This window comes from Porites lutea, chromosome 13, assembly GCF_958299795.1.
Source record: "Porites lutea chromosome 13, jaPorLute2.1, whole genome shotgun sequence".
Taxonomy (NCBI): domain Eukaryota; kingdom Metazoa; phylum Cnidaria; class Anthozoa; order Scleractinia; family Poritidae; genus Porites; species Porites lutea.
The window spans coordinates 6,337,896-6,407,895 of record NC_133213.1 but is presented as its reverse complement, the minus strand read 5'-3'; the positions used below and the strand labels follow the sequence as shown (position 1 = coordinate 6,407,895).

The following is a 70,000-nucleotide window of genomic DNA, read 5'->3' as shown; positions in this document are numbered from 1 at the left end:
TAGTATAGATTTATACCCGATTCTGAAACAATCACAATAATAGTCGTCTCTTTTCTTTTTTATACATCGTATTTTGCTGGAATAACAATCTTAGTTATGTTTTAGCCTCGCAGACACAGCAGTGAAAAAAAAAGTAAAAATATTTTAATTAACATAAAAGAGCGACTTCCGTGTTTATTCAGCGATTTTTCAAAATACAAAACTGTTTTGCGTCGCCGACCGTACTTTACGCCTGTCAGAGCAAACGTAACAATTTGTTTAGAAAAACTAACTAATGAACCATCCTAATTTGAAGAAAAAATTCAATGTTATTATGAAAAGCTGTTACTATCGAAAACTGTGCTGCTTGTCACGTTCATAGTCAAGGATTATGTTACGTGTGAATTCACGTGAAACGACCTTTGAACATCAACGCCTGCCCGCTGCCCGATTTAACAACATTTTCTTAAAGCTTTTTGATAGACATGCTACATATTGCTACTTACAAGTCGACCTCAAGAGTTTCTTAGCGAGCGGAGCGTTCTTTTATAGGCCGCGAAGCCACCGAGCGAGCTACGATTTCGCAAGTAATAAATTCTAGACATTCTTTGCTTTTTGACTGTAAATCAACAGAATCAAGAAACCAACACCAGCAAGTCGCCCGGCTGGGGCACCTAGACAATATTTTTAGTCGCCCGAGGCCAAGTCTCGCGCCGTTAGATCTAGAGCACAGCCTTGAGTCTTCATCCTCCTCTACGGTGTAAGCTTACTTTTCCCTTCTTTGCTGACGCAGTATCTCTTTTCCCCTTGTGCAATCCAACCTGACTTGCACGTGATTTGTAGTTGCAGCCAATAAAAATCACACAATTTTCCGGGAAGGGCACGGGATACGGGAAAGTTAAAAAAAAAACAAGGCAATTTTTGACTCCCAAGACGACGAAAGGAATGCGCTCCCGAATTTAAGACGCTGGCTGACTACGTCATCCCGCGTAAAAATTAAAAATTAAAAAAAAAAATGGCGTAGGGACCTCAATCCGACGGTCAAAGGTCACTCTCCTATTTAGTATGACCTGAGTTAGTGTTGATTTCTTCATGCTCAGTCGCCACATTTGGCCTGCTTTTCTAACCCTAATTCCTCCTTCTTTCACATATCGCAATCCCTTTGAGACATTTTTCAGACCGTTGCAGCCCCATTCTAGTAGTCACAACTGGGGAAAGTATGAGAATTCCCGGTGCAATTCCGACCCTTCCGGTTATTTATGGAAAATGCAGTCACGCGAACAAGCCGTGCACACGAAATCAAGTCGCCTTGAATGAGTGAAGAAAATTTCGATAAGGAGTTGAGTAGAATTACATTTTACGATTATGTCATATGTCCCAAGCTTTAATTATAGTTACAAATATGAAATAAATGTTATCCGGATAATGTACGCAGCTAATTCATCGATTCTGTGCAGCAAAGAAAAAACTGGCCGGATATTGGGCACCTGACATCAGTACTTAGTGAATGTTTCTGGCCTCCGTTATTCCAAACAAATTGAATTTCAAGAAGAATTCATACATTTTCTGAGAACCTGACTGCTTTAAGTATCTTTACTTTAAGATAGAACAGTTTCTTTGAAAATATCACATATTGCGAACCCATTTCTGAACAGCTCGAATTTGGTGTGCAGTAAACAGAGCATAAATATTAGCCATGCAATTAAAGTTTACTAACCTGAACAGAACGGCGCCTTCTGCCACTGTTTCGCAAGCTGTAAACTCGCCAAAAATTGCAACTAAAAGCTGAAATGTTCAGCTTTCATTCGAAATACTTCGTTTACCGAGAACTGAAAAGGGCGCCTCAGAAATTGAGTTTTTGTTTTAAGTGGCCGGATACTGGTAACAAGCCCCCCATTACTTCCGTTCCATTAGGTCAAGAACGAATGTTCTTATGATGTTTCTTATACGTTTCTTTTTTTGTGTGTGCCAGTAAAAGATTTGTTATCTAAAATAGTATGATGTTGTGCTTCATGTTCTTGTTTTCATAGTAAAAAACATCTTAAATGTATTTTATTTATGATTTTGAAAAGTAATGTTTGAATTTGGTTACCTTTTCTGATAGGGATGCATTACTTTTGTCTCTTATAGTGTACTCAAGACAAGCATATGTATGACTGAAAGTGACAGCAATGACTATGCCCCATGTTGGTGATGATGATCTGTATATCTATATGCACAACATAATAGAGGAAGAATTTCCGAAGGCATTACGTCAAGCCTTCAAAACTTTATGGGATAGCAAATGTGCACATAGATATGGACCCTTGGATAGCGCTTGTCATCGGGTCAACTGCTTTTGTGCGCTTAACTCGAACACGTTCAGATGGCTTTTCCCGAATCAAATTTCCTTGCAACTTCTTTCAAATCCAGTTTCTTCAATATCATTCGAAGACTTGGATCTTGATAAATTGCGAAATATTATACTATACGAGATTTTGCCTCGGTGTAGCCCTTATCTTCCATTTCACAACCCGTGGGATTTTTCCTCAAGGAACCCAGAGATACCCGACGTAGACGAAAGATTGTTTGCAACTGCTATTGATCAGCTGAGGGCTATAAAAGAAGAACATGTTAATAGCAAGGGAATCATGACCCCTCTATTATTAAAGCGACAATTAAAGCAGGCAAGAAGGGTATTTAGGGCCTTTGGAGTCACTCTGAATGACTTAAGGAATGCAATTGAGTTTTCAGCCGCTGGACTACGGGGTTTGACATCGGGTAAGTACATGTACTATTCTGCAACTGACCTTGTTATTCTGTAGGCATGAACGTTAATTTTTATAACATAACAAAAGTAGAGCGCGAGCTCTGATTGGTCGGTTAGCCATCAACCATTTGGTGTATGGTAACGAAAAGCTAACTTAGTAAAATTGAGACAAATTGAGCAAATCTCCTCACTAGACAGTCTTATAAAGTCAAAATGCACCGGTAAAGTATACAAATGAAAAGTAAAACTTGAAAAGGTACTTTGTTGTCGCTTTGAGGGAAAATGAAAAAGTCAAACGACAAATTTTCCTTGGAAGATTTTATCCTTGTTTATCCTGCGCGGCAGAGAGCTCAGGAGAATACCGAAATGTGCGAAGTTTTTAAAGGTTTTAACGCCCGGTAATTGAGGTACATTTTGTACGTTATACTAGAGAAAATTACGTTTTGAATTGGGTATGTATCAATTAGAATTGTGTTATTACTTTTTCGGAGTTGGTGTTAAATTCAAGCAAATATTTTAGGAAACGCGCCCAGATTCGAGACAGCTTTGTTGTGTAGCTTTGGTCCAGTTTTAGCTGAGAGTAGGAACACATGACGCTGGAATGGTAGTGCCAATAAATTAAAAAAAAAAAAAAAAAAAAAAAAACTTCTTTGCTTATTATGTTGTTCGGATCTGAGATCACTCGGATCATGGTAGATCAAATGAACCGTTGAACACTTGTCCGGAGTGGATTCATTGGTTCATATTAATTTTGATCTTCCATGATCCGAGTGATCTCAGATCACTGATCCTGATCCGGATCATCCCAAAGGAACGAACCCTTCATCCATAACAGTAGTTCAAAGCACGGTCGTAAGACAACAGCATCGAAATTGTTCACGAATCGCTTCAGCGCACTTTGTGTAGGCAAATTTTTGCAATTTTGACTTTCAGCTCCGTTTCCCTGGACAAATTTCGATACGAAGCTATTGTAATTGATTTCTTTTGAAAACTAGCGTTATTACCTTTTATTCTAAAGGGGATACAGTCACACAGTTTTTGAGTTGCTGTTTATCGCTGCAGCTGCAGTTTTCCTCGTAACCTTTGCCCTAACAACAAGGTAACATCAAGGGCAAGTAGACAGACGCCATTCTTCAAGCATTTTCAGTTCTTTGTTGTTCTAGAGTTACAGTGAAGCTTGCGTTTGATATGCTACATAATTAACCCTTTGAATACGGAATTTAGGTCGGAAAAAAACGCATTTTCTTTCCAACATCTCCTTTTGGATCGGTTTTCCACCAGTACAGAAATTAGCATGTAGATGGCTAAATGGTTAATTTCAGAATGGAGTGCAATGAAGTTACCTGAACCCCCGTCCCTTTTTTCAGAGCACAGTAAGTGATTCGCTCATATATGTGAAGGGGCTACGTTTGCTTGAAGAACAACCACTACCTGCCTTTCGCGCATTTGAAATCTATTTCTACTTGACGAAAGGAAATCGAATCGTAACGTCCGAATGTGTTGTCGTAATAGTCAACTGAGAATTAAATTAATATTTAATACAAGAAAAGGTTACTATACAAAATCAATTTTTGTTGGAGCAATGACAGGTAAATTTTAACTTACAATTTGTGTATGCGGCTTTAAAGTATGCTTCGCAACTTGGATTCCTGATCGGTGACACTTGGAAATATAAGTTACATAACGAATATGCTTCTATTAAACTAGTTATAGCTATCGCTAAGTGCCAACGAGCAAAGATGTTAGCTATACGCGCGCGCTGTTAAATTTGTTTAGAAATGTCACGAAATACAGTAATTGATAAAAAATAGATCTAACTTGAGTTAATTCGAATGCATTGAAATAGTGCAAACTTGACGCAAGGGGCACACATACACCAACCCACGGCCAGACCAGTACGTCACGCATGTGCTCAGCCATATCACGCGGGCAGTGACAGCCACAGACAGCTGTTTTGCCCTTATTGGGTCCCACCATGCAGCATGTCAAAGCTGTTGGGTTAATGAACAGGGAAGAGGAGAACCCGCGTCTGAAAAACCCCATACTGCCGAGGTGTGTGGAAAGCAGTCTATCAAGCCCATTTCCACAAAACACATGTGGGAGCTGTTGGCTGGGAACCGCACAGCAGTTCTACCTCAACATGCACGGGAAGGTGGATCACGAGTTACCAGTAAAAGCAAGGGGCACACATACACCAACCCACGGCCTGGCCATTACCTCACGTGTGCGCACAGCCATATCACGCGGGAAGTGGCAGCCATGGACACCTGTGGTACCCGGCCAAAACCCGTGTATTTTTTTTTTGTTTCGAGGCGGGCATACATGACAGAGTGCAATGCCAAGTCACCCATTTAACAACAAAGAACACAGACACAGCACTGTACGACACCATACTATTTTTTTTTTCTTTATTGACAACAAATCAACAACATTAATACACAGCAGAAAGTAAAAGAACAAATAAGTAAATAAATATGTCAGTAAATAACAAAACAAATTACAATAAAAATGAAAAGTACTGGGAAAAAAAACCTGTCAGTTGCCACACATATTTAATATTGTTTGCCACAATTTTCAATGCGATATTGTTCAAAAAGCTTACGTAAAAATTCCTCTAAATTAGGTTTTCGTTACAATGTTCTTGCAATTATACAAGTATTTCTTTTGTAGTAAAACCAATAGACGAAGTTTGCGTTGAGTTGAAATTGGCATTTGCATTGGAAGGGAGTCATCGAACGTGTTAAATAAAATTTGCTTGTTTGAAAGTTGTACGTTTTCTTTGTGATATTCATTAAACCACCTTAAAGTTTTGGAAAAGAATTCCTTTGACTCTTGACAATATAAAAAGGTGTGTTCAATTGAATCTGGATTAAGGCAGAAAGGACATCATCTGAGGCTAATTTATATTTCAGTAGTTCTTTCTTTGTCGTGATTATTCTGTGCACAACCTTAAAGGTGAATTGTCTGAGCTTATTATCTTTCGAGGACTTGTATATATTCACAAAACAATCACTCCAATTCGGAATTTCTGAAAAGCTTTTTTTCCAAGCCCTTACCGCGGAGGGTTCTGAAACAATCTTCTCGATGAACAGTCTGTAATAATTTTTACAACGGAATTTGGTTAAGACTATTGTTCTATCTTCTAGTTGACAGTACTCTGAAGTTGCTCCAAGCAGATCAGGAACCGTGGAACCAAATGCCTTTCGTTTCAAATCCGGAGGAATGGCAGCAATTAATTGAAAATAGTGCAAATAGTTAGCTTTAATTTCAAATCTATTTTAAAATTCTTCGAAGGTTAGAAATTTACCATTTGAGTTCATTAAATCGCTAATGAAAGTAACACCCTGATCAAACCATTGTTTCCAGAAGACACTATTCCCTTCTATTGTAATTCTCCTGTTATTCCAAAGAATGAGGTCATTGTTTTTATCGTATTCTGAGAATTTCGTTAGTTCTTGGAAATAATCTAATAACTCACGGTAGAATAAAGGTAGATTGTGGTCAAGAGTTGCAGTATTGTAGTTGCACTTAAGAAGGAAGGGCAGGCCACCATATTTGTCGAAATAGAAATTCGGTATTGCCTTCCAATTATCATCAGAGTTGCTAATCAGTCTAGCTATCCAGGCTAGTCGCAAAGATTTAACCATAATTTCAAAATTTATAAAGTTAAGGCCACCATTTTCAAGTGGCTGGCATACAACATTTCGCTTAATTTTATCTTTCTTATTTTTCCACAAAAACGAGAACAGGAGACTTTGAGCGGCGCGTGATACTGCATCAGGGACAGTCATTAGTGAAGCAGGGTAGATTAACTGAGAGGCACCAAGTGTTTTGGCTAGAACTGATTTGCCAAAAAGCGTAAGGTCACGCGTTTGCCAGAGATTCAGTTTAGTTTTCATTTTACGAATCTTGCTGAAGAAGTTGGCATCGTTGTTCTTGCCTGAGTTGTACGACAAATGCGTCCCTAGTATTTTAATGGGGTCTTTTATGCTGTGAAATTCCAATATTTTGTTTTTTTATGTTTTGAGGAGCCAATCCACATTGCTTTGCTTTTTTTCTTATTTAGACGTAAACCAGATATGCTGCCGAAACTTCCGATGATCTGTAACGAGAATTTTAGAGAATTGGTGTCTTCAGATATCAGAGTAGTGTCATCGGCAAATTGTGAGATTTTAGCTTCTCGCAGATTGGGAAGACGTATGCCTTTACAATTTGGTTCTTGTCGAATTTTCAAGGCAAGTAACTCAACGGACAATATGAAGAGGGATGGACTCAGCGGGCACCCTTGACGAACTCCTCTGGATACAGTGAAGTAATCAGTCATGTAACCAGCGTTCATCACTGCTGCCTCGGAATTACTGTAAAGAATTGAGAACCATCTTGTTAAGAATGGCCCCAAATTAAACAGTTCTAAGCTTCTTTTTTTAAAGTTCCACTCTATGGAGTCGAATGCTTTTTCAAAGTCGATAAAAAGAAAAATTCCTGAGATCTTCTTCACATCCGTGTATTCCATAAGGTCATTCAAAAGTCTTACGTTTTGACCAATATATCTATCCTTCATAAATCCTGTTTGGTCCGAATGGATTAGTTTGGGAAGGAAAGGTTCTATACGTTTTGCAATACACTTTGCCAGGATTTTGTAATCAACATTAAGCAACGTTATTGGGCGCCATCCAGTAAGCTCTGACAGGTCGCAGTCATTTTTTGGAATTAAAGAAATTACTCCTCTTCTCTGGGACACTGAGAGACTGCCTTTCTGAAAAGCTTCATCATACGAATCAAGTAGATTCTGATTTAAAAGGTCAAAGAAAGTTTCATAGAATTCTTTGGAGAAACCGTCTTCACCAGGAGTTTTATTTTTCTCAAAGGAATGCAACACATTTTTAATTTCTTGTACAGTTAACTCATGTTCAAACGTCGCTTGTTCCTCGTTAGACAGACGTGGAATTTCCAAGTTTTGAATAAAGTCCTTGAGGCCTAATTCCTCTTCAGATAGCGGGACATCAGTAAGCTTGGATTTGTATGTTTCGCTAAAAAACACCTCTATTTGTTTATTTATCTTTTTCATGTCCGAAGTGATTTCACCATTATCTAACTTAATTTGAAGCAAGGTTTTCGTTACATAGTTTTTCTTTTCTAGATTAAAAAAGTACTTTGTTGGTTTTTCGCCTTGTTCTATCCACTTAACTTTGGATCTAAAAATTGCCTCTTTACCTTTTGATTCGCACAAAGAATTCAATTCGTTTTTCTGCGCCTCGTATTGATATAGGATATGAGGGTTTAAATCGGCATCATTGCTAAATTATGTTGGAGGAAAATCTCCCGTTTTTTAACCTCAGCTCTTTTCTTCTTAGAGTAGCTCATAGTCTTAGCTCGAAGTTCCATCTTTATCAATTCCCAAAGAAGTTGCTTGCTTTCTACATCTTTGTATTTTTCTAGCGTCCGAGGGTAAATAAAATTTATTAAATCTATGTAGTCTTGATCTTCTAATAAAGTATTATTGAATTTCCACGTCCCAGGCCCTCTTTTAAGCTCACTTTGTAACTCCATACCTAAAAAAATTGCTTTGTGGTCTGGTGCTATGGAAGAGCGCACCTCAGTTCTTTTAACATTATATGAGATAGGGCGAGATACGAGGAAAAAGTCAATTCTCGATTTCAACTTTGAGTTTTTAGTTTCGTACGTAAATGATTTGGTGTCGGCATGGAATTGCCTATAAATATCAAGTAAATCGAGTTCTTCCATCAGGTCAATAATGGAGTTTCTATATGTGGTTTCTTTCCAGGGCAGTCCTCCCCATTTATCAATTTTGTTTAGGGTGGCGTTCCAGTCACCTGAAATGATTAATTTTGTGGTGTCAGTTTTGGAGACAAGTTTTTCACCTAAGATTCTGATAAATTGTTCCTGTTCGCGGTAATCATTTGGTGCATATACATTAATCACATAAAAGATTCTATACTCTATTTGGAGTTTGGTGATTAAGTACCTCCCGTGGGGATCTATTTCTACAATGGATACTTGAAATTTCGATGCTGGATTGATTAGCATTGTGACCGGCCTGGCCATTACCTCACGTGTGCGCACAGCCATATCACGCGGGTAGTAGCAGCCATGGACAGCTGTGGTACCCGGCCAAAACCCGTGTATTTTTTTTTGTTTCGAGGCGGGCATACATGGCAGAGTGCAATGCCAAGTCACCGATTTAACAACAAAGAACACAGACACAGCACTGTACGACACCATACTATACATTGCAGGTTAACATGCCTCAGGATGGGTGCACAAGCACGCCAAAAGTCGCCGGGGTAATGATCCCCGCCATCCTTTACACAAGTACGTTACTGGACAAGCACGACAGAGGGCAAAACAGCACAAGCGGACAAGGTAAAATACGCGAGAGGCGATAGCTAAGCACTAACTAACAACAGACACAAGACCGGGAAGGACTCCACGAAGCTAATGGCGCGCTATGAGATGGAGAAAATGGGCCAGGCAGCAACGCAGGGGACCAACATCCAGAAAAAAACAAACAAACAAACAAGGGCTAACGGCAAACGGCAATGCGGGAGAAACTCTACAAGGCCGATGGCGCGCTCTATGGTGAAATAAAAGGGCCAGGCAGAAACGCAGGGGGCCAACACCCAGCAAACAACAAACAGAGCTTACAAGTGAACTACTAAACGACCATCAACAACAGACGCAACGACACCACGTACACCCCACTGGCGGACAAAAAAGCGACGGAGACGAGAAGAAAGAAAGCGTTTTAAAAACAGCGGAAAATAGAAACGGACGCGGACCCGAACCTTTGCCAGTACATCAGCAGCGATTGGAGCAACATCACGAAAACGATAATCGTTACGAGACTGCCACAAGAAAAACGTACAGACATTCACCATGTAAACAAAGATGCAAGGGACGCAGAGGAACTCATCCCGGTTAAAGCCTAACAGAACGTGACGGTATGCTAGGGACGGAACAAGAGCAGAACAACGGACCATAAGCGCTTGTAACCAGGACAAAATAGACTTTGCAAGGGGGCAATAGAAAAACAGGTGGTCAAGCGTCTCTAAAACTGCAGGACTACAGATGCAGGCGAGCGGGACATCTACCATGCCAAAGGTAATCACCAGACGATAGGCCGTGCGGAGAACTCCATGCGAGATCAACTATGCCAGATCAATCACAGGGCGGTCGAGAGGGAACTGAAACAGCTGATCCCATTTAGAATGCTAGTACAAAGGCCCCAAAACAGGGGCGAAATGACGAACACAATTGGGAGTGGTTGGCTACAAAAAGAGAGTACACGGACTTGGTGGTAGCTTCGGCAACCGCAATAGGAGACTCACAAGAGAAAGAACCCACGACTAAAGACTCCCGAGTGGCCGAGAAGGAACCCTCGGCAGCGACCCATGCGGAGAGAAGGCCACGATAAAACGGAGGCAAAGATGATAGATCATAAAGGTAACGGCGTGAGAAAAGCACACCTGGCAAAGAACCGAAGGCCTTGCGGCAATAATAGAACAAGAATTGAATCCAGCATGAAAAAGAGGTAACAAAACGTCTAACCCACTGGACGTGGAGGCCCCAAACCTTTACCTGGACAGACACTACTCCAAAATCACCAGAACCATGAGGTTGGACGACAACGTGAGCCCCCCCGGATTTATGTAGCAAAAGCCTAGTTCAAATGTCACACGATCGCATGCCCCAAACGTGAGCCAAAAATGTCACGCACGACGCAATGTATTAGAAAAACTCCGGGACAGACGGAGAACAGCAAACACAACGACGCAGGATTTAATTCATGCACCCCCCATGTGACTTGATCAAAGCATTAATAATTGAGTCTAGAGCATGGCGAGTGATAGGTGGTTGGAGGCCATTATCACGACAAAATTTTCCGTTCCTCTGATCAGGGGAAGTGTACATTTGACATAGAAAAGTCCACGCACATAAGAGACTTCTTGCAGAGCAGTAGAAGGGAAAGTACCTCTTTAACTAGTAGTGGTTCATACTGGGACTCGTCAACCTGAACATATCTCGAATTTGAACCAAAAAACTCAGAAGACAATTGTGAAACCTCATATGCTGAGAGGCGCGCCGTAAACACACAAACGGGACATTCAGTACGGTGATAATCTCCGAGCGTTTTCACTTAATTCTTTGTTGTTCAGTAGAGTTACAGTGAAGCATGCGTTTGATATGCTACATATTTAATCCTTTAAATACGGAATTTAGGTCGCGAGAAAAAAAAAGGCAGTTTCTTTCCAACGTCTCCTTTTTGGATTGGTTTTCCGCCAGTACAGTAGTTAGCATGGAATGGCTAAAAATGAAATCTTCAGTTATTGTTTGTTTTGTTTTTGAAATGGAAGTTGTTGGTTATGCTGAAATCTATTTATAAATGGTCTGTCTTTTGGATATTTCAGCATCTGATTTGTTGTGCTCAGAGGACAATGCTCTAGACACTGCTGTAGCTTGTGAGTGGGCGGAGATCTCGTCTCTTGGTAGGTAAGCAAAAACGTTTTGTCGACGTTTTTTCCTGTGAATTGTTGCCAAAATGTCGGGTATTGTCCTGTTTTTCATTTTCATTGTTAAGTTCCCGAGATTTTTTAAAATTGATTTTGATATGTAAAATCCTCCCCCCCCCCACCCTCTCAAAAAAAAATCCTGAATTATGTAACTAAGCCTAACTTCAAATGTCACATGATCACGTGCTCCAAACGTGATCGCCTGCATGTAAGTCCAATTTGTCGCGCAGACGCAATTTAACAAGAAAACTGTGTGACAGATGCAGAATAGCAAACGCAAAAACGCAGGATTCAATTCATGTACACCCCATGTGACTTGCTCAAAGCGTAAATAGATGGGTGGAGAGCATGGCGACTAATGGGTGGTTGGAGGCCATTATCACGACAAAATTATCAGTTCGACTGGTCAGGGGAAGTGTACATTTGTCTTAAAAAAGTCGTCGCACATAAGGGACTTCTCGCAGAGCAATAGAAGGAAGAATACCTCTTAAACTAGTCGTGGTTCATGCTGGCACTCGTCAACCTAAACATATCTTGAATGTGAACGAAAAAACTCAGAAGACAACTGTGAACCTTAAATGCTGAGCTGGTGGCCCTAAACACAAATACCGGACATTTTACTTTGATAATCTCCAAGCATTTGTTCTAGAGTTACAGTGAAGCTTAATTTAACCCTTTGAATACGGAATTTAGGTCGCGAAAAAAACGCATTTTCTTTCCAACATCTCCTTTTTGGATCGGTTTTCCGCCAGTACAGTAATTAGCATGGAAATGGCAAAAAATGAAATCTTCAGTTATTGGTTGTTTTGTTTTTGAAATGGAAATTGTTGGTTATGCTGACGTCTGTTTATAAATGGTCTACCTTTTTATTATTATTATTATTTTTTTTTTAATTTCAGAAAGGAGTGCAATGGAGTCACTTGAACCCCTGTTCCGTTGTTCAGAGCATAGTAAGTGATTCGCTGCTATATGTGAAGGGGCTACGTTTGCTTGAAGATTAACTACTACCAGCCTTTCACACACTTGGAATTTATTTTCACTTGACGAAAGGAAATCGAATCGTGGCGTCCGAATGTGTCGTTGTAGTAGTCAACTGAAAATTAAATTATTATTTAATACAAGAAAAGGTTACTATACAAATCAATTTTTGTTGAAGCGATGACAGGCAAATTTTAGCTTACAATTTGTTTATGCGCCTTTAAAGTATGCTTCACAACTTAGATTCCTGATCTGTGACACTTGGAAATATAAGTTACATAACGAACATGCTTCTATTAAACTGGTTATAGCTACCGCTAAGTGCCAACGAGCAAAGATGTTAGCTATACGCGCGCGCTGTTAAATTTGTTCAGAAATGTCACGAAATACAGTAATTGATGAAAAATAGGTCTAACTTAATTCGATTGCATTGAAATAGTGCAAACGTAACGCAAGGGGCACACATACACCAACCCACGGCTAGACCAGTACGTCACGCATGTGCACAGCCATATCACGCGACCAGTGACAGCCACAGACAGCTGTTTCGCCTTTGTTGGGTCCCACCAGCATGTCAAAGCTGTTGGGTTAATGAACAGGGAAGAGGAAAACCCGCGTCTCCAAAACCCCATACTGCCGAGGTGTGTGCAAAGCAGTCTATTAAGCGCCAGCTCCACACAACACATGTGGGAGCTGTTGGCTGGGAACCGCACAGCAGTTCTACCACGACATGCGCGGGGAAGGTGGATCACGAGTTACCAGTAAAAGCAAGGGGCACACATACACCAAACCACGGCCTGGCCATTACCTCACGCAGCCATGGACACCTTTTTCGACCTTACTGGGGCTGCAATGCCAAGTCACCGATTTAACAACAAAGAACACAGACACAGCACTGTACGACACCATACTATACATTACATGCCCCAGGATAGGTAAACAAGCACGTCAAAATTCGCCGGGGTAATGAGCCCCGCCACCCGTTACACAAGTACGTTACTGGACAATCACGACAGACGGCAAGACAGCACAAGTGGACAAGTTAAAAGACACGAGAGGCGATAGCTAAGCACTAACTAACAACAGACACAAGACCGGGAAGGACTCCACGAAGCTAATGGCGCGCTCTGAGATGAAGAAAAAGGGCCAGGCAGCAACGTAGGAGACCAACATCCAGAAAAAACAAACAAACAAACAAACAAGGGCTAACGGCAAACGACAATCTGGGAGAAACCCTACGAGGCTGATGGCGCGCTATATGGTGAAATAAAAGGGCCAGGCAGGGGGCCAACACCCAGCAAACAACAAACAGAGCTTGGAAGTGAACTTCCAAACGACTATCAACAACAGACGCAACGACACCACGCGCACCCCACTGGCGGACTAAAACGCGACGGAGACGAGCAGGAAGAGAGCGTTTTAAAAAAAGCGGAAGAGGAAACGCTTCCCCGCAAACCCCACGATTCTGGAAAACGCCCCTTGATATTTCATGGTTGGGTTCATTTGTAAATTGACAGCTGGTCAAACTAGAAGTATAACGAACAGATTACCCCTGGATTACCAGATGTGTAAAATTACTTTGTTCTCTAATAGAACACGTTCCAGGCGATTGCAAAAACTGTAACCAAAAAGGTTTACGATAAAAGAAAGACTGAAACTCTGAGTGATTGTTCCGGAATTTCTGTTTTTTTATTGTGTGGCTTTATCTCGTCTGAAACCTTGTGGAAACGTCAAAAATGATTTGTCCGGAACAAGTCACTCCGCCGGCTATAAGTTTTGCAGAGCCGCTGCTCTTCAGCCCGTGTCGAACCGTTCTCTACAATACATGCCGCTAAATTTCCAATAAACAAAAAGAATCTGTTCATGTCAAAAAGCTGACAAATCGCTTGTCCATGGCGACTTTAGCTAGTGTCGAGTACCGATGTTCCGATTTACGTTGATGTTATCTCCAACAAACAGTCCATTTTTTCCAGTCATATCCGCACGCCCTCATTCCCAATAAATTGGCCTTCCCTAGTCTCTACTGCTCGATCTCCCAATACACTTTACTCATCTTATAAACCTTCGCACAAACACGACTCAAATCAGTCCAAAGCAATTCTAATCTGCGACCACAAATCAAATAAGACCAGATCTGTGGCGCACGTATAAAACAAAACACACCTGGTTTGATTGATGTTTCGAGTGCTAAGTAATCAACGCAACAGCACCGCACCAATCAGAAGCTGCGTTTGTGGGCGAATGCAGTTTTTAAAAATCGTGGGGTTTGCGAGCAAGGGTCTCCTTCTTTCCCCTCCCCTCCCCCGTAATTCCTTCTTTTTTGCTCTCGTCCCAACTTTTCTCGACGAACTCGCGCGGAAACGCTTGCTACGAAGGCTACAAGAAGAGAGTACACCGACTAGGTGGTAGCTTCGGCAACCGCAATAGGAGACTCACAAGAGAAAGAACCCACGACTAAAGACTCCCGAGTGGCCGAGAAGGAACCCTCGGCAGCGAGCTATGCGGAGAGAAGGCCGCGATAAAACGGAGGCAAAGACGATAGATCATAGAGGTAACGGCGTGAGAGAACCACACCTGGCGAAGAACCGAAAGGCCTTGTAGCAATAATAGAACAAGAATTGCATCCAGCATGAAAAAGAGGTAACAAAACGTCTAAACCACTGGACATGGAGAGCCCAAATATTAAACTGGACAGACACTACTCCAAAACCACCAGAACCATAAGGTTGGACGACAACGTGAGCCCCCCCCCCCCCCCCCCCCCCCTCCTAGAATTATGTAGAAAAAGCCTAGTTCAAATGTCAAACGATCGCATGCCCCAAACGTGAGCCAAAAATGTCACGCACGACGCAATGTATTAGTAAAACTCCGGGACAGACGCAGAACAGCAAACACAACGACGCAGGATTCAATCTATGCACCCCTTATGTGACTTGCTCAAAGCATTAATAATTGGGTCTAGAGCATGGCGAGTGATAGGTGGTTGGAGGCCATTATCACGACAAAATTTTCCGTTCCTCTGGTCAGGGGAAGTGTACATTTGACATAGAAAAATCCTCGCACATAAGAGACTTCTCGCAGAGCAATAGAAGGGAGAGTACCTCTTTAACTAGTAGTGGTTCATACTGGGACTCGTGAACCTGAAGATATCTCGAATTTGAACCAAAAAACTCAGAAGACAACTGTGAAACCTCATATGCTGAGAGGCGCATCCTAAACACCCATACTGGACATTCATTACGGTGATAATCTCCGAGCGTTTCACTTCTTTATTGTTCAGTAGAGTTACAGTGAAGCATGCGTTTGATATGCTACATATTTAATCCTTTAAATACGGAATTTAGGTCGCGAGAAAAAAAACGCAGTTTCTTTCCAACATCTCCTTTTTGGATCGGTTTTCCGCCAGTACAGTAGTTAGCATGGAAATGGCTAAAAATGAAATCTTCAGTTATTGTTTGTTTTGTTATTGAAATGGAAATTGTTGGTTATGCTGAGATCTGCTTATAAATGGTCTGTCTTTTGGATATTTCAGCATCTGATTTGTTGTGCTCAGAGGACAATGCTCTAGACACTGCTGTAGCTTGTGAGTGGGCGGAGATCTCGTCTCTTGGTAGGTAAGCAAAAACGTTTTGTCGACGTTTTTGCCTGTGAAATGTTGCCAGAACGTCGGGTGTTATCCAATTTTTCATTTTCATTCTAAAGTTCTCGAGATTTTTTAAAATTGTTTTTCATATCTAAAATCTCCCTCCCCCCCCCCCCCCCCCCCTCCAAAAAAAGGCATTTTCTTTCCAACATCTCTTTTTTGGATCGGTTTTCCGCCAATACAGTAATTAGCATGGAAATGACAAAAAATGAAATCTTCAGTTATTGGTTGTTTTGTTTTTGAAATGGAAATTGTTAGTTATGCTGAGATCTATTTATAAAAGGTCTGTCTTTTGGATATTTCAGGATCAGATTTGTTGTGCTCGGAGGAAAATGCTCTAGACACTGCTGTAGCTTGTGAGTGGGCGGAGATCTCGTCTCTTGGTAGGTAAGCAAAAACGTTTTGTCGACGTTTTTGCCTGTGAAATGTTGCCAAAATGTCGGGTATTCTCCAATTTTTAATTTTCTTTCTAAAGTTCCCGAGATTTTTTTAAATTGTCTTTGATATTTAAAATCTCCCCCCCCCCCTTCAAAAAAAAAATTCCTGAATTATGTAACTAAGCCTAACTTCAAATGTCACATGATCACGTGCTCCAAACGTGATCGCCTGCATGTAAGTCCAATTTGTCGCGCAGACGCAATTTAACAGGAAAACTCCGTGACAGATGCAGAATAGCAAACGCAAAAACGCAGGAGTCAATTTATGCACCACTCATGTGACTTGCTCAAAGCGTAAATAGATGGGTTAAGAGCATGGCAAGTAATAGGCGGTTGGAGGCCATTATCACTACAAAATTATCAGTTCGTCTGGTCAGGGGAAGTGTACATTTGTCTTAGAAAAGTCGTCGCACATAAGGGACTTCTCGCAGAGCAATAGAAGGAAAAATACCTCTTTAACTACTCGTGGTTGACCGTTCATGCTGGGACTCGTCAACCTAAACATATCTCGAATGTGAACGAAAAAAACTCAGAAGACAACTGTGAAACCTCAAATGCTGAAAGGTGGCCCTAAACACACGTACAGATACTGGACATTTTGCGGTGATAATCTTCAAGTATTTTCACTTCTTTGCTGTTCTAGAGTTACAGTGAAGCTTAATTTAACCCTTTGAATACAGAATTTAGGTCGCGAAAAAAAAACGTAGTTTCTTTCCAACATCTCCTTTTTGGATCGGTTTTCCGCCAGTACACTAATTAGCATGGAAATGGCAGCAAATGAAATCTTCAGTTATTGTTTGGTTTGTTTTTGAAATGGAAATTGTTAGTTATGCTGAGATCTGTTTATAAATGCTCTGTTTTTTTTATTATTTTTATTATTTTTTTTAATTTCAGAAAGGAGTGCAATGGAGTCACTTAAACCCCTGTTCCGTTTTTCTGAGCATAGTAAGTGATTCGCTGCTATATGTGAAGGGGCTACTTTTGGTTGAAGATTAACTACTACCAGCCTTTCACGCACTTGGCATTTATTTTGACTTGACGAAAGGAAATCGAATCGTGGCGTCCGAATGTGTCGTTGTAGTAGTCAACTGAAAATTAAATTAATATTTAATACAAGAAAAGGTTACTATACAAATCAATTTTTGTTGAAGCGAGGACAGGTAAATTTTAACTTACAATTTGTGTATGCGGCTTTAAAGTATGCATCACAACTTAGATTCCTGATCGGTGACACTTGGAAATGTAAGTTACATTACGAATATGCTTCTATTAAATTAGTTATAGCTATCGCTAAGTGCCAACAAGCAAAGATGTTAGCTATACGCGCGCGCTGTTAAATTTGTTCAGAAATGTCACGAAATACAGTAATTAATGAAAAATAGATCTAACTTAATTCGATTGCATTGAAATAGTGCAAACGTAACGCAAGGGGCACACATACACCAACCCACGGCTAGACCAGTACGTCACGCATGTGCACAGCCATATCACGCGACCAGTGACAGCCACAGACAGCTGTTTCGCCCTTGTTGGGTCCCACCAACATGTCAAAGCTGTTGGGTTAATGAACAGGGAAGAGGAAAACCCCATATTGCCGAGGTGTGTGCAAAGCGGTCTATTAAGCGCCAGCTCCACACAACACATGTGGGAGCTGTTGGCTGGGAACCGCACAGCAGTTCTACCACGACATGCGCGGGGAAGGTGGATCACGAGTTACCAGTAAAAGCACGGGGCACACATACACCAACCCACGGCCTGGCCATTACCTCACGCATGAGCACAGCCATATCACGCGGGTGGTGGCAGTCATGGACACCTGTTTCGACCTTACTGGGGCTCATCAGCATGGCATAGCCGTCGGTCAGTGGACGAGGAAAACCCCTGTATTTTTTTTTGTTTCGAGGCGGGAATACATGGCAGAGTGCAATGCCAAGTCACCGATTTAACAACAAAGAACACAGACACAGCACTGTACGACACCATACTACACATTACAGGTTAACATGCCTCAGGATGGGTGCACAAGCACACCAAAAGTCACCGGGGTAATGAGCCCCGCCACCCGTTACACAAGAACGTTACTGGACAAGCACGACAGACGGCATGAGAACTCCATGCCAGATCAGCCATGCCAGATCAATCACAGGGCGGTCGAGAGGGAACCGAAACAGCTGGTCCCATGTAGAATGCTAGTACAAAGCCCCCAAAACAGGGGCGAAATGACGAACACAATTGGGAGTGGTTGGCTACAAGAAGAGAGTACACCGACTTGGTTGTAGCTTCGGCAACCGCAATAGGAGACTCACCGGAGAAAGAACCCACGACTAAACACTCCCGAGTGGCCGAGAAGGAACCCTCGGCAGCGAGCCATGCGGAGAGAAGGCCGCGATAAAACGGAGGGAAAAACGATAGGTCATAAAGGTAACGACGTGAGAGAACCACACCTGGCAAAGAACCGAAGGGATTGCGGCAATAATAGAACAAGAATTGAATCCAGCATGAAAAAGAGGTAACAAAACGTCTAACCTACTGGACATGGAGAGCCCAAACCTTAAACTGGACAGACACTACTCCGAAACCACCAGAACCATGAGGTTGGGCGACAACCTGAGCCCGCCCCCCCGGAATTATGTAGCAAAAGCCTAGTTCAAATGTCAAACGATCGCATGCCCCAAACGTGAGCCAAAAATGTCACGCACGACGCAATGTATTAGAAAAACTCCGGGGCAGACGCAGAACAGCAAACAAAATCGACGCAGGATTCAATTTTTGAACCCCTTACGTGACTTGCTCAAAGACAAAGCATTAATAATTGGGTCTAGAGCATGGCGAGTGATAGGTGGTTGAAGGTCATTATCACGACAAAATTTTCCGTTCCTTTGGTCAGGGGAAGTATACATTTGACAAGTTCTCGCACAGAAGAGACTTCTCGCAGAGCAATAGAAGGGAAAGTACCTCTTTAACTAGTAGTGGTTCATACTGGGACTCATCAACCTGAACATATCTCACATTTGAACCAAAAAACTCAGAAGACAACTGTGAAACCTCATATGCTGAGAGGCGCATCCTAAACACCCATACTGGACATTCAGTACGGTGATAATCTCCGAGCGTTTTCACTTCTTTGTTGTTCAGTAGAGTTACAGTGAAGCTTGCGTTTGATATGCTACATATTTAACCCGTTAAGTACGGAATTTAGGTCGCGAAAAAAAACGCATTTTCTTTCCAACATCCCCTTTGTGGATCGGTTTTCCGCCAGTACAGTAGTTAGCATGGAAATGGCTAAAAATGAAATCTTCAGTTATTGTTTGTTTTGTTTTTGAAATTGAAATTGTTGGTTATGCTAAGATCTGCAGTGTTTATAAATGATCTGTCTTTTTTATTGGTTTTATTTTTTTTTTATTTCAGAAGGTTCAGTGGAGTCACGTAAACCCTCGTCCCACCCTCGGTTAAAGCGTAGTAAGTGATTCGCTTCTATATGTTAAGGGGCTACTTTTGCTTGAAGATTTACTACTAGCAGAGTTTAACGCACTTGGAATTTATTGCTACTTGACGAAAGGAAAACTACTCGTGGCGTCCGAGTGTGTCGTAGTAGTCAACTGAAAATTAAATTAATATTTAATAGAGAGAAGTGTGACGTCACGTTATTATGGTAGCAAAATTTTTGGATGACAACAATAGGGAGTTTTTTGCAACGGCGACGGCGAACAGCAAAGAAACAATAGGTTTAGATTGGCAAAAAAACATCTTTGCACGTGCATCACGCTTTTTTGCACATTTCTTAGCCGTTGTTGCGCGACCGCGACATGCAACTTCCTAATTTCACGCGCCCGCGTTATGGAGTAGGTGAGGACAACACAAAAAGTTTGTTTTTCTTTTTCTAAACTTACGTACGGTCCTTTCGGATTTAACCCAGAAAATTTCCCCAACATTTGACAAATCAAGTGAAATTAAATAAGATCGAAGAAGTTTGAAACAGTGCAAATCCACTTTTAAGTGACATTTTGGTTTGTTGTCATCCAAAAGTTTTGCTACCATGGCAACGTGACATAAAGACTTCTCCTCTCTGTACAAGAAAAGGTTACTATACCAATCAATTTTTGTTGAAGCAACTGCAGGCAAATTTTAACTGACAATTTGTGTATGCGGCCTTAAAGTATGCTTTGCAACTTGGATTCGGGATCGGTGACACTTGGAAATATAACTTATACATAACGAATATCCTTCTATTAAATAACGAGCCTTCCTCATTTACTATGTCTTCAAAGGGCAAACTGGCGATATGCGGCTTTTTTAAAATCCAAATCCGGCTCTTGGGACCAAATATGGTAAATTTTATTCCAAACCAATGGAACCCCAACAGTAACGGGCTTTAAAACTGATACACTGGCCAAACTATTCGAAGTTAAAAACCGAACACTAGTCTTCGACAAAATTACAATTCTCTCAAAAACGCGCTATATTCAAAATCTTTTCTTAATCAAAAAGCTATTCAGTTTAAATAAGGCTTAGCTACGTAATTCCCGAAATATAACATCAAAATTCTTTCCGGAATTTCCCCGAAAAAAGCTCTAGAATTCTTTTAGAAATGTCTAAAATTCTCCAAAACTTCTCTATAGTTCCCAAAAATTCTAATAAAATTTCGTTTTTCTGATAGCGTGAGCCCCTTTTGGAGAATAATCGCCGATAAGTTGTAGTGCAGATGATTCTGATAAAAAACCGCTGATTTGTTGTGCTCAGTGGACAGTGCTCTAGACACTGCTGTCATGTGAGCGGACAGAGTCCACTCTTGGTGGGTAGGCAAAACGTTTTGTCAGCGGTTCTGCTTGTGAAATGTTCCCAACATGTCAAGTGATTAGTATAATTGCCTTAAAATTTTCAAATTTGTCAATTTTTTTTCTACCATTCTCAAGATTTTCTAAAATTCCCTTTGATGTCTTAACCCCCTCCCCTCCCCTCCCCCAACAAAATTTCGGAATTATGTAGCTAAAGCCTAGTTCAAATATTAGATGATCACATGCCCCGAACGTAAGCCAAAAATTTCACGCACCCCCAATGTACCATAAAAACTCCGTGACAGATCGACGTAGAACAGCAAACACAACAACGCAGGATTCAATTTATGTACACCCCATGTGACTTGCTCAAAGCATTAATAAATGGATGTAGAGCATGGCGAGTGATGGGTGGTGGGACGCCATTATCACGACATAATTGTCAGTTCGCCTGGTCAGGGGAAGTGTACATTTGACATAGAAAAGTCCTCGCACATAAGAGACTTCTCGCAGAGCAATAGAAGGGAGAGTACCTCTTTAACTAGTAGTGTTTCATACTGGGACTCGTGAACCTGAAGATATCTCGAATTTGAACCAAAAAACTCAGAAGACAACTGTGAAACCTCATATGCTGAGAGGCGCATGCTAAACACACATACTGGACATTCAGTACGGTGATAATCTCCTAGCGTTTTCACTTCTTTGTTGTTCTAGAGTTACAGTGAAGCATATATTTAACCCTTTAAATACGGAATTTAGGTCATGAAAAAAAAAAACGCATTTTCTTTCCAACATCTCCTTTTTGGATCGGTTTTCCGCCAGTACAGTAGTTAGCATGGAAATGGCTAAAAATGAAATCTTCAGTTATTGTTTGTTTTATTTTTGAAATTGAAATTGTTGGTTATGCTGAGGTCTGTTTATGAATGGTCTGTCTATAGTTTTTATTGTTTTTTTTTTTTACTTTCAGAACGTTTAATGGAGTCACCTGAACCCCCATCCCGCCGTTTTTTAGAGCATGGTAAGTGATTCGCTTCATTATGTGAACGGGCTACTTTTGCTTGAAGATTAATCACTACCAGAGTTTCACGCACTTGGAATTTATTTTGCGCTGACTTGACGAAAGGAAATCGAATCGTGGCGTCCATCACGTGTTCTATTTTTTTATTTGCGTCACGCAAAGTCGAGGTGTGGGCGCTAAGGAAATTAAATATTCAAAAAATAAACAAGAGGGTTGAAAGTGCAAATCAATAAGTGTGTCTGATTTGGAGTACTACACAGGACGGCATTACACTCCTGTTACCCCTTCCTAATTTACCATGTCTTCAAAGGGCAAACTGGCGATATGCGGCTTTTCTAAAACTCTGCATACAGAAAGGTCAAAAGCTGATCTCTTTAGCCTGAATATCGCTTCAGCTTTTATACATACTTCTAAGAGGGATATAGTTGAAAATATCCTATATGATCTCAAGAAAGTCCCTCTGTTCCAACACAAATCTTCGTGCTCGTCTGGCACTGGTCTGCAAACCCCACATCTGCACCACTGGGGAGTGTTTTTAGGTGGGTGAGGTTCTTCTGGTACCTCAGAAGTAGAATTTCTCGCAAAATCGAGGTGATCTCTTCCCTTGCTTAGTAACGTGAGTAATAGTCTTTTTTATTCCTAACTGGAAACATAAGCCTAAAAAAATGCAATTCTCAGGGAGTTAGCTATTTCATAAAGAAAAATACGGACTTCGATCGTCAGAAAATTTGACATAATATTGACGAAAGTGTTTATGGTTCCACTGAACTAACAATACAGAGGGAGAAGAAGGGAACTGTAGAACTGTAAGTGTTAATGGTTGAACCGAAGAAAAAATTGAATAAGAAGAAGAGGAGAATAGGAAACGACCAGGAAATTTTAGGAACTAGTAAAATGCTAAAAAATTGACATCAGGGCTATGAGAAGAACACAGTGCGCTTAGTAACTGAGAGCTATAGTAATGCCTTTTCTCCTTTGACTTTGTCCTAGCCTTCGAGAATGTTCTCCGGAGCGCTCTGGTGGCGGGGCGGGAGAAGGAAGGAGACCTTGCAACTACGTCAATGGAATTTGAGTATCTGTATCGAAAAAGTCGATGCGAAATTCTGATTGGAGGAGATTACATTAGTAATGACGTCATAACCCTTGGCACATGTTTTCGACGTTTGTTTACATTCTCGCTCGTTTGTGCTTCGCGCTGATGGGCGGAAATCTGACAGCTCAGTCGACGGGGAATCGGAGGTGGAATTAAAAGTCCAGGGACGTAGTTGCAAGTTCTCCTTTCTTTTCTCGCCCTGCCACCAAAGCGTCAAGGAGATCGAGCTTGCTTGCAGGCTAACTTTGTTCCTAAATGATATTACTTACTACGTAATATTTAGGACTACGCCACTATGGAAAGGACATAAACACCAAAAACAAACGACCGGGTCTGAATAGGGTTAACACAAGAAAATTAAAGTGTTTTTAGTTACTGACCTTAACTAATTTCTATGCACGTTTTCTTAAATGTCTTTGCTTTTATGAGTTTATTTTATCCTCTTTTGTTCTTTTTTTAGTTTCAGGATATTTTCGTCCATTTTCTTCCGAACAAGGTATTGAACCACTAGGAAATAAAATTTTGAAAGCCTTGCCATGCTAGACTATGCCTCTTATTTATATAAAAAATAAATATGACATCTTCCAAATTTGTCACAATTCATTTTTTTTTTAAATCTTTATTATCATGTGATTTCCTCAGCATGTACTTACTTGCCGGTGTGTTGTAAAATGCAACGTTTTGGGAGATGAATAAAGCTTTTGAGCCATGGCCACATGGTTGAATTATTATTATTTAATCAACAAGCATCCCAGTCCCCACCGCTTTTTACATTGGAATCAACCCTTTTTGGTATTTTAGCAACTTCATGCAGCTTCTGCCAATACAAGTTTGCAAAGTCTCTGCAGTTGTGCTTATAAGACTCCGGGCTTGTTACAGTTTTCAGAAAATAAAGATAACCATTTTGAAAAAAAAAATCTAATTTACAAGCAAGAGGAGGTTTCTTTTAGGGTATTGCTACTATCACCTTTTCTATTATGTTGTCGTTGTAAAGAAACTAGACCTTTTTAGGACTTTTTTCTCTGAAAAACATCACCTTAACTTTTCAGGATTTGGAAAGTAGCTTTAAAAGAACGTGTGACTAGTATCGACCAGTCGAAACTGACCGTAATTCAAGTCTTTTTACGTTTAGAAAGGAGAGACCGTAATATTTGGATAAAAGGAAAGTACCTTGGTGGAGGAAACTTTGGAAAGGTAATAAATATACATGTATATAATTTTAAAGGTATATTTTAGTTTACACTTTGAGTTGAATTACGGGTGTACTTATTTGTGTGTTTCCCATTTTGGGGGTGGGAGAGACTCAGAGTGGACGCTGACTTAAAAATGTAATATCAACCCAATGTGTAGGGTAACCATACTCTCTTTATGGTAGTAGAAACTTTCTTTGTAAAGTCATTGAATGAATACCTTCTTTGCTAACGTTTTTGATACACATACATGTATCTTTAAGAGCGCCACCCCCCTCCCCCCCCCCCAAAAAAAAAAAAACACTTCAAAACGAAACTCCGGCCACTCTTTCGTATCCTAGTATCTTGCTTTCGCAAATGTACATATATTTTTTTAAGTTGAGCTACGAGTCTGTCGGTAGAAAAAAACAATAATTCCTTTAAGAGTCCTCATGACGGGATAATAGCGAATGGTCACCCAACCAGTTCTTAACCCCCCGACCGACAGGGCTTAACTTGAGTGCCACACCGATATTCGGAGGGTTTACGGGACACGTATGTCAAAACTTGAAATTCTTGACTGGCAATCAAAACATGAATAAAATTTTAATGAAACATGTTCAAAAACAAAAGTGTTCATTCATGACAAGAGAACAAGCTAAAAAGCGTGTCTGAAGTTTCTGAAAATCCTGTCAAAAACCCTGTTTTCTTTATGTTTGTTTTTTAAGCCGGCTATCCTTCCATCCATCCATCCATCCAACCAACAATCCAACCATCCATCCATCCATCCATCGCTCCCTTCCTTCCAGAAAAATTGCTTGACGTTTCTGGAAATTTTATCTGCTCCCCATTTCAGTGAATAGTGCACATGTATCTTTCCCTTGGATACCCCATAGGTGTTCAGTTTGACCCATCGTGAGTCTGGAATCAAGGTGGCAATGAAACAAGTTAAAATGGAGCCTCAGTATTCAAAAATGCCAGAGGTTAGTCATTTCACAAAGATTACGATTCTTAATTATTATGTGGTATTATACCTGGCAACAAAAATGTCTCCTCTTAAAATTGCTGTCAAGTATAGTGGCTTGTCAAACTGGAAAATTTATTGTCCCCTAGAACTGACGTCAAACTTTACAGGCATCTTTTAATAGTGGGTCTTGCTAGAAGTAGCCACGACTGAATGATGTCCGTCATTCTGCTGAGACAATAGGCAGATGTAGCAAAGAAAAGGTGACAACGGAGACGACAACGCTCAGATCTCAAAACCGACATGATCAGTCAGGTTCACGCTTTTGTGCGTTCTTCTTATCTGTCATCGCATTCTCTTTGCTAATTCTGTGTATCTTTTTAAGGGTTGGGTCGAAAAACACATTACAGTCGTAATCATGGTAATTCAATGATCAGTTCCAATGACGATGACGACACTTTGATAATTTTGGAAAGATTTCTTCTTGTGACAGGCAAGTGACTCTTACGTGGCATTGGCTTTTAGGAAAGGCGAATGCGGACGTCACTTGATACGCAGTTGTTGGGACTCACAGAGCAGGGATATAGGACAGTTGAGTTATATAATAGCCCACGAAGGATCATCAAAAGAAATGCACTCTTTAGGGTTGTCTTATTCAATAACGGGGTATACTACTATTTCTTTCAGGAGGTTAAGCAACTTCAAAATGAAATTGACAAGTTGAGTAGGCTAAGACATCCGAGAATTGTGCGTTTTCATGGAAGTGAACAAAAGGGAGACGTCATTTATCTTTTTTTGGATTTCATGGCTGGGGTAAGAGTTTTTTAACCCATAGATCGTCGTTTTCACTGTCACGCAACAAAAAAAAAGTAGAAACCGTCCAGTGGAAGAAGCCAAGAAAATGAAATGTTATAAAAGACTAATCTATAAACAATTTTTCTAAGGCTCAGGTCTTTGGGGCCAACAGTTTCTGAGTTATTTGTCAAAACGTTTCAGCGCGCACCTTTGTAGAGCTTTGTATAGAGTCGCCATATTTGTGTACCGTTTTGGTGCAGCAATATGGCCGCCGGAAATCAACAAAAACATCTGGAGTTTACTTTTTCTATAAAAGCTGTTTCTTTTCATTAGATAACTAGCATACGTACGCATAAACATATCTTCTAATACTCGAAATGGTTATACTGCTGAAAATCAAGAGGAGAGACTTTTTCAACGAGACAGCATTCCTATTTTGGTGTCACGCACTGTTAACACTAGAACGTTCAAATTGCTGTATTTTCGAAATGAAACATGCTACGGGAATGGAAGCTTGTACAAAGATTTACTTAGTGTAACTAGGAATTCCTCGCTATTATGACTTTAAATTTGGTGACGCCACTGTGAAAACCATCTACAGGTGTCCATTGGTCTTGATAAGGTTTATTTGCTTGCGCCAAAAGGTAGAGATAAACACTAATGCTCCCTATCATGAGTTATTCATGTTAACAGCAGACAGCTTTTGACTCCGAAGTTGTGCAAATGTGCTCCCGTCATCTGTTACATTAGCCTTAATTTTAGTCTTCAGCCGTCTCCTCTATTCACAAACACCCGACAAAGACGTCTGAATCAACGAGCCGTTAATGCCGTCCGGTGATGTCACTCTTTTCCCGAAAACCACGCGAGTAGTGACATTGATTAGTTGATCGTAGAAACATTCACATAATTATGGGTAATGATGAGAATACATGAACTTTTTCCAGTTTCTGTCTTTGAAACTATGACTTGTTTAGTTAATGTACGGATGAAGAATAAGTATACGGAAAGTCGGTAGGTTTTCAGTTAGAGTCTTTTGGGGTTTTAGGCAGTGCTTTTATTATAGGCCAAGGCAGTCTACTCAACCATGTATCAGGCTAGCAAATTATCAAACTTTCTGTAATTTCCATTGTGTCAAGTGTAATGATTCTATTGGTTTTCTCCCTTTACTTGCATCCTTCGTGAAGGAACAGATAGCTTTTTTGAATTAAAGCAAATTGAAGGAAGTGTCCGGGCAAGTGCGTATTTCGTTCTTGTTACATCAGTGTACCAAGTTTCATCTAAAATCTATGTTACGTTCTTTTACTAGGGAATTACCTTAAATAACGGACGTCCCTTAAAAAGTGAATTCGCGTTCTTTTAATCTTTATCGTGATTATTCGACTCGCTTACTTTGTCACTAAATTGTAGGCCAACATTCCTGAAGTTGAAGTTGTGCAGCGATCCCCCGCGACAAAGAAATGTCAAGTGCTTGGATTACCAAAAAGGAAATCAAAGTGAAAAAAAAAAACTGGAATGTAAACATAGCGAAATCTTACATTTTTGCAGGGTTCTTTACATGACTTCATAAGGCAAAGAGAAAAACTTGATGAATGGTTAACAAGGGTGTTCACTCAGCAAATACTTGAGGGGGTGGATTATCTACACTCCAATGAAATAACTCACCGGGACATTAAAGGTAAGTAAGTATAAGTAAGTAAGTAATAACTTTATTTAACCACGGGATCCTTATCACTAAAAAGTGGCCTTCTAAAGAGCCGTGCACGTTAAACTAAGACTTGAAAATAACAAACATTATTGAAAAATCCTATAATAAATGCCTACTAAGAAAATCTTAGGGACTGTGCAATAATTATCTGGAGGGGGGGTTCTAAGATTAATAGGGGGGGCCTGAACTTAAACAAAAGCGCAGGGTAGGGGGGGTAAGAGGTAATTTCTTAAACATTTGTAGGGGGGGTTAGAAGTTAGACTGAGAGGTCTGATCTCAATCCATGGACTCAAGATAATGTATATTACATGTAAGCTAATCAAAATCAATTTTTGGAATCTTTTAAGAAATATTAATATTAACAGCTTCAAAACCTTGTACTAAAAATGAACAGTTTATCTCAACAATATTAAACATATATTCAAGAACTTGAGTTAAATCCCGAGTTGGTTTTGAACAAGCACTTCCGCTTCCCAACGAAGCATTTACAGGAAAGCAAGTCCCTCATGACTCGGCGCAGAACGAAGCAGAACGCACTAATGCTGCAATTGGAGAAGCTCTTACGACAGGAAGTCCGGTCGCCCCACCCAATGACCCTTTTCATGGGCTTCCTACTGCAGAATTGGAAAGAATGTGCTTGAAAGACATAGAACAACACTGCATTGCCTGGGAGGAAGTAAATACTTGGTCAATGTTCAACCAAATTGCACAGCGCATTCATGACGAATCGGGTCCTGGAAAGAATGACTTCCTGATCTCCCTTGCCAGCTACCATCCGGAAAGTCACATCCTGCTTCATCTCTCGAAGTACCTTCTTTAATGGAGGAAGGCTTCTCCACAGCAACGACACAAAATATGCGGGAACGGAGTTTTTTCAAAGCTTCAAAAGATGAAAGATGCCCATGTGAAGCAAGGACAATACTACCTTGAGTACTTGAAGTTTTCATGTGACCCAACCTGCGATGAATGCGAGGAAGAAGGTTGGACAGGTGGCATTCCCATTACACGATCTCCATTGCCAGCCCTTGATCCGTCCTCGCCAGGAAAGTATCTCTTAGTTGATGAACCTCGTTTGGCTCCAAGCGAGGTTGACAGTATCCTTCCTAGTGTACAAGTGAAGAAGATGTTTGTTGAAAAGAAAGTGACCTCTTCTGATAACCAGGCCATACGGCAAGCATGCTTAAAGCTTAACATCGACGAAAGTTCTTGCAGAAGATATCTTCAGCACCCTGAATTCTTGGCTCTAAAAGCAGACAAAAGAAATCTGGAAAGAAACACCATTCCAGAAGATATTTGTTGGGAGAGCAGAGACGATGTTGAAAGACTGACTAACAAGCAACTTCGGCTCTATCTAAGGCAAGAAGGTCTAATGGTATCTGGAAACAAGGCACAATTAGTTGAGCGAATACTTAAGCATGCAGATGGTTCTGTAGCAAGAACATTTGATGAAGACATCGAAGATGATGATGAAAACATGCCCTCCAGTTCTCATGATGATACCTCAAGTGATTCTGAGGAGGAGTCAACCGAGTATGAAGGTGGTTCATCAGGCGACGATTATGTGGAGCGCAGCTTCCAAGTTTTATTTATTGATGATGCAGACATACCAGAAGTAGTGTAAAGGTAAAGAAGGATGTAGGGAGGATCGGAGGTTGGGGAGGGGGGGTTGAAAGTAATCTCCCCTCTAGACGGGGGTGGACAAGAAGTTATTTTAACTTTAATTCAGGGGGGGTGCAACTTTATTTTAAGGCCTACTTTGCTAATTTTAGACCCCCCCCCCCCCCTCCAGATAATTATTGCACAGTCCCTTAATGTACAATAGCGGAATAAAAACAATTTAAAGTAGTGGCCTGCTTAGCCTCAGCTGACAGACTGTTCCATGTTACTGCGCCCCTATAACGAAAACGTTTCTTTAGGGCCTCGGTGTTCGGTCGCGGAATAAACAGGTTATGTTGCGCACCTCGAAGATTATGCCTGTGAATGGTATTAATGCTGGCGAATTTATCAGACAGGTATTCGGGTACAAGGTTATTTACAGTTTTAAACATTAAAGATTTCAGTTGCTTTGTACGTCTGTCAGCGGGGCTATCCCATTTAAGGGCATGAAGAATCGGGGCAGAGCTGGCATCCCAGCTAGACCCTGTAATTATGCGTGCAGCCCTGTTTTGTAGTTTCTCTAGTTTTTGGCTGAGACCATTACCGATACAGCCCCAGACAGCGCTGCAATAATCGAGATGCGGAAGAATCAATGACTTGTAAATAGTGACAAGGGTACTCTGGGGACATATCGGTCTTAGCCTCCTTAGGACTGCTAGTACTTTTGAAACTTTACCGATGACTTCGGAGATGTGAGCCTTCCTTCAACCTGAACGCCTAGGCATTTGTAACTATTGACTCTTTCAATTGAATGCCCGTCAAGGGATATGTGTGGATCGCTAGGGAGCAAAGAGATTTTTTGCCTCGTGCCTGTAAACAGACATTTAGTCTTGAGGACATTAAGACTTAGACGGTTAGATTCAGATTGCCCAAATCATGAGTCAGGGATGAAAACAACTCATTAGGGTCTTTGCAGGCAAACGTGAGATTAGTGTCATCGGCGTACATTCTCACATCCGATAGAACGTTACAGTTAGGGAGATCATTAATGTATAATAGGAATAGTAGGAGGCCGAGGATTGAACCTTGAGGAGTAGTATAGTAAATGTTGCCATCTCACTCACTCACTTATTTCTAACTCATCTCGCAATATCGCTCCTCTTGTTCACTCATTTCGCAAAAACTCATTCGTTTAACTCACTTCATTCACTTCATTCACTTCATTCAATTCGTTCGATTCGTTCGCTTTCGCTCACTCATCTCACTCATTTTCATTCAGTTCATTCAGTTCATTCAGTTCGTTCAACTCATTCGTATTGCTTCAATCGTTCACAAGTAGTCGCTCACATTGCTCGAAGAGCTAGAAATAAGTGAGTGAGTGAGATGTCAACATTTACTATACTACACAATAATAAAGAAGTGATAAAGATATTGAATCAGAAAAAATAAATTTGATTTAAGAAATAAAAAATAAAAAAAATATAATGGGTTTTAAATCAAAAAACAATCAAACAAGTCAATTAAATATTTGTAAACTATTCAGAGTTCGTGGATTAATATTTGATAGTGAAGAAGATTACCAAATATTAAAAAATATTGATAGTAATATTAAACAAACAGTTATATCAGTGAACGATGGTAGCATTGATTTAAAAGATGTTTTTAATAATGTTAAAACATTTAATGTAGAAGAAAGTTATTTTGATACAAGAGAAGAATTGGATGGTTTGTTTAAAAATGCAACAGAATTATTATGTTACGAAGACACAAGATTTGTTAATGAGTACAAAGTTGGTTGTTGTTTTTTTAATAAGATTAATGTAATAAAATATTTTGATACTGAGAATAATAGTGATGATGATTTCTAAACTTATAACAAATATTATGTTATAAGTTTTTTACTTTATATAATATAATACTATAATAAATAAGTGATAGAGATATTGAATCAGAAAAAAATAAATTTGATTTAAGAAAATAAAAAATAAAAAAATATAATGGGTATTAAATCAAAAAACAATCAAACAAGTCAACCAAATAATTGTTATCGATACGTTTATTGTGGATTAGTATTTGATAGTGCAGAAGATTACCAATTATTTAAAAATATTGATGATAATATTAAACAAACAGTTAAATCAGTGAACGATGGTATAATTGATTTAAAAGATGTTTTTAATGATGTTAAAACAATTAATGTAAGAGAATATTGTCAATCAAGAGAAAAATTGGATATTTTGTTTAAAAATGCAACAGAATTATTATGTTACGAAGGCACAAGATTTGTTAATGAGTACAAAGTTGGTTGTCTTTTTTTTAATAAGATTAATGTAATACCGAGAAAATATCGTTATGATGATTTCTAAACTTCTAACATTTTATGTTAAAAGTTTTTTTTTTTATATATAATATATATAAAATATGTATTGTCGTTTAAATAACGAGTTTGAATGGTTGATGGAAATGTTAAAACAAGGTAATTGTTTTTCAGATTGGGAAGATGTTGCTAAATTTATAGATAGTCATTTACTACATTTACGTTATATGAAAAAACGATTTGGTTATTTATTTTATGATGAGTATAAATATATTAAGAAAGTTAATGGTCGTAATGCTATTTTTGTTAATAAAGAGCATCAATTTGTTTGTCGTAAACCTGAAGAACCAACATTTCATGGAATTGATGAAAACGAACCAAAATTAAGTAAAAAACGGTATCTTAATACTACTATTCCTATGGAAGACAAAGATCGTTATGAGATTAAGTTTTTAGACGAAATAGATAGAGGAGATCCTTTTATTTCATACGAAGATAAGTATCAAAATGAAGAAGTAAAACAAACTAAAAATATTCTTAAAAAGATTAAACTGGTAAAACCTGAAATATTTAACAGTAAAGAATTTTATGAAGTGTTATATTCAGAAGAGTTTGATAACATCGAACTTGAGAAAGACCCTAAAAAGATTTATGAACAAGTAAAGAAATATATATAATAATATGGAGGAAAATTGTAGAAATCAACTTTACCTTGAAGAAGGATTTGTACGAAAAATAAATAGAAAAAAAATTTGTGGTTATCTTAAAAAATTAGAAAAAAATGGGGATGATTATAAAATTAAACATATAAAAAAGATGTATAAAATTTATAATATTTTTTATCAAATAAAAAGTTTAATATATAGTAAAGATACTTTTGAATATACTGATAAAGATTTATCTATAGATGATTTTTCTAATTTTTTGACATATGTTATTGATTGTATAAAAGCTGATATTATTAAATTTATTGATATGGTACAAGATAATGATTTTAATAATGATGAATTATTACTAGAAAATTTAGATGAAAATAAGAAAAAATTTAGTATTTATCTAAAATTCAAACACTTTATGTAAAGTAGTAATTAATATAATCAAATAATAAAAAAAATGGAACCAAGATCTAGAGAAACTACTCCTACAAAAGAGGATTTGGATTTTATAGTTGATAAGGATCCAGATTACATTTTACCACAAAGATACGTTCTTGAAGGACCAGATTTTAAGAGATTAACTAAAGATGCTAAAAAACTCGGTGCTGAATCACTTGATTATTCAACTCGTAAAAATAACAAATACATGGTTAAACTTCCAGGTGGAAAGAAAGTTCACTTTGGGTCACCTAAATATTCAGACTTTACTATTCACAAGGATAAAGAGAGAAGAGATAAATATTTGTCTCGTGCTATGAAGATTAAAAATAAAAAGGGAGAATTAACCTATACTAATCCAGAATCGAGTAACTTCTGGTCTGTTAATTTACTTTGGCCTAGAAAATAAATTTGAAATATTATGCTTAAAGAAATAAAATTTTAATATAAAATGGTTCTCATATTGGAAAATAATAAAAAGTTTTATACTCATCCTATTTATGAAAAATATGCAGCAAATAAATATGGTGAAATTATGAATGTTAGAATAAGAAAACCTATGTTAGGAAATATTAATAATAATGGTTATTTAAGATTTTGTATATCTGTGTCAAAAAATAAAGTAAAAAATTATCTTATACATCGATTTATTTATGAGTGTTTTTATGGGATGATAGAAAGTGATAAATACATTAATCATATTAATTTTAATAGAAAAGACAATAGGTTGAAAAATTTGGAAGTAGTTACAAGAAGTGAAAATAATAAAAAATCAACAATTAATAGAGATTATAGTTTTGTTAAGGATAATCATAAAAATAGAAAAAAAGTTAAGGCAATTAATTTGTTATCAAATGAAGAAGTTATTTACAATAGTTTATACTCAGTTAACAAATTATTAGGTATTAATGCAGGTCATGTTAAAATGATTTGTGAGGAGAAGTATATATATTGTAAATCAGCTACTTCAAAAAAAGACGGTCAAAAATACACGTTTGAATATTTAAATGAGGCTTAAGGATTATCTAAATATTAATAAAATGCAGTTGACAACTTACGAAAATATTACCCAAGACAATATTATCTTTAATAATAGCAAAGAGTACAAAGTAAAAGATAGCAAAATCAAATATAAACGTATTCCAATTGAAATCAAATATCCAAATAAGAAAAAAGGTCCACTTGTAATAGAAACTCCAGTTCTTTTCTCTTTTGGAGTAAATGAAAAGAAAAACCAAGATACCAAAAAGTTAGTAGGTTACTCAATACCAGTATGTCTTTGGTCTAAGGATAGTGAACCTAGTACTAAAGAAAAAGAATTTTTTGATGTTATTAATAATATAACAACTGCATCACAACAATATTTAGAAAATGAATATGGTCCTGATATGGCATCAAGTTTATCTTCACCACTTTACCATAAACAAATAGAATACACAGACAATAAAGGAAAAAAGAAAACAAAAGTTGATGAATCATCAGCTCCAGTTCTTTACGCAAAACTTATTTACTCAGAAAAAACAAAAAAAATTTTATCTTTGTTTAAGGGAAAGGGAGGTCGTGATCTAAATCCTTTTAAATATCTTAATCAATACTGTAATGTTAAATTGGCTCTAATAATTGAAGGAATATTCATAAGTAAAACTGTAACATCTTTACAAATAAAAATACATGAGTGTTATGTTAAACCACTCAAACCTAGAGAGTCTTTACTAGCATTTGAAGAGGAAGAAGAAGAGAGTGATGGTGATTACACAAAAGATGGTCTTGAAGCATTACTTGAAAAAGATAATGATGAAGAGTAATAATAGTATTTATTTTTAATACATTATTTTGTATTAAAAATCAACCAAATCTTTTAAACTTACCCATGAGTTAAATTTATCAGGATAACCACTCCATTTTACTAATGCCATTTTTTTCTTATTATCTCGTCTGATAATCTTTTCTATTCTATATGTTTGCTGTTTTGCTTTTTGTAATTCTTGCTCGTAAAAAGAACCTTTAATCTCTTCACCCATCAAATCAACAATACTATACGTAATAGGTTTTGTTGGAAGAACTTTATCAATTACAAATATCTCCTCTGTCCAGTTTGGTGTATAACCTTTATCAAATACTCGCCTTTTATACTTAGAAATTCTAACATGATCACCAATTGCAAACTTTGGTATACTAGTTTTCAAGTAAATCAAATCACCGTACAAATTAGACCAAACTTTACGCTCATTCTTCTTTTTACTTGCTTTAACAGGAGTCATTTTTATACTAGAATGAATAGTATTATTGTAATCATCAACTAGTTTATCTATCTTATCCCAGTAAACAGTATTGTTATTCACAGTAAACATCTTCCACATTCTGTTTTTCATTGTTTTATTCCATCTCTCAACAACACTTGATTTCTCTTCATTTTCAGTGTGATACAACTTGATTCTATTTCTTTGAAGAAAATCTTTAAACGTTTTACTTATAAACTCAGAACCTTTATCTGTCCATAACATTTGAGGTTTACGTTTAGTTTTAAACACAATATCAAATGCTTTACTTACAGTTTCAGTTTTTTTATCTTTCAAAGCTATAATCCATCCATACTTACTAAACACATCAATAACCATTAACAAATATTTAATCCCTTTATTCCACTTACTAAACTTTTGCATTTCAACTAAATCAGCAGCCCAGATTTCATCAATTCCGTTTGAGACTACTGATCTCTTTTGAAAGTTTCGTGTGATTGGTTTGTGAAGTTCGTCAGCTAATTGTTGAGACCAATCACTACTCAACGCTGAATCGAGTTTAAACCAAGTCCAAGTTTTTGTTTTGTATTAATCAAGAATCTAGCAGTTGAACCCCACTTTGGCATTTCACCATATGGTAAGTCGTCTAATGATTTTACCATCTCTTTATCACAATCACCTTTGCTTCTACCCATGTCGTAACAAATATCGTGATAAGCTGCTATTTCATCAACTTTGTTATAAGGTTTAACTTTCCAATCTGTCACTTTTCCAGTTTCAGGATCATAGCTTAATTGTTTTTCTAGAGGATTGTATGGACCCATATACTTATATTTTCCAGGAGTCCATCCTGCTTTTGGTTTTGGAAGTTTTCCAATCAATTTGTGAACATCAAATCCTTTTCCAGATCTACCATCTAATTCTAGTCGATCGGTTTTATACTTTTTATTCGGTCTAACTTTTGTTGACAGTTGATCCATTGCTGTTCCAACAGAATCTTGAATAAATGGTGTAAGTTTATTTATTCCGTAGTTTACAGCTTTTTTTTGAACGTTTTTATTTCTCATTAACTCACTTGCTCCATATTTACCCATTTCAACAGCTTTTTTACCCATCCAAGGTAAACCAAAATGTACAAATCCATCAACTGCTGTACCAACAACAGTATCAAAGACGCCCGCCCCTTCAGACGGGCTTACTAGTTTTTTGACCTCTTTTTTGTTTTTCTCTTTTTACCACTTTCAGTTTGAGAAGCTGTTCCAGTTTTGACGTATCTAACTTTTTTAATTCCACAAACTGCACATCTACAAAAGAATTGAGTTCTACCTCTTTTATCTTGTTGGTAACCACTTGGTTCTGTGCAAGGAGTTACTCTTTTATCTTTAATGCAATATGATTCTTTCATTTAATATATGCTTAGATAAAATATGTCTATTAGATCTAATTTTATTAAAAGTGAGCTTGAAAAGATACATAGTAACCTTAATATGAGTTATGAATATGCTGATTTTTCTAGATTGGAAAATGATACTAAATTTATAAAAATATTTGAGTTGCTTATGGAAATAAGTGAGAAAGCAAATACTCTCAACAAAGTTGTAAAAGGTAATTATCTGTTTATATAATAAATGGAGGCTAAATTCTTTTCTGAGATTGAGAAAAATATTGATGTTAAAACAATCAAGGATTTTGAAAAAGAAGTGCGAACAAAAATATATAATGAGATGGAGAGTCTTAGAAAGAAAAATGATGATCTTTCCAGAGTGTTAATGGTTAGTGAATGTGAGATGTGGAAAAAAATTAGAAATGAGGAATATTCATGGTTGAGTATAAATAGTGATAAAAAGAAGAAACTTTATAGACTTATTGATATTTACTCAAATTTTGTTGAAATAGTTGATAGTGTTAGAGATTTAAACACAAAAGTTGAGAAGGTTAAGAGGTTAAAAAATAAACCAGTTGATAGTGATTAAAAAAAATATAATATTTATTAAATATTATATTATTTTATATTATTTTATATTATTTTATATTATTTTATATTTATCCTCCAAAGTATGCTTTTATAAAATCACTATTGTCATCATCAAAATGAGGGTTATGTATTACATCTAAAATACTATTACCTCTCTGTCTCTCAAATAAGTAGTATAAACACCAATATCCGCAAAGTACAGTATTGCGATTTTGTATTTCATCCATTGAGTAAACTATTTGTTTTCCAGAAGTATTAAAATATCTTAATGCTTCATTTGGCATTATTAGTCCAAATGGATCAAAATACTCTACTAAATTGTCTATATTTCTATAACAAACCCAATGTGTTCCAGGACCTGTAATATCATCTAGATTAATTATTCCACATTCTTTTCTAATATTTTTTGGTAGTCTATCACGACTATATATTCCTCTGAAATGATTAATACCAAGTCTTTTTATCCATTTCATGAGGTCAAAGTTGGATAGTGGTTTAATTACAAAATGGTACCTAGAATGGGAATTGAGTTGAATGGGCTGTTTTTTCCTAGTAGTAGTCCTGTACCCTTGGATTTGGGCTTTTTTTTTTTTAACTCCCATTCCTATTGGGTTTGACCAATTACCAATAAAAGGTGGTGAGTGATAAGGATAACCTTCACCATAAGTAGATGGAGGAGGTGGAACGTAAACATTTGATGTATTGGATGAATTACTTCTATCTACTTGTAGTCCAGAACCAAACATCTTAGATACTAAACTAATTGCCATTGGTATACCAATAGAAGCAAGTGTTCCAAGAAATCCTCCTTCTATTTGTTTACGAGTTGGTTTAATAATTAATCGTCCACCTGTTTGATGTGCTTTGTTAATTTGGTTTATTTGTGATTGTGTAAATTCTCTTACAATAGGTGGTAGCATTGGGAAAAATTTATGGGGGATTGTTATTCCTTTTCCAAAAATTTTATTTAATCCAATTTCTCCAAGTGCAGTGGCAGCACCAGTAGCCAATGAAGGAACAACTTTTGATACTCCTTTTATTGCGTAAGGCAATACTTTTGCTCCAAGAGATGCGAGTGATGAAAATAAGTTTCCACCATGTTTTACAGAACGTCTAATCTGTGTTTTACTTATCATTATATCCGATCCAGTACCATTTGCAATAGATTTTTTTATTTTAGAAATTTGTCTTTTTGTTAGCATTAACTCATCAGAACCTCGAAGATGTCCATGTTTTAACCGAAGAGTTAGTGGTGATTTATTTAATATTGCAGAAGCCAATTTTGACTTTTGCCCATCTGTAAGTTTTACACTGTATTCAATATAAGTTGTCATTTTTATTATAATATTTATATTATTTTGTTTTGGTGGTTTTATGTACCTGCTGTAATATAAATATCAAATGATTACACATAATTCTAAAACGCTTGAATAAATTGTTGTGTAATTATAACAACTTGTGTAAAATTCTGTGTAATTATAACAGCTTGTGTAAAATTCTGTGTAATCATATGCGGTGTAGCTAAGGGAGGGGTTATGCTCTTAACAATAGTTTTCCATTTTGTTGTGTTATTTCAGCTTCAGTTTCGTGAAGTACCAGAGCATAAACATTGTAGTTAGCTGCAGTTGTTCCAGATAACTCATAATGAAATGCAAGTTTTGTTACCCCATCTTTTATGTCTAGTTTTTGCTTGGTTAAGTCAAAATATACAAACGGACATATATCTTCAAAAGTAGATCTAGTAAGAAGTGTACCTCCTTGAAAATCATTGTTAGCATAAACATACTTCATAACATCTCTAAAAACTCTTGAAGGAACTGTTGAAGGTTTGTAGTGAATATCAGGATATTCATTTCCATTTCCTACCTCAAGATAACACCTGTCAAGAGTCCTTGGATCTGTAGAAACACTGAAAGTATTATACAAAAATGGATTTGCTGTTTGTGTATCTATATTTGGTGTGTTAATTATAAAAACAAATACATGTCGTGGTTTTGATATACCATTTGTAATTCTAAAATTACCAGTTCTTTGATTTCCAGCAATGTTTCTCTCAACAACCTCTTTTAGATAGGTCCATTTATATGGTTTAAGATAGTTTTCCATAAATAATTTACTTCCTTCTGCATTGAATACCAGCCTAGGTACAAAAAGTTGAAGACGAGTAACTACTACTCTACATCGATTTCCTCCAGCCCTCCAAATAAGATTATCATCTTTTTCGATCTCAAAATTTATTTCGATTTTAGTGTTAGGAAGAAGTTTATCTTCAAGCGCCTCAAAAAATGAATACCTATTAAGAGGAATTTCACAGCGCACTGTGGATGATGTTCCAAGTAAAGCTTTACGCTTTGCAAATCCTTTATTATAAGATGATGGGGTGTTATCTAACATAAAACCTGCTTCATCAGCACCACCAGCAGCATTTTGACGATGAGTAACTTGTCTTTTAATAAATCTATTTTTATTAGCAGTTGTTGATGTATCAAGATAATAAAATTCATTTGTTGCAACTGATTCAGCGTAAGTTTTGTTATACTCAAGTAAATTTTTTATATTTACACTATGATTAGCATAATTACACTGGTATAGTTCTTTTCCATTTGCTAATACTGATAATCTTGAAATAAAACTATTTGCTCCATTTACAATTCCCATTTGATCATCTCTATATGCTATATACTGAGCGTTTCTATTAGCTGTAAGACTGTCATCATCTACATTAGCTCCAATAACAAAATTAGTTCCATCACGTTGTTGAACTTTAAAATCTATTGCTATTCTAGCATTATACCAATCAAATGGTGTTACTTCACCTGAATTGTCAGTGATAAATTTAAGGTTATTTCTATCTTGATCAGTGTTGTTTGCTGGAGCTGTATTAATAGCTTGTTCCAGATCAAAAACAACATCTTCATATCTCTCTAGATAGTTTGGATTTCTAAAAGACTTCATTTTATTTTAATAATTATATAATTTTTTTCTTAGTTTAATGATCCTCCACTAAGAATGGAATTCAATCTTTTATTTATTTCTTGTTGACTCATTTTTCTTGTTGGTAAACTTTTAACATTTTTATTAAAAGTAACTTTTTTTTTTGCAGGGGTTTTTTTGGTGGATTTTACCTTTTCTTTGGATAACATTTGCACTATTTTATCACCAGCCTTTTTACCAGAATATTCACCAGTTTTTGTTGCAGTCATTTTTAGTAATTTATCACCACTTTTTTGAGCACTTTTTTTAGCAGTTTTTTTCATTGTCTTTCCAAATATTTTTTTACCAACCGATTTAAACCCATCCATCATTCCTTCTCCATAAATATGTTGTCTTGTATATTTACCCAATTTAGGGTCAAGTTTCATTTTAAACTCTGATTGACGCATCATTTTATTTTAATAGTTATATAAATATGAAGTATTACATCGAGTGAAGAAGTAAAGTCATATACCAATCTATACCATTAAAATTTACTGGTCTTCCAACTGAGTCTGTAACAAATATTCTCATTTCATCAATTTTAAACGCAGAAACGTCACAATACAATGGTCTTTTAGGTTCGAAAGTAAATGGAAAAGATCTTGTTAAATTATCAGTTGGTATTACAGCAATGGTATTTGTATTTATTCCATTTACAATACTATTAGTTATTGCGGTTGTGTTTATATTTAACACATCAATAGAATTTGTTATATTTGGTAGTTTTGTTCCATACTCTGTTTTTGTAATAAGTTTTTTTTCAAATCCAATCAAGTCTCCAAATTCTGTTCCTCTTAGATCTAATTGATAATCACCCTCAATTGATACTAACACTCGATAGGTGGATAGTATAAATGTTATATTAATTGAATAAGTTTTATTTCCACTTGAACCTGATGAGTGAGATTTTTGATCCATATACTGATGAATGTAATCATTAATATCTGAGTAGGAATACATTCCATCTGTAAAAGTAATTGTTTGCCAAGTGGATCCATCGTGAGTATATTTAATCTTATTATTTTTATAATCACTTCTAATGTTGTACCAAGAGTAAGTCATGGACAACCTATCAAGAGCAAGTTGATGTTTTTTTTCAGGGTCAAGTTTCAAAGATGGATTAAACTTAATAGTAAAATCACCGGGTCTGCTTGTTCCTCTTTTTTCCCTATTTATTGAAGAAATATGAATAGCTCGTTCTTCCATTTATCTAATTGTTATATAAGTTTTTAGTAAATCATTCAGTTGTTTTTTTGTAATTACTTTCATTTGATTTAGAAGATGTGCTATTTTAGAAAACTCAGGTATCACACCATTATTCCCAGCTAGAATTGATCCACCGAGTAATTCAAGTCTGTCTAGAAGTTGATGTGGGTTGTTAAAGTAAATCATTCCAGAGCCAGTTTTTAATTTGTAAGACCTAAGATTAGTTATATTTTTATAATATGTGCTTATTGTGTTAAAAGTTTTTATGTTAATAATAGTTTCTTTTCGTGGATTTTCACATTTTGGTTTAGCTAAATAATAACCTTCTTTGTTTTGATAAATAATAGCAGTGTTTTTTATCATATCTTGAAGATCATTCATATCATTAACAAGAGTATTAATTGTTTTATCAATATTTTCAATATCATCGTTTAAATATGAAGAAGGTAGATTATCATAACCATTTTTTTTTAGTATATCTAGTCTTTCAGTATTCATTAAATATTTATCCATATCTTCAGTTGTAAATTTTGCTATTTGTGGTTTTACACCTTCTTTACCTTCTTTACCTTTTGCACCTTTTGCACTTGCTTCACCACTTGCTTCACCACTTGCTTCACCACTTGCTTCACCACTTGCTTCACCACTTGCTTCACCAGTTGAAACAGGTGAATAAATTAAATTTTCTAATCCTTGAGTAAGAGCAAGTTTGTTTTGATTAAGTCCTTCAGTTATAGCCATCCTGTTTTGATTAAGTCCTTGTGTAAGAGCAAGTTGATTAGCTTGAAGTTGTGCTATAGTTGCGTTTTGCTGCTCATCAATACTTTTTTTAACACTCTCTTGAGACTCAATAAGTGGTTTAAATGTTTCTTTAAAACCCTCTCTCATATCTTGTTTTTGCCATTTTGTTTCTTTTATGATATCTCTCACCTGTTGAGTTAAAGCGTCAGCTTCAATTTTATTTCTTGCAAGTTTTTTATACTCTTCAATATCCATTTTATATATTAAATATATAACTATTATATAAAAATGGAAATACCAAACTATGATAGTTTAGACGACTCAGATAAAAAATATAAACAGTTATTTCCTTACATGCCATCAGATACTTTTAGAATGTTAATCTGTGGAAACAGTGGAAGTGGTAAAACTAATTTGCTTTATCATATGTTAATTAAACCACTTTTGTATTATGATGAAATTTATCTTTACGCACGTAATCTAGAACAGGATAAGTATCAAAAGTTAATTCAAAAAATGAGAGAATTAAGTCATAAAATGGGATATGAAATACTAAATGTAAGTAATGATGAAATAACTCCAGTTACAGAAATGGAGTATGAGGATAATCAAAAACTTGTAATATTTGATGATTACGTTTGTGATAAAAATCAAAGAGAACTTATTGATTATTTCATCCAAGGTCGTCATAAGAATTGTTCTGTAATATACCTAAGTCAATCATTTTACAAAACTCCAAAGGATATTAGATTAAATTGTTCTCACTACTGTCTGTACGAATTTCCATCATCGAGAGAAGCAAACAGGATATCATCAGAATTAGGAGTTGATAAAGAAACATATAGAACAGCAACAAAAAAACCATTTACATTTTTGTACATTGATAAGCCTAAAAAACGTATTGCTAAAAACTTTACTAGTAGTCTATCACCTCTACCTTAAAAGAAAAATATAATCATTAGATAAAAAATGGGAATATTTAACGAACAAAAAGATAACTCATTTGCTAAAGGAATTCAAGGAGCACCAGGAGTTGGATTTAATCTTACTTCTGATGGTGATTATGATATGGTAAATAAAAAAATAAGAAATGTTGGTACACCAACTGTTAATACTGATGCTGCTACAAAGAAGTATGTTGATGATAATTCTAGCGGGGCACCCAAAACATCAAGATTAACAGTTGATTCAAACATTGATATGAAAGATCGCTTTCGTATTTTAAACCTTAAACATCCAAATGATGCAGATGAGCCAGCAACAAAACAATATGCAGACAGTAATTTTCTTAACAGAGATGGATCAAGAACAATGATTGGCAATTTAAGCATGAATAATAATAAAATAACTAATGTTGGTAAACCAACAGATAATAATGACGCAGCAAACAAAAAGTATGTGGATGATAAACCCACCTCGACATCAAAGCTAACAATTGATTCAAACATTGATATGAAAAATACATACCGAATTACAAATCTAAGCACACCACTGGATGGAAAAGAACCTCCTACAAAAGAATATGTGGACAATACATTTCTTGATAGAGATGGATCTTATCCAATGAAAGGTAATCTTAACATGGATAATCATAGAATTTTAAACCTACCAATTCCAATGGGTCCTAAACAACCAACACCATTAGCCTTTACAGATATAAAGTATCTACATGTTGGTGGAACAAATAAAATGTTAAACTCACTTAATATGAATAATAAACCTATAATTGGTCTAAGACCACCGTTTAACGATACAGATGCTGCAACCAAAAAGTATGTGGATGATAAAGGATTTACAACAGGTTACTTTAAAAAAGATGGAACGGATTATATGAGAGGAAACTTAAATATGAATAATAAAAAAATTATTAGTTTAAGTAATCCAACCCAAGACAATGATGCTGTAAATAAAGATTACGCTGACAAACTAATTCATCACACTGCAGTTCAACCAAGTCATTACAATGACCAATTTACTTTTCTTATGTCTAATGCAGCACAATGGACTGATGAAATAGATAGTGGAACTAGTTTTGTTATATCAAAAATAGCAGACTTACCTCCTTCAAAAGGTAATTTTCATAACTATAACCACAAAGTAATTTATGTAAAAATAAACAAAAATTCTCAAGGTGGATATAAGTACAAAATGTCAGTTAACTTTTACAGATTAACCGCTAATGTTGATTACACACTATGTTTGGAAATACTAAACACTGACTATCAACTTTGGCATAAATCTCAAATAAGTGTAGACAAAGGAACTTCATCAGGATTATCAATTGAAAATGTAAGTGTAAAAAAACTTAGTCATAGATATACAGATGCAACAAATCAAACACAATATATGTATTACCATAGAATAATAGTTAATTTTAAAAAGTTGTAAACTGGTAATAGGTTCTTTCTTCATTTTCTGGTTAATATACCACAAGAAGGAACTGATCTATCTGTTTATCCAAGACAGTTTTCAGGAGTTTATTTTATTACCTATGGGATCGTGGGTAAAGTAAGCAATATCGACCCAGATAAAGTTTATGACTATCACACAGCATTTGATATCAAACCATCAGAAGTTACATTCAATGTTGACATAAATGCAAATAATAAAAAAATATTAAACATTGATCTTGATAAAAATAATAATAATAGTGCAGCAACAGTTGGAATGGTAAATGAAATTAATACAGCAACAGTTGGAATTGTAAATAAAAATTTACCTTTTATAAAAAATTATGTTTATAGAAAATATTTTGAACATTTTTTTGACTTTAGCGATTCAAACAATTATGTTCTAAATAAAAGTTCAATTGGTGTTGTGTTTAATGCTTTGTCCTCTATTACAGGAAATTCTGCACAAAATATTACATTTCCAAGTAAAACAATGGATAACATAAAAGAAACTGGATTAAGAATAAATAATTATAAGATTTCTTTTAAACCACCAATTAAAAATACAAGTTACACTTTATGTATTGTTTTTTCTCATTTTAGAAGAAATAATTTTAGTATAAAGAAATATGATGTGTCTAATGCAAATTCAAAACAACAACTTTTATTTTTATACTATTTATCTATAACTAATTATCTAAACATAAGTATTGGTAATGTAAATAAAAATTTAGCAATACCATCTAGTTTTAGTGGAAAAAAAATAGTTTTATGGTTAACAGAAAGTATTAATGATAATATTACAAAAGTTAATATAAGTAACTATTCCGCAGACTTAGACGCTAATATTGTAAGAACTTCAGCTAACCTTGAATTTGAATTTTTATGTAAAGATTCAGTGATAGAAAAATTTATGTACTCTCCAAACTTTTACGACATTGACTCTTCAGTACATCATCATATATTACTACAAGAAAAGATAAACGGAAATTATGTATTATAGTTTAACCTAAGATTATATACATAAAATAATAAAATGAAGGATATTTTTGATTTTAATCACATAGACCCATCTCTATCAAAATCAGATATTAAAACACTAAAAGATTTTTACAGTTACTACCATAAAAAATATTGGTGTTTTAAGAGATCTTATAAAAGTTATAAATTTCTTGATAATTGTTTTACAATCTCTGGAATATGTTTGGTAGCAATAGGAACTATTACTGGGGGAATTACACTTAATCCTGTTATTCTCGGAGTTGTAAATGGTGCTGGTGTTATTATGACTGGAGTTGGAAAAAAACAAAATTATAAGAGGAAAATTGAGATGACAAAAATTGCATACACTACTTATGAAAAAGTTCTTGTTGAACTTCGAGCTGTACTTAGAGGAGATGATTGGGATAAACAAAAATTCGTAGATAGAATGAAACTAATAGATGATATGATAATTGATCAATCTCCTGAACCAGATAGATTTGAGATTAAATATAATAATAAATTTAATATATGTGATTAATAAAATGATAAAAACAATAGTTCATTACGTTAACTTTTACTACCCCCCTCCTTTCAAAAATACTATTTATTCAGAAGATGAGATAAAATCAGCATTAATATATAGATTTTTATATGAGACTACTTTTAAAAAAAATATTTCATTAGAAAAAATTATCTATAAGTTAGAAGGTTTACCTATTAATACTGAAAGTAAAATATTACGTAATCATTTAATATTCCATAGAGCTTTTAAATCTTTCTATAATCTTTACAATCGAGGTAGAGGATGTGTATACGTATTTGATTCACCGTTTAAAAGTGAAGTACTTGGTTATCTAACTGGAATAATATACTGGATTTTTCATAAAGGAATAATATAATTATTAATATAAAATGAGTGCTTGCATTATTCAAAAAAAAGATCTTAAAAACTTGGTAAAAAATTAATGAAAGAATTTTACAATCATGTACATTACGATTACTTTTTAAAAGAATTTGATGAAGTAAAATTAAAAAGAAAATACTATGATGAAAATCTTACTAAAGAATTTTTATCGTTTTATAAAAATAAAGAAAAAACCATTAAAAATTTATATTTTGATAATAAAAGATATGAAGATTTAGTTAAAATGGAAACTAAAGATTTGTTATCAAAAATAGAAACTAAAATTAAAGATGAAACTCTTAATTTTAAAATAATATTTAATTTTTTAAGTCAAATGGATATTAAATTAGAAATAAGTAAAGGTACAGATTTTGAAATAGACGAAGATCTTTTTTGTATGAAAAAAGCATTTATGCATATGTTTGATGTATATCATTACGATTATTTATATTTAGAAGATTAAATTTTTATATTATTACTTTAATATAAAAATTTATTTTATTATTTCTTTATAAGTTTCCCACCAACTATCATAAGTTTCTAAAATTTTAGGGTTTATTTTAAGCTCTATACTCTTATACTTTTCACACCTCATTTCATCCAAAATTTTTTTTATTACATAAGTAATATTTATCATTCTCTTTCTAAAATATTGTTTGTTAATATTTTCCATAATGTAATTATCTATTTTTAATAACCTGTTGTAAAGTTCACATTTTTGTTCATCAGGAAGATCTATTAGTTTAGAAATCTGATTAACCTTTTTATCGTAGTAATACTTCCTATGATAAATACTCTTTTTTCTATAATGTACCCTATCATAATCTTTCATATCGTAAAATCCTAATACATGTCCATTTACTGTTCCACATTCATAACATATTTTTTGACCAAAATCAATGAAAAAAGATTCTGTATTTTTACAGCCTAAACATGAAGCTACTGTTGACTTTTTAACCCCCTCACTTTCTTCTACTTTATAATTATGTAAAATATTGAGATATTTTTTTATTTCTTCTTCAGTATATGGCATTTATTATTTCTACTTGTTACACCTTAAATCTAATATTTTTCTCTAATAGCTAGAGTATGTATTTGGTCATTTAACACATATCTCTTATCATCTTGATTACTTAGAGCTACTTTGTTAACCTCTTTTGAATAAAGATCATGATTTTCACTTCTTATTATTTTCATCTTTCTCATTTCTTTTTCACCAGAAAATAAACATCTAACATAATCATCAAATATTAATGACTTTTTTACCACATTTTTTTTTATTCCTTTACACTTCTTTAATTCTTTTTCACCCTCAACTTTATAACTGTATAGTTTAGGACGTAATCCAACAAAATGAGTTATCTGTTTTCCTGATGCTTCATCCTTAAACATACCAATCACTTTTTTGTTAACTCCTATAGTTATTCCAGAAGGATGATCTGATGGAAAATCACTAGTATCAAATTTATTTTTTATATCATAACATATATCTTCATAAAAATCTTTTGTTTTAATCTGATACATTAGACTGTCAGTATCTGTAAACAACAATTCAGCTTTTTTTCCATATTTATCTTTGATATAATTATAATGAAAATCAAACATTAAAGTTTTTGATAAGTCTAAAATTGCTTGACCAACATATACTGGTTTATTAAAATACACTTCTGTCTTTTTCATATGAATAGCAATAAGATTTCGATCAAATATTGTACATCTATCAAAGTTTGGACGACTTGATAGTTTTAATGCTTTTTTACGGTCATCAACAAGTACTATATTTTGACGCTTTCTAATATTTTCTATTGTTTTACCAAAAACTGAATTGTTCATTAGTTTAAAAAAGTCTTTCTCAAAATTGTTTGCAGCACATTTTCGAAGTTCTGTATTTTTTCTTATATATGGTTCCATCCAAGGAGACTGATAAAATGATATTCCTCTGTGAACAGAAGTAATCTTCATACCCAACTCAAGACATTGTCTAAGAGCTCTGTAATGAATAACATAATTTTTTCTTGGTTTAAAATGACATATTAGTTTTTCAACTCCATTAACCTTTATTAATTCAGGTGCAAGAGGATAGTCATTATGAAGATCCCATAAGTCTGGTGGATACTCCAAATCAACTTCAAAAATATATCCCTTCTTACCAGTATTTGCCATACTATCATTTGTTTTTTCTAAAATTTCCATTACCTTTTCCACTGTTATATCTTTCATCATTTTAAAACCATGTGTTGGTAAATTCTGAGACATAGCCCAACCATAAAGATTGTTTGCGTCCAAATATTGTATAAAAGATGATTTCTTTTCAGGATTATAATTTTCCATATATTTATTATTTGCTTCTGCATACCTTTTTGATATATGTGTTATTCCTCCACGAATACCACGCTCAATCATCATTAACATATCGTAATCATGTAATAAGTCTAAACGTTGTCCTGTTGTTTTTAGACATGCATCCCAAGCTAGTCCTGGAGATGTGAAGTAATGAGCTGGATCTAACTTGTAATGTTTAAGACAAGTTTTCCTAAATTTTTCAAAAACATCAGCCAAAAGCAATACATCAGATTTTAGGTAAAGATCGTGATAGTCTCTTATTGTTTTACACCCAAATGTATTCCAGACTTTAATCGCATGTTGGTAATCTTCATCACTTATATCTTCATCATATAGTTTTGAATAGAACCCCTGTTTTGGTGGTAATTGTTTTTCAGATAATTTTTCAATTGATGATACATAGTCATAAGGAAAAACTCCTTTACGAGTTAGTAATGAAGTGTTACGCTTAAACGCATGTTTTGTAATATGAAAATCATCTTGGTTTAAATTTGAAACAAGATTGGCTAGTGATGTTTGAAGAAATTTGAATGAGTCCACAAATCTGATTTCAAAATTTATTGCTTTAATATCACCATGAATATCTTTATACTCTCCAACTTTAATAGATTTAGAAAATGAAAGATATTTTTCTTGAGTGGATGGAATACAACTAAGATCACCATCTATTTTAGCAAGTTGTTTGATAAATAGATGAGCATCATAACCCTGAAGATTGTGAAATATAACTGGTAATATTCTTGGTTTTTTACACATAAGATTACATTTGTTATGTGCTGCACCACGGTACTTACCTGTAAAATGACAATGATCTCTAACTTTATCTTTACCTAATTCACCACTACAAATATGACAATTAACCGCATTATGAAAATCTTTATTTGATTTTTCACTCATTACTAAAGGTTTTGGTTTACGATAAAAATCTTCATATATCCCTTTAGTCATTTCTGTAAGTTTTTCTACAAATATTTTAGCAATATCTTCATCATCTGATTGTTTTGTATAAATGATTGGTTTAATTCTTTTATTAACAATACCCTTTGCATAAAAACAAAATCCTGATGGTTCATGTTTTTGATAGTTATAGTTGTAAGAATCTTTAGGATTGGGGGAACAGCTATTCATTGGTTTAGTAAAACATTCAAAATCTGCATATACAACAAAAGGAATAGGAAGTTGTCTATCATAGTTAGTAAAATGTAAAGTTTTGTTTTTTTCTGGCATTTTTACAAATGCTGATTTATTACTAGAACAATATTTGATGTGTTTATCTAATAATTCTGGTTTTGTAAAATAACAAAGACATCTCTTACAAATTTGTATAGGCTCATATGTTCTTGAAGTAATTTGACTACGTACAAGTCGGGAAAAGTTTTTAATTAATGAATAATGAAATTTACCTTCTTCTTCATACAAAAATAAATCAATAGTATTTTTACAATCTTTCTCAGCCATTTTCAAAGGATAAATAGTTTGTCCATCATTTGAAAAAACATTTATTCCTGGAAGATTTGGATTAAGTTTTTCAAATTTGATAATGTCTTTTACTTTCATTGGAAATGTAATTCCTTTAGTGATAAGATCATTCTCATACTTTTTTAAATCTGTAAATCGACTATCATTCTTTTCTCTTGGATGAAGATAACGAAGTACTGACCAAATAAAACATTTATCATCTTTATTTCGAATACTAACAATTGCTTTTTTTCTCATAATCCAATCTGGAAGAGGAATATAAGAAGAACCCTTCATTGGTTTTAATTCAGTTGTATGAATTTCTAGTTGATAAATTTCTTTAAAATACCACCCACTTCCATTTTTTTGATAATTAGACACTTTTTCATTAATCTGTACTATACTTTTTTTAAAAATATCTTTTATATCAGATGATGTAAAATTATTGAATGTACTAGAATTAAAATATGATTTATCTTGAACTTTAAAATTTAATTTACTATCTTCTTTTATTTTTTCCTTTTTTTCCATAATACAAACTAAAATAAATCTTAGTTTAATATTTCGATGATTTCTCAAAAAATCTTTAATAACACGTTTTTTATTTCTAAAAAATTCAAGAGGTAAAATACCTGGTTTTCCCTTGATAATATATTTTTTAGCAAATTCGTTTAGAGCTGATTTTTCAATTTCAATTCCTTGTTCATACTCATTTATAGCTCTCTCAAGAGCTTTTCGTAAATAGTCCGGAGTATCTTTAGGAATTTTTCTATTTTTTATACATTCCTCAAAATAATCCTCAAATGATTTTATCCTTTTAGAATGAGTTTTTTTAACAACTTTGGGTTTTGTATTAACTTTGGGTTTTGTATTAACTTTGGGTTTTGTATTAACTTTTCCTTGTTTAACTTTTCCTCTAAAATCTGAAAATTTTCTATATTTTTCAATCAATCTTCTCTTTTCTTGTAATTCCTTATAATCTTTCCTAAGATCTTTTTTTTCTTGTGATACAATCTTTTTTAATTCTTCCAAAGACAAACTCTGAAGTTGTTTATCAGTAAAAATTTGTTGAGACATTGCTTACTATATTATTATTTTATTTTTTTATTTTCTTAAATCAAATTTATTTTTTCTGCTTCAATATCTTTATCACTTCTTTATTATTGTGTAGTATAGTAAATGTTGACATCTCACTCACTCACTCACTTATTTCTAGCTCTTCGAGCAATGTGAGCGACTACTTGTGAACGATTGAAGCAATACGAATGAGTTGAACGAACTGAATGAACTGAATGAACTGAATGAAAATGAGTGAGATGAGTGAGCGAAAGCGAACGAATCGAACGAATTGAATGAAGTGAATGAAGTGAATGAAGTGAGTTAAACGAATGAGTTTTTGCGAAATGAGTGAACAAGAGGAGCGATATTGCGAGATGAGTTAGAAATAAGTGAGTGAGTGAGATGGCAACATTTACTATACTACTTTGAGGCACCCACAACTTATGAGGCTAGTTTCGGAATTTACGTTGTTTATAACTGTAACCTGAGTTCTATCTGAGAGGTAGTCTCGGAAAAGATTGAGACTAACACCTTTAAACCCATACAGCTCCAATTTTGACAGAAGGATCTCATGGTCAATAGTATCAAAAGCCTTTTTTAAGTCAATAAACAGAATGGCATTTGTCAAACCATCATCGATATTGAGATACTAGTTGTCTGTGATGTCAATAAGAGCTGTAAGGGTAGAAAGCATAGGTCTAAAGCCAGACTGATATTTCGAAAGTAACTTATTATCATTTCAATATGAATAAACGTGATTAAAGATGGTTTTTTCAAACAGTTTGGCAATTACAGAAAGTACAGAAATTGGCCTGTAATTGGCTAGGTCAAGTTTCGAGTCAGCTTTGAAAACTGGAGTTACTCTAGCACTCTTCCAGTCTTTGGGAGTGATTCCCTTAGAAATAACTAAATTAAAGATATGTGTAAGGGAAGACGCAATGAATGGAAATGAAAGCTCTAAGAGGCAAGTTGGCCTACCGTCGAGGCCATCAGCCTTGCCCACAGGAATATCATTCACAAGTTTGCGCAGTCCATCAATAGTCAGTAATTCGAGCTCGAAGGTGCTATCACACGGTTCTACAAAATCACGAAAACTGACTCGAGGGGCATTTATGTTCGCCGCTAAGGTAAGGCCAATATCGACAAAATGCCTGTTAAAAGCGTTGCTTAGCTCATGAGGGTCAGTTATCACCGTGTCACCAATAATCAATTTTGACAACGGAGAAAAGTTTTTCTTTCGCGATAATAATGTATTAATTCCATTCCAAGTCGCTTTAGCTTTCCCAACGTTATCCTCGAAGAACGAATGATAGTAATTCTTTTTGGAGGCCTTAATAGAATGGTTAACACGATTCCCAAGTCTCCTGTACTCTGCCCATTTCAACTGATCACTGGTGACAATTGCGATACGCTTTATTCTGTCTCTTTCCCACATCAATCGTTTGATCTCAGGGGTGAGCCAGGGAGCATTAGAGTTTCTAACTGTCCTTTTCTTAACAGGTACATGAAGGTGCTAGAAATGATTGTGTCCACACCTCCCATGCGCCAGTAGGGTTATCAATCTGCTCAATTGTGTCCCACGGAACCAGCGCCATGTCATTGACAAAGTCATCAGGCACAAAATTTTTATATCGTGTCGATTCAGTGATTCGCGGGATCGACCTAGGGCATGTTAATTTACGAGAGACATAGATCAAACTATGATCGCTGCAACCAATAGGAGATACACCTGATGTAGCAAATTTGACCGGCTCATTGGTAAGAAATAAGTCGATAAGTGATTTAGTACTTGAAATGACGCGTGTAGGCTGCCTGATCAATTGAGTATATTGAAACAATTGACAGAGTTCAATTAGGTGTCTAGTTTTATTAGCAGGGGTAACTGCCATCATGTCACAGTTGATGTCTCCTAGGTAAAATCAATTTGTCTTAGCCAGCTCAAAGAACTTCTATTTGCTCTTTAGAGATCGTCGGGCGCGCGTATGAAAATATACTGTAACGCAAGGTCATCGGTTCTACTCCTACTTAATACTTGTCCTTTTTTTCTGAGCCTCTTGTGTCAATGACTGAAAAATCACCTTTCTCAGTGGCGGATCCAGGGGGGGGGGGGGCCACCCCCTCCCTTATTTTTAGACCAAACTGGTCCCCCCCTTATCTCAGGACCTGGATGACCGCCCGTCTCCCTTTATCTCAAGGTCTGCATCTGGCACTGTTCCTTATGTATTTACCTGGCCCCGGTTGTTCAAAGGTTGGAAACTGCTCTCCACCGGATAAATCACTAACCAGCGGATAAGTATTAGGGAAACCAATTGAGTTATCCACTGGATAGTGATTTATGCAGTGGATAGTGTTATCCACCCTTTAAAGCGACTGGGGCCAGGCTCAAAATTCACCATCACATCTCTGTCATTGCGCATAGGTATATATTGACATTCTAGTCCAAGCAGGATGCAGGATGTTTGTCACTTGAACCTAGTTTAGTGGTCTTAGCTCCCATCAGTCTCCTGTAGCTTTGAGTGGAGGAGCATCTGGACTAGCAACCAGAAGCTAATAGTTTCGACTTTTATTGGGAGTACACGGATTTTTTTCTTCTGAGCAGCCCGTGTCACTGACTGAAAAGTCATCTTTCTCATGCAAAGATCGTATTAATCCTGATTTTTGTGTGGTGGGGTTTGTTAATCGTTGATCTCACGATAGTCTCTGTGTTATTTATCACCGCGTTTCGTTCGTTTAAGGAGATGGTCACAACTGGCTGTGCGGGGCGGTTAGAAAGACCGTGGTTTTTGGTGATTGGTTCGTTTAGTATTGTTTACCCATCGGCCCATCGTAACTTTCTTCTCAGCATCTTTATTTTTGCTAGGACCGAATATACTTTTGGACAGCTACAGATCTGTGAAACTGGCTGATTTTGGTGTCTCAAGAACAATTCAGGTGTAGTAATAATAACTAAGAAGGTGTACATTATAACATTATCAAAACGTTTCCTCTTACACTGTGGAGACAGACCAGACTTAATTGTATATTATTAATAAATTGCTCTAAAAACTGTGCATCCATTTTCCTTAAGTCTTTGGTTGATAAATATCAAAAGTCTTGTTCCACGAATTTTTTTTTCACCAGAAAATGCTCTAGTGTAGATGACTTTGCGTGACATATCACGATTTTATGTTAACCATCCTTTAGGCGTACGCTTTGAATGTGGCGCTAAAATTAATACAGCTTGTGAAAATAACTAAATAGTAACTAAATAAATCATCATCATCATCATCATCATGATCATCACAAAATACCTCGAATTTTTACTTTTAATTGGATTGTGTTCTCGACTCAAAGAACGCTTCCCCCTCAGAATATAACGTACGTTAATATTGATCACATAAAGCCAATTACACACTCACCAAGTTACAAAATATTTAAAAAGGCGTCAAGCTGATAGTAACTATTTCAGGCATCTTTTGTCAGTTCCCAAAGCTTAGGTAAGAGTTTTTTTACAACGCTTGAACCTTCTTTTGTGAGACATCTGTGCGCCCGAGAAAGAACTAGCATTGTTTCTCCCAAAGCAATAAACGTTTGCGTAACGGATCTAAGAGGTCGCCTCCTTCAGCCCAATTCTGAATAAAAAATTAGTTGGAGAATGCTTGGTTATTTTGAGCTTGAAAAGTTCATCGCACAGTTGATAACTGTATGGTTTGTTTGCTGAATGTTCTTATTCTCTCTCGTCCTTGTATAACTAGAAAATTGGCACTAAAACAGACCTGACATCCTATGTTGGTACTACGTATTGGATGGCACCGGAGATCCTATGGGGAGAAGGATACGGACGAAAAGTAGACATCTGGTATGTCCAGAGAACAGAACTACAACTAGCTGGATTTCGTTGAGTTTCAGTAACTAATTAATAGTAATTTCTTTTTTTTTTTTTTTATTTCCCTAACCCCTTGTGAATGAGTCAAAGTTCACATGAAATTGATAAATAAGTGCGGAATAACGGATCTCATTTTTCCTGATGATAAGACTCGAGTTTTCCAAGCAAATGTTACTGCCACTTGATACCCTCCAAATCATCTTTTCCTCTGCTCAAATTTGGTCTTTCGTTTTATTTTTTTCTCATATAGCTAATTATACTTAATCACAAAATCTTAAGGATGAATTTAGGTTTCTGGGAAACTGCCCACCTACCCCTCCCCTAAGTCAACATTAACACTTACTTTTCACTTACGGCAAAATGTTGGGTTAGAGAAGGGGTAGGTGGACAGTTTTCCAGAAACCTAAATTGGTCCAATCTTGCATCGTTGTTAGTAAGAGACAGACCTTTATACTTTGCAGTTTTGTCCCTCACAAAACGGTAGGCATTCCAAAGTTAACAAACTTTTTTCCATTGAAAGAATTTACAGGCCAACAGCATGAAAGGCGAATCTTGCGTTTCGATTTCTCTTGCGCTGGACGTGTGCTTTGGACGTTAGGTATAATATATATTCAGGTAAACGTCCAACACAAGGCCGCACACTAAACGCTAAAATTCGAGTCAGGATATCGCCGTCTACTTTGTGTGCATTTATTTCTTGATGGCAAGCACAGAAGCATTTGAAGCGAAGCTTTAAGGGAAAGCACGCATGCAGACAGGCAGAAGGGATCAATTCTGGAGTCGTTATTTTTGGGGATCGTTTTCGTCAGGATTCAGTGGCAGACATCGATTGTTGTAATTAAGTATCAGCTTTACTAAGTCAAATATTCTGCTTTTAGGAGTGTTGGCTGTACTGTAGTAGAAATGCTGACAGGAGACCCACCTTTGAAGTATCTTGAACCACAGGCAGCCATGTTTCGCATTGGCAGTAAACCCCTCGAGGTTAAACTGCCAAAGAGCGTGACCAAAGAAGCAAGAGACTTTGTGCGTTCCGCACTGACTTGGTTAGTGTTAATGCGTTATTGACAATAGGTTGGGCTAGGTATTGGCTAGTTGTTATGTTTTAGCTCAAAACTGATTAAACGCATAAACTGCCCTGTTGAAACTAAGCGTAATTTCCATTAACAGTAAGAGGTATACTAGAAATATCCAAAGGTTAATGACGATGGTGAGTTTTGCGATAAGGGTAGGAGGACTCTGAGGTTAAGTTTAGTTGTCAGGTTTTCGGAAGAGATAAAAAACAGCATCGAAGTAGGCAACTTCGAAACCAACACGATAAAAACAACCAACGTTCAATAGTCTGTGCAACGAAATAGGTGACACACGTTCTGCGTGTTTTCAGTGCCAGTGGCCTCAGGTCAAGAAAATACCTGAGTGGAAACATGGCGATACAAATAAATATACCTCCACAAAGTATGAGTGATCTTTTGCAGTACTGCAATCTACTCAGCGGTAAGAGAACAGTAAGAAAGACTTAGCGTGTTGCTCCTCTCTGTCCCTTTTGTAATCAAAGTACAGGAAAACTCCACAGCTCCATGTAAGTCTTTTCCGTACCCACATGCATGTAACCATATTTGGGTAACTCTACGTGACTGAAGCGCTGTTTTGTCGCACTTTGTAATAGCCGTCGCACTTTGTAATACCCATCGTACAAGAGCACGATATTTTTCAAACTTTACTGCTTTAAAATTTATTTCCGAAAATTTTGTCTTAACTCAAGGACAAGAAACTCCAATCTAGATTGTCACTCGAGCAACTGTGTTGGTTGCTCATAAAATGGTTGATTTTGCGCGCAAAACAAACCGCAACTTACATGTCTGGGACTCCCTTCCCTACCCTACTCAGACTTTTTTTACCCCCTACCCCCAAAGAGTGTACGGGCGGGCGTACGCTGACGTTGCAACCAAATTTTCTCGGATTACCAAATTTGCTTAGCAATGAGGCTACACTCGCGCGCGCGTGGAGCTCCGCAATGATTGTGGGCTCCTCTTGGTCGGCCGCAATGAAATGGGGCAGAAATTAAACAGAGAACGTCAAGTGTCTTTAGGTGAACCTTTTTTGGCATCGGACTTTTTAGTATTGTCGTATCTAGAGAGTTATTTTGTAGGAGTAAAAGATTGGTGGGGGAGAGGGGAATGAAAGAGAAATAGCGCCTTCCTTCCTTGGTTGCTGTAAAATTGGAAGCTCCTCCCCTCTCAACCTAGTGCTAGTTGATCCTAAAAAGTCGCCTCATTTCAGTTTACATGGGAGCGTGTTCACTCCAACCAGTCGGTAGTTAGTGTTGGTTACAGAAAACAGTTAACCTGTTGATATCTTGTCTCTCTAGGAAGCCTGAAAAGCGTCCAAAGTGTAAAGAGCTGCTTACTCATCCATTTCTAGGTTGAATCCTCAACAACGATAATTATTTTGACGATAAATACAAATATGTATTTGGTAAGGTTTTCGTTTCTTAGTTTTTATGACACATAAGAACGAAAGTCTGGATTTGCCTTCACGTAACTGTTGTTGTTGTTTATTTATTTATTTATTTATTTTATTTTTTTCGTTCATCCAGAGTACGTGTATTGCGATAACCGTTTCGAATTAAAAGCAAATCATCGAAACCTAATCATAACTAGAGTCAGGCTATATCTACAGTATATCGGGTAGCTCTTACGCCAGCACGAAAACCACAACGGATAGGGTTTTTATTCACACTTGAGAACGGTGGTTTTATTTTGGCGCCATTTCTGTAACGGGGCAAAGCGGCGCTGCCCCGATGTTGAAAGTGCACAGTAATTTTTAGGGAGTTATTATGACTCCAAAAATGGAGTAAAAAGTTTAGGTACAGGATAACCTCTGTTATGGGGTTACTTTTATTCCTAATTTAACTCCAAATTTGGGGTCATTTTTACTCCTTACATGGGCTGTTCTTACTCTTTTTGGAGTTACTTTAAAAGTGGAGTAAAAATTTTAGGTACAGGATAACTTCTTTTTGGGGGTTATTTTAAGTCCTCATTATCTGAGTTAAATTAACCCCACTAGAGGAGTTATTGTAACTCCTTGAAAATTACTGTGTGGATCGTCACATGTCGGATAGGTTTGGGTGCTCATAGTTAATAGTTTTAAGTCTCAGTCGTTGATTAATCAATTAATTGATTAATTAAATAATTAACCCTTTGAAGCCAAGCGAAACAAACCCTAACAACCTTCAGCCATATTGGATTTTTTAACGAAAATGTATTTTTCACAATTTAAGAACTTTGACGCTTTATAAATTCTCTTTTGTTGTAATTCTTGCCTTAAACAAGTAAATACAAAAAATATAAAAATGTAAGTGATCTGGCAACGTAGTCGCAACTATCATGCCAGCTGTTTTCGATACTTCACAACACAACATCAACTTGCGATGTAACTTTCGATAACTTCCTTTAAAAACATTCAGGTCAGCGGTTGACATTATTCCTACTCAGACCCTTTCAAACAACCAAGGATGAAATCGCCAAGCAACTGGAAGAAATTAAACTGTTGTAAGGAGAGAACGTATATATACGTCCTCGTTAATGGAAACATGCTTTTTCGGACGTATATATACGTGCTTGGCATTCAAAGGGTTTTAATTAATTAATTAAATTATCATTAATTGGTTAAAACATTTTGGGTGATAACAGATATTTATTTTGAGTTAGAATTTAGTGTACTCTTACTTTTAGTAACTTTAGGCGTTAGTACTGATTTAGTTTCCGCGGGCTTGTTCGGCTTTAGCAGTTATCATGTCTTAAACCCTAGTGTTTTGCCCTATTCAGACCGGTTTTTTTTTTTTTGGTTCCTGGGACCGGGGGGGACGTCGGAGGCCCCCTCTATAACTTCATAACCGCTCAGGAAATGGCCACCGAAATTACACAGAATAAGGTACTTACCATGTATTCAACATCTAGGAATAACTTGATTGATACAATGACGTTTTTGACGTTAGTATGACGTCATATTGTTGAATTTATTTGCAAAATCGAAGTTCCTCAAAATATGTGCAAATAATTAATAATAGAGAGATTTAGAGTCAAGTTTAACCCATTCGCTCCTGAACCGCCCGTAACCGCCGTGCGGATCCAGGTCCTTTCTACTCTTTGTGACGTCATCAGTTTTAACGGTCATGGACAACTTTCTTCGCTAACTTGTGTAGAGTGAAGAGATCTTTCAAACCATACCAGAATGAGCACAATTCAGTCAAGGACACCGGAGAAAGAAGCAAAAAACCACGTGACATTGACCTGAAAATCTCCATGAAAATCTTGTTCCATTGCCCACCTACCTTTCCTTTCACCTAATCCTAAGATCCTAAAAGCTTTCCTAAAAACTCTTCCCACCAAAATGAAGCCTACTAAATGCCCAGCAAGAGAAAAAAAAAATGAGGCAAGAGAAGCGAAAAAAGAAGGGAGGAGAAAAAGCGAAATTTTGCTTTCTGCGCATGCCCGAACTTCGCAAGCTGATATTTTACATCTGGATCAGAAGGCCGCCAAGTGTACGACCTGTAAACCGGTTTGTGGTAAGTTTTAGCCCTTTATAGCACGACAGTGACCAGAAAACCACTCGAATAGCTTCAAAACGCGTTTTTCGGCAAAATCTCCAGGAGCGAATGGGTTAAGGCAAACGGCAAACGTGAATTTGTAACACGTGACCAAGTTTTCCCTTAACTTGTGCTTTATTGTTAATAACTTCTACCCCAAAATTAGTAGCTTCATTTTAGTTATGTCTATAACAATCATTTTTGACTGTTTTTAGCTGCAATTTATTTTATTTTGAGAAATTCTCAACTTGATTCTGCCGTTTGCCGTATGCCCGTAAACGTGACTGTAAATCTCTCTATTGTATGTGAATAACTTGCAAGACGAAGCAGTGGACTCTGGAGACTTGTAAAGTCTATATAGAGGTAGTATTTTTCTGCTCCAGCGAAAGCTTTAGCATCCTTTGTTTGTATCATTTATATTTCCTCTTTTTGTAGTCTGGTAGTTTTTTTTTTCGTTCAGATATTGGTAGGCTATGTATATTTACTGCTTTAGGAAGTTTGCCATCGAACTTGTGTGATTGCTGCGGAAAAGGTTCTTCTAGTCTATCGCACAATTCACATTAGGAGCCCATATACGAGGAATGATCTTAAGAGAGGATATTCGTAGTCAGTTTATGGGTCGTCAGAAACGCGCGTTACTCCCTTTTTTTTTACAATAATTACTTGCATTGCATTATATTATATTAAATAGGTATTTCATTATTGATAATCACTGAAGTTGCTCTATTACTGTCTTTTTTTTAATACATTCTTTTTTTTACGTGTGACTCGTTATTATGCTTTAACTTTTCTCGATCGACATCGTGGTTTCTAGATTTGGCTTGATATTTTATCATCAAAGTCACTGTATTTTCCCTTGCTTTTTCCTCACGACTTCAAATTTTCCTGATTTCAAGACTATTGCCGAAAAAAACACGAAATTAAGATGCCGCAAAAAGTATGGGATAAGGTGTAATTAGTAAGGTCTTACTGTAAGTATAGTTTAGTAAATATCGAATACGAACACCTGTCAGTGTTTGTTATCAGTTTTGATGTGAGGAGCCTCATCCGGGCCAGCGCATATAACCCTTTACCTTTCAAGAGTGACCAACACCAATTTTTAAAAACAATATCAATACCCAATCAACAGAAAAGGTTAAAACTAACTACGAGAGAACAACTGACAATTTGACTAACAATAGGCGTCTGTTTAACTCTGACAATAGACGGATCGAAACGCACCAATTACTGATTACGAGTCTTTATAGCCAATAACATCACGGCTTAACTGACAAACGACCAATAACATCGCGACGTAATTGACCAATCAGGTCAATAACCAGAGTATAATACCATCAACTGACGTGATACAACTGACACTTTGATTCTGAAGATGACTACCGCACAGGTTGTCGAAACGTCAGTCACTGTCAAAAAGAACAGTCCTATTCAGGACTATGTTCACCCGGACGATCACACTCAACCTACTTTAGAAAAGGTTATGAAAATAAGATGATCACCAAAGAAAAATGTTTTAACCTTTTTTGAAATTTTTCTCAACCATTTCTTGCCGGAAATGTATGGAGATCAATCTGGAGAATTTGTAGTTGGATATTGAGAGTCGGCTTGCATGACAGTGTAAATTAAGCCAAGCTCCTGCACACTATACTTATGCCCGGACATACGACGATTGCAATCGAGTGCAATGTTGCACGTAACATGTCTCACTTGACGTGGCTACCGAGCCCGTATGATGAGTGGTTTTTAAAGCCAGCAGTTTAATCCGAATGAGTAATTTGATTGGCAGAGGCGAAGATACCTGCAAGGGCGTACGCACGAGCCTGCTTGAAAAATGTCAGGGTATTTAAACTAACACAAAACGCAGATCTTGTAAAAACAGACGGAGGAAGTAATGAGAGGAGAGCTCTCCTTGTGATGGTTGGGATACCACATGTATTCAATTAACCGCCCTGGGCGCTTATTAAAATGTTTGGACCTTGAGAGTGGGCGCTTATTCGAGGCAGGGCGTTTATTATATTTTCACCATTTTCAACAAGTGTAGTATGTTTATTTGGCAACAAAACTATACATGCTAATAACAAAACGCGAAGATGTAACAAAGCAAGGTTTCTGTAAAATACTCTGAAGAAACTCCATCTATTACTACTTATCCAACCTCTTCGTGGGGGAGGGGTGGGAAGGGGTGTGGGGTCGAGGTGGGCGCTAATTCGGGGTTGCGCGCTTATTCGAATAAATTCGGTAAGCATAATATTTACCTTTTCTGCGGCTGTTTGTTTCTACGGAGAAGCCACACACATGATTAGTGGAGTGAATATTGGTGCTAGTGTAGGCAAAGACAAGAAAAAGGCGGGCGAAGCAAAAAGGGCTAAGGCAAACATCACGATATTGTAGAGCCTTTGATGTATTTTATCATTTGGATTGAATTGACTGGAGTATCGGAGGATTCTTTTCATTGATTAGAAAAAGTAAACTTGTTTGAAACTCATACGACTAGCACTGTGAACGAAACTGTGACAAGGACGTATAACGCGTAGATTATAAAAAAATATCTCGAGTCCTTCTGAAACCATTCTCCACTTTAGAAACGAGAAAGAAACTTGCCGAGTTAATCTTCACAAGGACTTCTGAGATCGTTTCTCGAGAACGTGTAAACAAAACCTGGGATAGGGCATCGCCCACCCTATGTCCTACCCTATACACCGTATCCACAAATGGCGGACACGCGGGAAAAAACTGCTGCCAAGTCATGAAAGCGAGGCGTTGGAGGATAAACAAAAATTGCAAATAAAGACTTTCAGTGAACTTGTAGAGTGTTTAGCACGAATTCCACCTAAAATAACTTTGTGTGGACGTCTTTTTAAATACAATGACGTGGGATGTCTTCAACTTGTGGGATGTCTTCAGCTTTTAATGTTTAGTACTGATTTGCTGTTTGCAATCAAAGGGGACGTGGAATCCGTGCTAAACACTCCGCAAGTTCACTGAAAGTCTTCATTTGCAATTTTTGTTTATCCTCCAACGCCTCGCTTTCATGACTAGGCACCAGTTTTTTCCCACTTGTGCGCCATTTGTGAATACGGTGTATGGCTCACCCTAAATTTGTAATTTTGCTAAAATAACAGGAAAAATGCAAAATCAGTGCGAAAAGACTCAACAAAGAAGAAGAAATAAACAGGAAGTTGACAGATACGATACTAGGCATGTTACCAAACGTAAAACTGGGGTAAAAGTATGGAACCTATATTCTTTCTGACTAGGGCGAGATACTACTTCGATCGTCCTTTCGGGGTGAAGTCGACATTACGTACTCCAATTCAAAGACAACACATGGAATGTCATAATTGTTATTAGCACGCAGGTAATCGCTCAGGGTTTTGTTTCGGAGAATAAAGAAAGCCGAAGAACAAAATATTGCAAAGACGCGCTTTATAACAACTGTTTTATTTGTAATTTGAGCTCTTATTTGGCTTTCGCTTTTACAGTAGTCATCGATAAGGAGTCGAATAAAGCTTGCATTATGCCTCAATTGGCCTAATTATAATTCCAAACGGTTCTCGACGCGGTAGAATACAGAATCATGACTATCAGAGTCAAAACTTGGTGAATGAAGTTGCCGGTGTAGCATCGCATTTACCCATACTCGTAATCGATTCCGTAAAACGTCAACGTCCAAGTCTTTCATGTTTTATTAGCCTGCGTAGCTGGCGGTATTGTTGGGTGCGAGATTAAAGTTTTGGAGGCGGAGCCGTGCTCCAAAAAAAAAAGGGAGAAGGGACGAGTAGCTGACGGAATTGTGTGGGTGCGAGATTAAAGTTTTGGAGGCGGAGCCCTGTTCCAAAAAAGGGAATAGAGACGAGGCGGTTGAAATACCGCCTGCCAGAAAACCCCGGTATTTTGAATAGTCCGCACACCAGTGTGCGGAGAAACGGATTGGTCGAGGGCCATACATATGTCAATCATGTTAAATGATCCTTCGCATGAGCATATGGTAAACTGGAAAAGACGCAAGTGATTGTGGTTTCCCCTTTAAAAGGAGTATAATTGATGAGCAAATTGCCGAAATGGCGTCTTTAAACTTCACGGCGCGGGAATTGTCTTTTTTTAGCCGTAAGAAACAAAGGTCTGAGATCAAATCCTATCAGGAACACCTACAGAAGAATAAACCAAAGGAAATGGTTACTCAGTATGAATGTAACAAACCAGCTTCATGACCTTCTAATATTAATCCTAGTGTTGCAAAAAAAGATTTACTCAGTCAAAGTTTAGAATGATACATGTACTGTGTAGTGCTAGTAACCTCCGCGCGAGAGCCGAGATAATAAAAAAACCTCTGTTCAAGCAAACTCACAAAGTCACGTTTCACATTATTACGAGCTTAGGAGTCTGTCAACGCTTATTTCTAAACCGTCTCGCGCGAAAATAATCGGAAGTTTCAAATTGCAGGTTTCTCTTTGATTGGCTGATTTAATTGGGATCAGCTAAGGTGACAAAAGTGGACGGCATTCGAAAAATCATGGTTCTCTGGCAGGCGGTATTTCTCGCGGCTTCGCTGCTCGTGACGGCTCCGCCGTCAAATCTCACTCGGCTATATTACAACGGCTCCGCCGCCAAATCTCACTCGACTATCACACAATATCGCCAGCTACGCAGGCTAATGTTTTATCAATTTGTTACTGGCCCCCAGGGCACCGACGGCCAAATAAACGAAGTCCCGGATTTGGAAGAACATAACATTCGAAAGCGAGTAATAATGGCATAAGCTAATAGAACAAGAAAAGTGAATAACAGAATTTGAAAGGAAACAGTAGGATTCGAAACTGCATGAGAGGACCGCTGTACAATCAAATTATAGAATTGGAAAACTGCACAGCAGAATTCAAAAGCGAACAGAATAGCACTTTCTACTGTTACTAAAAATAGGTTTTGTCGCCATAGACCCCCCGCGTGACTCAGACAAACTTTGCATTCTACTCCAACGCTTTAGGAAACATACGTTTCCGACATGAAAATTGTTCCTAAAATTCGCAGTGAGCGTATTTAAAATGTTTTTTTAGCATAATTCCAATATATAAAAGGTACTACTGCTATTGGGTGCAAAACCTGGTCCAGTAACTCAAATAAATGGTTAAAATCAGAAAATAAAGCGACTCGATCAAAGAAGGCTACTGAAATCGGATCCCTAGCTCTGTGTCTTAGCAGCGCTATGCACTGAAACATGACACAACATTATTGGCTGTGTAATACTCCAAACCCGAAATTCTGTGTGAAGTGCTGAAGAGAAAATCGAGTTTGGATGTGCTTCTCGCAAGCCTGTGACAGAATATCTAAGGTAAAAAGCACACCAACGTTAGCACAAACCGGAAATTTTATAAGTTTGTTCTGTTGTTGTGCGGCCAGGTAGACCATATGAATCCGGGACGAATACTTCAGTACTTTATATCCTGCAAAACTAAGTAGCGTAACATAAGCACTCGCAAAGTAACCTTTGCCTATAAATTTAACCAAATGCACCGTTTCACGCACAGCTATGAAGCCCTGCTCTCCACACATTTTAACATAATTTTACCCACAGCATTATGACGCCGCATAAGAAATAAAACCACTCATATGTACAGTTTTTTCCGTGTTTAAGCTTGTCGTGGCACGCGTTGATTATTTTCAGGATATTTATTATCGAAACCAAGTTGGTTTTTGTTTCCTTTAACGATAAACATCTTCAAAGACGACGAACATTTGTTGCCGAACGTGACTTTCCCATACTAAACTCTTATCCTGGTCAGGTTTAATGTCTGAGTCACAGCAGGGACCAGAAATTTTGTGACTTCATTATTGGAAAGCGCTGTTGAAGTGAACGGATAAAATCAGCGTTTGTATCCATGGCAACTAATTGTCTTTGTCGACTGTACTGTACTGTAGTGGGCAGCAGTTATTGGCATTGGAATCTGCGCGTCGAAGACATTCTAAAATGTTTCAATTCAGTTATTACGATACAACCTGGAATAAAAACGTTTTGGTGACCATCATCGCATTTTTTCTTTGGCGCTGTGTAAAAACGCTATATTAAAAAAAGACTGCGCTTGAAACATCTTACAAGATAAACTGCTGATGTTTAACTAGTAATAGTTGACACTACATCTGCCCCCGCTCTGTATATTGTCGGTCAATAGCATTCTTGCTCGTTGTGTAGCTCTTTGAAATATACCGATTCATAATGAAGATGTTCACACATATTCCATAGAATAGGTGAGATAAATACAGGAAATAAACGCAAGGTTCCATGCACAGTTTCGGTTCGATTTACTTAGCTTTGATCAAAACATTCTCAGTTTCGAGAACAGTTTATTCTAAACCATAAGAAAAGATTTAGTTATAAGTTTAATTTTTCGCTATTTCTATTTCACTTTTTACGTTTAGTTTAATTTATTTGCCGGAAAGTAAGCCTTAGAAATTAGAAGGACGTTTGACCAATTCACGCTCGTGCATTCTAGTCTTATTTTAAACTTTAGAAGGACATCTGTGAGCAGGGAATAAGTCAGCACAGAATTTGATGGTCGGCGAATTTCTGTAACCGTCCATCGTTCTGCTAGTGATAAGCTAGCCGTTGGATCATTCACTCGTCTTGCTTGTTTTGGATCGAGTCTTATTCCGGTCAAAGAAAGAGAAAGAGTGTCTGGCAAGGTTCAGCTGAAGGTTTCCAATCAAAGATTTGTGAACTCGTGTCTGGCAAACTCACTTGGTGTTAAAATATACACTGTTTTACGCACCTTATAATTTCATCTGCAATTAACGAGTGTCTTTTGGTCCATAACTTTCTTAACAACTGCTCCACAGAATGTCACTGATAACACGTAACGCAAAAGAATATCGAAGTATGACTGCACAATAAAATGTCACAAAATCTACCTATTGTAAACTGTTCCTTCGGGATTTTTTGTGTTTTACGTCATCCTAACCATTTCGTACTTGCGGGCGCAAACAATAGAAACGTTATCATTACCTACCGATTCCTCGCGGCCCCTGTTCAAGCAAATCTAGACTTTTTTCTATATTGAGCTGTACTACTGTATATTTCAACTGTAAGTACTTTCCTCATATACATACGCGCGAGTTACTAGAGTGCCTCCTCGGGATTTCGCCGTCTGGGCGAAATCCCTGCGGGGGCAACAACAAAACCACGGTCTCTTCCGTTTTAGGCGAAACAAGCCCATAAATTTCCACCACTGGTTCAAGCAAAGGGCAATGATGAGACGACTAGAGAACCAAAATTCCATTATTCAGAGGGAGAGGTCGGTCAAGGACATCTCTCGCTCAGAGAAACACTACCTTAATGTCGCGTATGATGACGAAAGCTGTGACGTGTCCGACGATGAAGGGCAGTTCATGGTTCAGGTGGACCTTGGGAAACCGCGCAAAAAATCACCTGCCGGAGTAAGTAACGTGTACTTCGGATAACCCGTGTTTGGCGTTAAGGATCCACCCGCGGTCTTTGAACGAAAGACTTGAGCTAGGGTGTTATACAGAGAGATTGCCGGACTGCGGAGAATTTTAAGCCACCTTAACCCTTTAAACCCCTAAGATCAAAATTTGAATTCTCACTTGTTGCCCCTATTCATTTGGCTTCTTCAGGGAAAGTTCAATATTTCCCACGCAAACCATTTCCAGTTTGGTGATCAAATTTCAAAACTCCCTCTGGCGTTCTCTTAGTGCAAACATGAGTCTCAAAAAGGCAGACATCTCTGGCTCTAAGACGGACAGTCAGAGCCAGTCCCGAAGGTGTCCGTCTTAGTATAGAGAGAGTTGATTGTATACGGAGACAAGTGTATTGTCCCTATGTTTGCGCTAAGAGAATGCTAGAGGTCTACTATTGGCACTTGGCAGAGATATTTAAAATAATCCCGGCTTCCTCCTACCCCTTGTAAGGTAAGAGAACAGTAATTGAAGCCGACATATTTGTCTTTAATTTTCTGTTTCTGATTTGCAATGAGCCTTATTTCTATAACAAAATCACAGAGCAGGAAGCTGAGGAAATGCTTTCGTCAATGGTGAAACCGGGCACATTTCTTGTTCGGCGTGGAGAGAGCAGTAAAGCGTTTTTCTTGACCGTAAGAACTCCAGAAGGGGGACCCTCGTTCAGGCATCTGCCGTTTAAGTATGATAAAGAAAGCAGCAGCTTTGTAGCACAGTTTGGTTCAATGGACGACAGCAAGAGTTTTCAAACAATAAACGAGCTTGTCAGTCATTTTCAAGTCACACCGATACCATTTGATGAGGACTCGCCGGATTTAGTTTTAACTCATCCTTGGAACAAAAGTGAAGTGTGACCATCTTTTCATCCTGCGGATGTTGTAATATAGGCCAGAATGAAGTGGTTTTCTATATATCGGTATACCACACCGAAATTTTGCCAAACTCATCGTTAACTGCAAATTGTAAAAAGAGCGCTTTTCGCGGTAAAAACTTAGGATCAACCCTTTCAACCCGAGCCGGTGTTCGTTGGTATTGTTGAAGTTCCACAACGGAACACTTATTCCACCGTTCTTGGTTTAAACCCGAGTAGAATATGTGGTATAACAGTTTCTGGAAACGGAGAGAGAACCTGACACAAAATAGTTCTATACAATAGGGGAAAACCACTGAATTCTCTGAGGTGAATCTTTGGGATAAATCTTATTAAAAAAAAATATAAAATAGATTAAATTTGAAATAGAAAAATAATAAAAATATAATAGTAATAATTTTCATGTCAACTGGATTGACTCGACTTAAAAGCTTTGCGTGTTTGGATTCAGAAGCGTCTTATTTGTTTAGTCGCTTATAACCCCATCCCTTTTCCTTGGTGCTGAAAAAACACTGAAGGCTTCCAGGCCATCATATGTTTCCTCGACGTCAGTAAAAACCCCCGCATGTTGCTGTTTTCTATTATCTTTAAGCGTTAATTGTTTTTGCCAGATACTCGAATATTTAGGGCCGTTTTCATTTTTTGTTAAAAAAGGTAGGTATTAACTTACGTCTGGCAACAAAGCTCTCAATAGATGACAGACAAAATTTGTACATTAATAAACTTTTCACCTTGAATCTTTGTGGTTCAGGGGCTGTAACATCTGAAATCAAGAGAGGTATCAGTACTTGAAAACGTTCATGATGTGAAAATTTGTAAACTGATTACACTGAACAATAAAAGAGATGCGAAATAATACAAATAACGCTCCTGTCACCTATTTCTCTTCTGTGCTGAGCTAGAAATGGAAAATTAAGCCAATGTACAGTAGTCTTCTCAAGGGACCCGCGGACTTTAGGAACCGGTCATTATGTATCGCCTTGGGGGTCGGAGGCGGAGGATTTTGCGGGGGGAATCACACGGTTTTTAGAAGAACAAAAGGGGGGGTCAACTGAGAACCCAAAAGGGAGGATCACTGAAATCTTTGGAAGGATTCAGAGGGGGACCACTCAAATTTGCTTAGAAAATAAAGACATGGGTTGGGGGGAGGGGGATCGCGAAAGTCATCAAATGTTATTAGGAGGATCACTTCAGTAAAGTGACATTCAAAGGGGGGATCGGCTAAATTTCGCCTTTTCTAGCCCCAAAGTTCACAGCGCTGTAAATACTGTCGAGGGTAAACAACGGAATTGTAATCAACATTGTCATCATTATCATTATTGTTATTGTCATCGTTATCCTCCTCTCATCATTATTTTTATTAATATTATTACATAATAATTCCAAAAAAGATTCCAAGTTACCGTGAATATTCTGTTTTTTGCTCATGTTTTAACAGTCACCCCTTTTTAACGCAGTCGTTTTTAACAAACATTTAATTTGTCGACCTAACGAGTGTCACATTCGCCACAAATGCTCTAAGGTGCGGCAACGTGTTCCAGGCCTGTTCCTGGTTTTTTCAGACACGAAACCTATGCAACCACGAACCCTTGAAACCACAGAACTACGAAACCTACATGTATGAGTATGAAACCGTCCACGAAACCTATGAAGCCGAATCCATGAAACTACGAAACACGTGAAACCACGAAACTCATGAAATCACAAAACCCAGGGCACTACGAAAAGTTTCCATGAAACAATTATCTCTTGGTGAAACCTATGATTATGAAACCTACGAAACCTGTGAAAACCACGTAACCTTTGAAATCACAAAACTCAAGAAACCGCGATGAAAACCATGAAACGTCGAAACTTTGATAACTGCCATAAAGACCTTAAACCTAATACCATGAATGCTATGGAACTTGCTCTGGCCTAAAGGTTAACCACGAAAAGACAGAGCTTTTGCTACTAGGTAACCTGGCCTGTACCGTACAAGAAACCGCTCTGAACAGCATAAAAACTAGAACCACTATGTGGAACTTACCGGGGCCCAGTAGGACACGGGATTGCATAGATATAGTTTACCTCTCGCACCCCTCGCCCCTCCT

At 36.7% G+C, this 70,000-nt stretch overlaps 3 protein-coding genes across 3 annotated transcripts; 1 reads left to right on the top strand and 2 right to left on the bottom strand.

Moving 5' to 3' along the window:
- Positions 1-9,390: 9,390 nt before the first annotated feature.
- Positions 9,391-10,362, bottom strand: LOC140922293 (uncharacterized). Its single transcript, XM_073372292.1, has 2 exons — positions 10,354-10,362; positions 9,391-9,897 (listed from the first exon to the last, which is right to left on the bottom strand). The coding sequence occupies exons 1-2, from the start codon at positions 10,360-10,362 to the stop codon at positions 9,391-9,393; spliced, it is 516 nt and encodes a 171-aa protein (XP_073228393.1).
- A 13,028-nt stretch (positions 10,363-23,390) lies between these two features.
- LOC140923665 (mitogen-activated protein kinase kinase kinase 3-like) lies at positions 23,391-57,946 on the top strand. Its single transcript, XM_073373740.1, has 9 exons — positions 23,391-23,699; positions 24,336-24,397; positions 25,269-25,355; positions 26,024-26,149; positions 27,677-27,806; positions 53,980-54,050; positions 54,854-54,957; positions 55,863-56,027; positions 57,350-57,946. Exons 3-9 carry the CDS (start codon positions 25,311-25,313, stop codon positions 57,405-57,407), a joined length of 699 nt encoding a protein of 232 aa, XP_073229841.1. The 5' UTR covers positions 23,391-23,699; positions 24,336-24,397; positions 25,269-25,310; the 3' UTR covers positions 57,408-57,946.
- LOC140923461 (uncharacterized) lies at positions 47,322-47,939 on the bottom strand. Its single transcript, XM_073373554.1, has one exon. The coding sequence runs from the start codon at positions 47,937-47,939 to the stop codon at positions 47,322-47,324; it is 618 nt and encodes a 205-aa protein (XP_073229655.1).
- Positions 57,947-70,000: the final 12,054 nt, after the last annotated feature.

Bases quoted from the DNA above. Each gene is read 5' to 3' on its own strand.
- LOC140923461 (XM_073373554.1), bottom strand. From the start codon at position 47,939: ATGAAAAAGACAGAAGTGTATTTTAATAAACCAGTATATGTTGGTCAA.
- LOC140923665 (XM_073373740.1), top strand. From the start codon at position 25,311: ATGAAACAAGTTAAAATGGAGCCTCAGTATTCAAAAATGCCAGAG. The intron at 54,051-54,853 runs GTGTAGTAATAA...TTGTATAACTAG, and splicing joins GTGTCTCAAGAACAATTCAG to AAAATTGGCACTAAAACAGA. The intron at 54,958-55,862 runs GTATGTCCAGAG...TTCTGCTTTTAG, and splicing joins GGACGAAAAGTAGACATCTG to GAGTGTTGGCTGTACTGTAG.